Source organism: Mustela putorius, unplaced genomic scaffold, assembly GCF_011764305.1.
Source record: "Mustela putorius furo isolate JIRA1106 unplaced genomic scaffold, ASM1176430v1.1 tig00000430_pilon_pilon_pilon, whole genome shotgun sequence".
Classification (NCBI taxonomy): domain Eukaryota; kingdom Metazoa; phylum Chordata; class Mammalia; order Carnivora; family Mustelidae; genus Mustela; species Mustela putorius.
In genome coordinates, this window is record NW_025421377.1 from 18798672 (window position 1) to 18867644 (window position 68973).

At 37.1% G+C, this 68973-nt stretch overlaps 1 protein-coding gene across 1 annotated transcript; it reads right to left on the minus strand.

Moving 5' to 3' along the window:
• Nucleotides 1–3295: 3295 nt before the first annotated feature.
• TMPRSS11D (transmembrane serine protease 11D) lies at nucleotides 3296–56211 on the minus strand. The gene is made up of 10 exons (XM_004764317.3): nucleotides 56081–56211; nucleotides 36369–36490; nucleotides 34312–34430; nucleotides 28116–28183; nucleotides 22544–22701; nucleotides 20538–20576; nucleotides 14966–15143; nucleotides 9111–9370; nucleotides 7862–8004; nucleotides 3296–4832 (listed from the first exon to the last, which is right to left on the minus strand). Exons 1-10 carry the CDS (start codon nucleotides 56086–56088, stop codon nucleotides 4671–4673), a joined length of 1257 nt encoding a protein of 418 aa, XP_004764374.1. The 5' UTR covers nucleotides 56089–56211; the 3' UTR covers nucleotides 3296–4670.
• Between the last annotated feature and the right edge of the window lie 12762 nt (nucleotides 56212–68973).

Sequence of the window (68973 nt, forward strand, 5' to 3'; positions counted from 1 at the left end):
TCTGAATGACCTGAGAATTATTGATTGCTTTCCTTCGCCATGCCTGAGGATACTGACAATTGTTCTGATCAGAGATGTGAAAAATACTACACATAAAGGAAAGTACATAAAACATAAATGTACAACTTAATGACTTACTATAAAGCAAATATCCATAGAAGTTTGTTAATAAGCCAGTAGCTCTCTGCTTTTCCCTTCTTAGGGATAGTTCTACCCTGCTCCCCTCAAAGTGAACATTGCTTTATATCTTTTGGCAATAGATTCCTTGCTTTTTTTTTTGAAAATAGTTTTTCATGAGTAAAAATAAATTTTTAAACAATACAGTTGAAAACAGAATAGGATGCATTTTTTTTAATGACTGTCTTCTTTAACTTTGTGTTTTTAAGGCTTATCCTTTTTTTTTAAAGATTTTATTTATTTTATTTGACAGACAGAGATCACAAGTAGGCAGAGAGGCAGGCAGAGAGAGAGGGAGGAGGAAGCAGGCTCCCTGCTGAGCAGAGAGCCCGATGTGGGGCTCCATCCCAGGACCCTGAGATCATGACCTGAGCTGAAGGCAGAGGCTTTAACCCACTGAGCCACCCAGGTGCCCCAAGGTTCATCCTTGTTAAGTGTGGCTCTAGTTTATTCATCTTTATGGCTGTAGGATAGTCCATTGTATGACTATACCAATTTATGTATTCATTCTACTGCTGATGGCCATTTGTTTGTTGCCACTATTTTGGCTATTATGAATAGTCCTACTTATGTGCACCCATTTCTAACATACTCACTTTGGAGTAGAATTGCTAGATCATAAGATATGCATGTGAGATACTTTGTTGGATAATGCCAATTTCCACTTGTTGTTTAAAGCAGTTTATATTCTGCCATCCTTGTCAGTTTTTGAATTCGTTAGACTTTCAATTTTTATCCATTGGTGTGGTGTTATTGTTTATTATAATGGCTGTATTTTTTATTTTTCTTATTTCTAATAAGATGGAACCCCTCTAGACAAACCATAAGTGGCTCTTAATCTCACAAAACAAACTGAGGGTTGCTGCGGGGAGGGGGGTTGGTTATGGACATTGGGGAGGGTATGTGCTATGGTGAGTGCTGTGAAGTGTGTAAACCTGGCGATTTGCAGACCTGTACCCCTGGGGATAAAAATACATTATATGTTTATAAAAAAATAAATAATAAAAAAATAAAGATGAAGGAAAAAAAAAGAATAAAAAAGCTGGAACCCCTCTTATTGCATTTATTGGCCAGCACTGTCCCAGTGTTCTGCAATTCCTCTTTCTCTCAAAGATTTTCTGCTCCCTCAGAACTATTTCCATAATTGTGGGTAGAATCTTAGCCTGGAGTGGACAATGGAAATGGTGTGTTTAAACCTGACTCATGGCAGAAATCCTCCAAAGCATTTCTGGAGGTGATTATCCAGCTTCTGCTTAAGTATTTCTCTTGATAAGGGAACCTCTTCCTTCAAAAGAAAACTCATTCTTTCAGCATATTTCACTAGAAATATGCTGGGAAATGACCCATTTCCCCCATAGGAAATTAATCAAACTGATTGATTAGAAATGAGAAGGACAGTGTTTTGGGATTTGGATTATATAGACATATGAAAAAAATAAAGAAAAAAACCCATTTGGATCTGTTTGAACTGTTGAATGTCTACCAAACTGGAAAATAGCAACTGAATCCTGTAAATTAGAGCCTGTGTCAGGTTTAGGGAAACACTCCGAGACGTTCCTTGCTCCATTCCCATATAAACTATAGAGTAACTATTATCATGGCAAGTCAGTGCTCTGGAAGAGTCACTTTTGATATCAAAAAATATTTCTCCTGAATCTTCTAGGACCTCCACCCTTCTTTTGTTATCCTGTAATAAATATCCTACCCTTTATCAATGCATCCATCAAGTTATATTGTATGTTTATCGATACCTCCATTCTCTGGGTGTCCTACAGGTAGGTACTATGTCTTATTTATCTTAATGTTATCTAGTAGAGAGCCTAGAACATAGCAGGGCTCAGTAAAGTTGCTAAATGAATGATTTATCTCTGAAATTAAGACCTCCAAACAGTGCAATAAACAACCAATTGTTTGTTCTAAACTTCCTTGGATAATTGTCTTTTCATTAGCTCTGCTTACTATTTTAAACCCAAGAGGATTCAGTTTAAACATCAAATATTCACTTTGTTTGCTTTTTTTTAAAATTTTTTTTTTTTTTTTTTTTTTTTTTTTACTGGTTAGTCTGTGTTTTCTATATTCTGAACAGGGTTTTCCGTGGTATTAATAATTTTTTCTGGCACTGAATTAGGGTGCTAGAAAATTTTTGCCAGAGCTTTCAGAATAATTTTTTTTAATTTTTAAAAGATTTTATTTATTTATTTGACAGAGAGAGAGAGAGATCACAAGGAGGCAGAGAGGCAGGCAGAGAGAGAGGGGGAAGCAGGCTCCCAGCTAAGCAGAGAGCCTTATGTGGGGCTCAATCCCAGGACCCTGAGATCATGACCTGAGCCGAAGGCAGAGGCTTTAACCCACTGAGCCTCCCAGGCACCCCGATATTTTTTTTTTTAAGAACTGAAAGGATTTATGAATTACCACTCTTCCCAATAATACACAAAATTGCTTTATTTACTTAGCTTTCAGGAAATGGAACCCATCAGTACATTAAAAATAAAGAAAAAAAAAAGAAGCTCTTAAATAGGTGTTCTGGTATTTAATTATCTCTTCATAAAAATAAACATTGGTTAAATATTTTATTTTCAATAAATTGAATTAGTTCTATTTTTTGCTAAATAAGTACTCTATGTAGCTTTCAACATATAGGAATAAAAAATATGATTATGTGAGGGCACACACACACACACACACACACACACACATCCATACACAAAACACACTCCCCTCGAGGCTTACTCTAAATTACCAGTTTAATGTTGTCACAGTAAAGCCAGGGAGTGTCAGGCTGGATGCTTGCCTCAGTTACAGAGGCAAGCATTATAAGGCAGCAGAAAGTGCCAAGCCTTTAGAGTCTACTTAGCGATTCTCTTGGGAGATCCAATTAAATAAATTGGATCATCCTTCATAATCATAACTTCCCTTAATACTTAGGTAAGGAAATAGTTTTAAAAGAGTTTGACAACACAAAGAAAAAAAAATGAATAGACTAAACATCTAACAATTTGTTAGGTCAAGCCAAATGAAAGAAAAACAATGTAAGTGACATTCATGTGGGAAATTACAGAGACGTTGTCCTGTAAATGCACACTTAGTAGAGATTTTGTAGTAAAATGTCAATGCAAGCAACTGAAAAAAAAAGTTTATTTGAAAGAAGGTATACTAACAATTTGTACATTTCATCAAGTTGGTTAAATTTTCAACTTCTTTTCCTTAAAAGTACATCCCATCACTATAGTTCTGTTCGCAATTTTCATGAGGAAATACAAGAAGTTTGCATCACGCACGTTGAGTTCTGATACCCGGGTGTTTTGTTAGCTTTCAGAAGGGAGTAGCCCTGACACATGCGTAACTCAGCTTTAGTTAATGCGAGGATCCCATAAAAATTCAGTCACATTCATGATTCAGACTACATAAATTGCTCTGCCATTGAATTTTAATGGATTTTATTTACGTTCTTTGGTGATGTGTGTGTAGGGGAGAGAAAAGGAGAAATAGGAAGAAAGGGAAAAGTTCCTTTTCTAAGATAATTCTATTAAAATTATACCATTTAACCTTTCTCTTTGCAAAACAACTCTTCACATATGACAAAATTCATTATTTGTATTTAGCTATTAAGGATCCTTAAATTCTCAAAAATGACTGCCCCTGGGTGATCTTTAGTTCTTACGATTACTCCTTTTTAGTTGATATTTAGTTGTTCAATAGGAGTATTTATTACTTCTACTTAGTTGTTCAAATGCACTGTGTTGTTGTAAGTTATCTGAGAAGGTTGTGTAAGTGTATTTCATCAGTTTATGGAGGAAATACATTCTCTCATATAGATGAAGGATATTTTTAATACAAGCCATCATAAAGTTATAATTCATTGGGTCTCAGTTGAGGAGTGACAGTTTTACATTTGATCTTAAATGTCTGATATTCATCAGTTCTATGGGAGTGTGTTTTTATAGGATAATTAAGATTGCTGCAGGATTGTACAGTGACTTCACATATTTAATTCTCAGACTAATACCACCTATAAAGTATTGCATAACCAGAAATTTCAAATAAATACTATTTTTCTTGCCTTGTGCTATTCTTTCTGTCTTGAATGTTACTCTGCCACTTCTTCCTTTGCGAATTTCTATACTTTGCCCGGTTTCAGTGAGGCTTTTTAGAGAAGACTCCTCTGACCCTGCAGATTTATCCAGATTCCTCTGAAGCCTACTCTCAGGGTACCTGTTTTTCTCATTACTGTCTCTTATCACAACTGGAGTAAAACTGTTACCTCTGTAACTAGCTTACGTGTTTCCCCTGCCCCATGGCCACAATACAAGGCAATATTCATACAGCTTTCTTGAGAAAACATAGGATCCGTGTAATAAAGAAGAGATAGTGTTTGTGAAACCATATTATGGAACAGGATATTAAAACAGGGCACTTTTAGTCTCTTTTCCTCCTGAAAAGGAAAGTTTTGGAATTTTAGATATACACCGGCACACAGACCTTGCCACATGGCGCTAGACCCCAGTTTTTTCAGTTATCCAGTCACGATAGGCTGTCACTCGGGTATAGACTCCCGGCTTATCTGGCAGACCGCACCGATCTCCCCAGCTTACTATCCCCACGAGGAACCAATGCCGCCGTGAGTCCTCTTGAACGAGTGGGCCACCAGAGTCCCCCTGAAGGAAACACAATGAGGAAGGGTTAGGCAACCCTAAAGTATTAAGGAGTTTATTTCTATGCCATAGAAGTCACACCCATTACCACAGTAAATTTAGTCTGCCTTTTTCTGTTGAAATACTATACCATGTTGAAATACTATACTACTTTTCAAGTGAAAATTACTGAGACCCTTCAAGAACACTCGTTCCTTCAGCATGCATGAAAAGATGAGAAACGTGTTTCCCAGACTGTCCTCAGTTACCTGGCTGAGGGCTACCCATCCCCGACTTTGCCTCCTCCAGGAAGCCTTCCATGGCCTGTGTCTTCCCCCTCCCACTGCCACCCCTTCTGGCTTTGGGCTGGGTTAGTTTTTCACTGCCTATGTTCCCACATCCTGTGTGTATCTCCTTCACCGCTTCTGTATTATGTTATACAAGGACATTTGGGGTCTGTTTGGACTTGCTCCCTTGTAGCAGTTCCCCTTGTGGCAGTCACACATTACTACAAACTCATGGCACAGAGGATACTTAGTGTCTGTTTTTCAGGCTATTCTATAAGGTCTGCCATGGAAGGCATACCTATTCTGGACGCTGCTGTATCCTAAGCTTCTAGCTTGCAGGAGATGCTAAGGAAATATTGGTTGGGTGATGAGTCTTCATAAATCTCTTTTGTTTTCCTATTCATAGTACCGCATGGTGTCTGGTGTATAATGTATCATCAAGAAGGATTCTTTGGTGAATTATCAAAAAAATTATATGGCAATGAGTAAAACACTCCTTATGAAACACTGACTAATCAATTATAACCAACCAATCAACATATATTTGTACATACAGTAATCTAGGTGGGGAGACAACTTTAGTCCGTTTTACATGCTGCTTGGTTGGTTAAGTGTGTGGGTTCTGGAGTGAAGACAGCCCGAGTTGGAATCCACCACTTGTCAGCCATATGACATTCAGTAAGCTGTTTAATGCTCGCTCCCTCTGCCTAAGTTTCCTCACCTGTGAATGATGTTTCTGTATGTTTAAATGAGTTTTACATATACGACACTTTCTGTACAGCCGGCATATAGTCTGTACTAAGAAAAGTCAGCCATTACCAAAGGTGCTTTTAGAGGAGTTTGCTGTTCATTTGATGGCTCTTAGTAGCTAGCTCTTCGTACCTACTTAGTTACTGGTCTAGATGGGGAGAAGGTCAGGGGGTGAATCACCAGCTTGCATGTCAGCAACTGCATCGAGCTGATTGGCACCTGCCTCCTCTGGGTTATGTGTTTGTGCTCCATTTAACCAGTTCCCCACGCTTTCTCATCATTGGGTTTTTGTTGCAATTTTTTCTTTCTAGTCAGTATCTGCATAATGTCTTACCAAGAGTGTGCAAACAGGTGTTAAACTAAAAGGTGTAACTTTCCCTGTATCTGGGCAGCTTCACTGCCTTACTGTGCAGACATCGAAGCTTGTGTTCTCTCTTCTAGACTATAACTTTGATGAGTGCAAGGAACACCTTGCTGTGCCTGCACAATATCTGGTGGACAGAAAGTAATTCATAACTTTTCTCTGAAGGCAGGCAGGAAGGAAGGAAACAAGTAACTGATCTCATAAGCTCTTTTGTAAAGTGCCATTTCTTTTTGAAGCAAAACCTTTATGTATTGTTGTATTTCAGTTGAAAATTACTGGGTCCAGAGTGGAACACACCAGGAAAATTTCATGATGAGCTAAGGCTTGGTCTGGGCGTGAGGGGAAGAGCAGAATTTGGGCATGCAGAAGGTCAGGGGGATCTTGAGGAAAGCATGAGTAAGTGTTCTCTACCACAAAGACATCTCCACTTAAAGGAAAAAAGCCCATGGGTAGTTAATGGTATTTTGAAAATTGATAAGCAGTTCCTCTCAATTTACACATATCTTGCAGTTATTAAAAAAATGTTTAGTTTTGGGAAAGAGCCCACAGATTGGGATCTTTGAAAAACTGTGGAAGAGCTACTTATCTACTTTTTCAAGAATGTGAGCACTAAATATAAAAGCCAGTAATATTTGAGGAAAGAATAAACCTGATTTTTCTGCATACAATTTGCTCCAGAAAACAGCAGCAGTTTCCTCAAGAAAGATTAATTTTTCTTAAATTTCCAGAAATGTAATTCCTGATAAGTAAGTAGTTACTGCTTTTACTAAATGGGGTTTCAGACATTAGATTAAAATCTACTGAAGGACATAACCACACTAATTTTTAAAATAGTTTAATTAAAACTCTTAGTATTAAAACTGTGTTCTAATTACTTAAAGATTTCATAATTATTTGCATTCTTATGTTTGGTTGAAAATGATAGGCAGATCTAAATAGTTTTCCCCCCTCATTTGTGCTGTTTTACAGTTATGGACACTGTTGTGACTCAAATAACTAAGCTTTTTGTTTACGTTTTCTATCTTTAAGGTGCTGATATTCAGGTGTTTTTTATATTTTAAAATCAATTATTGTCTAGGACTCTTAGATGAGTGATTAATTTATTTAAACCTTTAGAGTGACTGAGAGTATGAGATTGAAATGATATATTTTTCAGAGACTGACGTTATTAACATCAGTGGTCATGGTCTAGGTTAACAACAGTTTTAAAAATAGCTGAGATGGCTGAGATTTCTTTGTTGTTTGGCACATGCGACGTAAGTCAATCTTCATCTACTCTTTAATGTTACCTAAAAAAATTCTGTACTACTCTTATCCCCAATTTATGGATAAAAGATTAGTTATAAAGGTTAAGGACATTATGTTAGTAAAAAAATAAAAAAATAAAATTAAAAAAAAGGTTAAGGAGTTCAAATGCAGTTCTGTCTTGTTCTTGAGCTTTGCTGGTTAAACGGTCTGGAATTTGGTTTCTCAAAATTAGTGTTGGATCACCTTCATAAGGGAGTTTCAATTAGAAAATCTAGATAACAAATTTTTAGAGGACCAGGGCTGTGTATTGTAATTATGTTACCTCTATGCCTAGCGCAGTGTCACAGGCTAGTTAAGTACTTATAAACTTAGATAACGATGTGATAACATTGTCATGAACTTACCCGGCATGCATCCACTCCGCCTTGAGGTAGACCCGCACATAGCATTCCAGGCGAGACGGCTCCATTATAACTAACAGGTGCATTACATACATCATTACTTATTATTCTGACCCGTGCTTGCCGTAGATCTGAAACCGTGTTACCTGTGAAGTATAAAAGCAAACAAAAAACAAAATTGATAAATTAATAACTCTACGGAAATAGGGGAAGGAATAAGTGTATCCCAAACACTATTTCTTATTCAGCGAAGGAGTCTATTGAAGATGTAAGTAGATTCCTGCAGTAGAGTAGAATAACCCCTATACACAGATGAATTTTATTTTCTTGCTTTATTTTTGTGATGCAGTGCCCTTTAGACTTTGAAAGCAAAACAAATCTGCTATTGACTAGTAGTATTCAAGTTATTCACTGATTGACTTTGAATTGAAAAAAATAACATATTGAAGAACCTTTAATCTAGCAATTGAAAGAGAAACCAGGTCTGGTTTCAAGGCTAAAGCACTAATTTATTGTATGTTTATGTTCCTTCAAAGTGGCACTGCCATTTTTGTGATTGGTACACATTTTATCTATTTTACCACATTACTTTGGGTCATAAAAACACAATGAGATATTTTCTAGGACAATGAAGCCTTCATATTATTCCTTGGAGATACAATCTACAACATGAGCTGAAGCATGTGGAAATTGTTAATGCTATCCTTCCACACCCTGGCTGATACTCTCATTTTCACCATGGCCCTATTTGTTCCTTCTTGTTGCCCTCATTTTTATGCCTATTTTATTTATTCAATAAACAAGAGTGAGTAATGCTTATGTATATATGGAGTTTCTTGCTCTAGAGGCAAGATTCATTTCATCTCAGAATACCTTAATGGTTGTTAATAACCGTAGAGAATACTTATCCAAAGCTTCTTTTCAATTTTTTAAAAAAATTTCCTTATGGGGGAGACATTTGAGATCTACAGAGTCTCTGGATCATTGAAGAACTCATGTTTCCTCATCCCTTTGGTTTACATATCCTTATTACTATGTTTGAGAATTCCCCATAGTTTGTAGGGACATTGCTTTGCTTTCCTGAGGAAACCCAGTAATAACTAGAGCTTGGACTCTTTGAATATAAGGTTGTTCCTTCCATAGAACATGTCCTTCAGGTGTTCCCTAATCTAAAAAAATAATTACATAACAGAAAGTGCCAGGGGATTTTGTTATTGTTGTTGTTGTTGTTTAATTTTCCTGAGACACTTACCACCAAATTCTGAAGATCCCCATCCTGTCACATAAGCAGAAGAACCAGGTGGAATATTCTGGGTAGCCTCTGGGAGACACACTCTATGGATATCTTTGGTAAAATTGATGCCTCTATCAAGTTGGATAGCTGCAATATCATTTTCATGAGTTGCAGGGTTATAATTGTTATGGATTAAAATAGTCCTTACTCCTCTTCTCTGTTTAGGAAATGTTATCGAAACACCAAAAATGGCAGTCCATACACGAGGATTAGATTGGCTAAAAAAAAAAAAAATAAAAAAATAAAAAAAAAGAAAATATACTTTGAAAGGGAATCTGTGAGAGTTTTTAATATTTGAATTTTGTGTTTGTCCTTCTTGTTACCAGCTAGCAACTGTTTGATCAGTATCTCTTTGGTGTATATGTCTGGAGTACATAGCTAGTAATGAATGATCATTTATCTAAAGGATCTGTAAATTGGGGGTTGAATAACTCGGTGTTGCTCCTAAGGTTGAATAAAAATAAAATGTAACCACATAACAATGCAAGAGTTTTGTGGAATTTAGATAGAGATGTTACGGAAATAAAAATATATATGTCCAGGAAATAATTTTATAAGGTACAGTAACTTATGTAAGAAGAATGCTAGTTAAAAATCCTAATGAGAAAAGTAGTATACAGTAAGCAAATTACACACTTTTTTCATATTGAACTTCTTTTGCTCAGGTTTTTTTTTTTTTTTTAAGATTTTATTTGTTTATTTGACAGAGAGAGATCACAAGCAGACCGAGAGGCAGGCAGAGAAGGAGATAGAGGGAAGCAGGTTCCCCGCTGAGCAGAGAGCCCGATGTGGGACTCGATCCCAGGACCCCGAGATCATGACCTGAGCCGAAGGCAGCGGCTTAATCCACTGAGCCACCCAGGCGCCCCTTGCTCAGGTTCTTCACAGAGAAGATTCTTTTTAAAAAAATTTTTATTTATTATTTATTTATTTATTTTAAAAATTAACATATAATGTATTATTTACCCCTGGGATGTAGGTCTGTGAATCATCAGGCTTACACATTTCACAGCATTCACCATAACACAGAGCCTCCCCAATGTCCATAACCCAACCATCCTCTCCCTTCCCCCCAGAAACCCTCAGTTTGTTTTGTGAGATTAAGAGTGTCTTATGGTTTGTCTCCCTCCTGATCCCATCTTGTTTCATTTTTTCCCTCCCTATCCCCCACAACCCTCCATTCTGCCTCTCAAATTCCTCATATCAGAGAGATCATATGATAATTGTTTTTCTACAGAGAAGATTCTAAAGATATTCTTCATCTCTTTTTTCCCTCCCCTTTTTTTTCATCCAGCATGTGAATAAGAGCATGATTTTGGAAAAAGTTACATTTAGATTTAAATCTTGGCCATGCCATATATTAACAGTGTTATTTAGGGCAATTTATTTCATATCTCTAATTCTTAGTTTATTTTTGCATAAAATGTGATTGTTGATATGCTCTTGCTCAGTTTGTAAGTATTGAGACAAGAGTGTCAAGCACAGTGGTGCACAAAGTAAACATTCAATGAAGCTAACTATTATTTTCATTAGTTAGAGTCATTATTAAGTGTCTACTTTGTATAAGAAACAGTATGAGTGTCTGGGATTAAAAATATAAATAACTATGCTATAGCAATCAGACAAAAAAAGACAAAAGGCATCTGAATCAGGAAGAAGCAGAACTTTCATTATTTGCAGATGACATTATACCATATCTAGAAAAGCTCAAAGACTCCACCAAAAAAACTGCTAGAACTGATAGATGAATTCAGTAAAATTGCAGGCTACAAAATTAACATACAGAAATCTGTTGTATTTCTATACAGCAGTAATGAATCAGCAGAAAGAGAAATTAGGGAATCAATCCCATTTATAATTGCACCAAAAACAGGAAGAAACCTAGGAATAAACCTAACCAAAGAGGTGAAAGACCTATACTCTGAATACTATAAAACACTAATGAAAGAAATTGGAGATGACACAAAGAAATGCAGACATTCCATGCTCATGGACTGGAAGAGCAAATATTGTTAAAATGTCTATATACCTGCCTCACATTGAGGTCTTTTATCCATTTCGAGTTTATCTTTGTCTATGATGTAATACAATGGTCAAGTTTCATTCTTCTATATATAATTGTCCAATTTCCCCAGCACCATTTATTGAAGAGACTGCCTTTTTTCCAATGTATATCTTTTCCTACTTTGTCAAAGATTAGTTGACCATAGGGTTGTGGGTCCATATCTGGGCTCTCTACTCTGTTCCACTGGTCTATGTGCCTGTTTTTGTACCAGTACCATGCTATGATGTCTTGGTGATCACAGCTTTGTAGTAAAGCTCGAAATAAGGTAACATGATGCTTCCAGTTTTGTTTTCCATTTTCAACATTTCCTTAGCAATTCGGGGTCTCTTCTGGTTCCACACAAATTTTAGGATTGTTTGTTTCAGCACCTTGAAAAATGCTGGTGGAATTTTGATCAAGATGGCATTGAAGTATAGATTGCTCTAGGTAGTATAGAAATTTTAACAATGTTTATTCTTCTGATCCAGGAGCATGGAATGCTTTTCCATCTTTTTGTGTCTTCAATTTCTCCCATGAGTACAGATCCTTTACCTCTTTGGTTAGGTTTATTCCTAAGTATTTTATGGTTCTTGGTGCTATAGTAAATGGAATCAATTCTTGAATTTCCTTTTCCATATTTTCATGTTTTAGTGTATAAGAAAGCAACTGATTTCCGTCTCCAAAAGCAAAGGAAACAAAAGTGAAAATAATCTTTTGGGACTTCATCAAGATCAAAAGCTTCTGCACAGCAAAGGAAACAGTCAGCAAAACAAAGAGGCAACCCATAGAGTGGGAGAAGATATTTGCAAATGGCACTACAGACAAAGGGCTGATATCCAGGATCTATAAAGAACTGCTCAAACTCATCACCTAAAAAACAGATAATCATGTCAAAAAATGGGCAGAAGACATGAAAAGACACTTCTCCAAAGAAGGCATACAAATGACCAACAGACACATGAAAAAATGTTCATCTCCATTAGCCATCAGGGAGATTCAAATAGAAAACACATTGAGAAACCATGTTACACCAGTTACAATGACCAAAATTAATAAGACAGTAAACAACAAGTATTGGAGAGGATGTGGAGAAAGGGAAACCCTCTTACACTGTTGATGGGAATGCAAGTTGGTGCAGCCACTTTGGGAAACAGTGTGGAGATTCCTTAAGAAATTAAAAATAGAGCTTCCCTATGACCCTGCAATTGCACTACTGGATATTTACCCCAAAGATACTGATGTAGTGAACAGAAGGGACATTTGTACCCCAGTGTTCATAGCAACAATGGCCATAGTCGCCAAGCTGTGGAAAGAGCCAAGATGCTCTTCAGCAGACGAATGGATAAGGAAGATATGGTCCATATATACAATGGAGTATTATGCCTCCATCATAAAGGATGACTACCCAAATTTTGTATCAACATGGATGGGACTGGAGGAGATTATGCTGAGTGAAATATGTCAAGCAAAGAAAGTCAATTATCATACGGATTCACTTACTTGTGGAACATAAGAAATAGCATGGAGGACATTAGGAGAAGGAAGGGAAAACTGAAGAGGGAGAAATCAGAGGGGGAGATGAATCATGAGAGACTGTGGACTCTGAGAAACAAACTGAAGGTTTTAGAGGGGAAGAGGGTGGAGGGATGAGTGAGCCAGGTGGTGGGTATTTAGGAGGGCACATATTGCATGGAGCCCTGGGTGTGGTACATAAACAATGAATCTTGGAACACTGAAAAAATAAAATTAAATTAAAAAATAAAAATGAAAATCTGGAGTAATCACATTTCTGGACTTCAAGTTATATTACAAAGCTATAGTAATTGAAACAGTATAGTACTGGCACAAAAATAGACAAAGAGATCAATAAAACGGAAGAGAAAACCCAGAAATGAGCCCAGAACTAGGTGGTCAATTAAACTTTGACAAAGCAGGAAAGAAGATGTTCCAAGCATTTAAAATCATGAATTCCTTTGGTAATCATTGACAATATTTATAACAATGGCTTTCATTATAGTGATACCCTTTACTTAGCTTTGGTGTTTGTGTCTGTCTAGGGCTTTGAATCCAGTACATCCTTAATTAATGCAAGTATTTGCATTCCTGATTCCCATACTCAAAGGTGATTAAAATCAATTAGTGCCATTTTTCTTTGGCCTTTTAGGTGGGACTAAACATTGAACCTTGAGCTCCAGCCAGAATGTATTATTCTCTATCCCTAGATTCTGCCTACTTTTTCAGGTTAAAGAGCATTTGCTCAATTTGCTTCTTCTCTGTTAAATGTTACTATCCCTTCCTCCATTTTTTCCCATTGGAATTTTGAAAAATCTTCAGTATTTGTAAGAAGTTCTTTGCAGATTTGAGGGTACTGCTGGATAATATAGTGCCTGTTACAAAACTGTTAAGAGAGAGTAAATTTTATCATGATTAGTGCACAATGTTCCTAAACCTGAAAAAGTAGGTAGATTTCGGGGGTAGAGAATAACTTAACCTGGCAGGAGCTCAAGGTTCATGCCTTGAGAAATAAGTCTGGGTTGATTGGAGAGGAGGGCTTTAGGTATGTGGTAAATTGGATTTTAGACTGTGCATATTCAGTGAGTCTGAGAGGAAAATAGATATGGTCAGAGGCACATTTGATTTAGATTGTCTTCACTTTTCTGAGTGAATGTTTAGAGTTTAGTTCCCAGCAACTGTAGGGGTCTAGGATGCTCCTATAATAAGGCGTGTCAGGGGGCGCCTGGGTGGCTCAGTGGGTTAAGCCTCTGCCTTCGGCTTAGGTCATGTTTCCAGGTCCTGGGATCGAGCCCCGCATTGGGCTCTCTGCTCAGCAGGGAGCCTGCTTCACACCCCCACTCCCCGCCCCGCTCTCTCTGCCTGCCTCTCTGCCTACTTGTGATCTCTCTGTCTGTCAAATAAATGAATAAAATCTTAAAAAAAAAAATAAGGCGTGTCTGTACTTAACAGATTTTAGTCATCTGAGTCTAAAGTCCTTCTATTCTGAGTAAGTTTATGCATCCTACTCTCCACTGGCAGATTATTACCCTCATGTTAGCAATAGCCTTCAGTTACATCAATGAAAAATTCTTTGTAGGTTGTTTAAATTCATTTTGTTTATGCTGCTCACTATTCCTGATCATTATTTTTGTGCATGTTTATCTCTAACATTAGAATGTAGGCTCCTTTACAGTACAGGCAATGGTTAACTAGCTGCTATGATAACACTGTGCTCATAGTAGATATTCAATAATTGTTTTGAAAGAATTAGTTAATAACATAGGACAGTCTTGGATCAGCCATCAGTCTGTTGATCAGCTTACATGATATAATGTGAAAATTTCCTATAGCAATTCATTTTGCTAACATTTAACATATGTTTAGATTAATGTATTTGACCCTATCAAAAACACTAAAACATAGATAATAGTAGGCTCCTAATTTGGGGGGAAAAAAGAGGCTTATAAAGGTTGAATAATTTTCTCAAGCTTACATAGCTAGGATTTAAATTAAACATTCTGACATATAAATCATTGTTCTTTACCATGACAGCATACTATTATCTGAAACAGAAAAATAGGATTAAATTAGCAAGGTGAAGGAGAAAAAAAATATTTTTGCTATGATGGATAGGAAGAAAAGACTCATAATATTTTTTGTATCCAATTATTTTTAGCACAATCCAAATATGTTCCATCCTTGGGGTTTGGGTGGCGTTCTTCTGTATATGTCTCTCCTAGTTGTTCCCAGATGGGTAGGTAAGCTGCGGCCTCACCTTCTGAAGCAGTGAGCTGCCGTCAGGACCCACATGCTGCTGATCAGGATGCCGCCACAGTGGTGAACCTTATTCACCTGTAGACTCACTTGCCACGGCCAGTCTCCTTCCTCAGCCAGAGTGCCTCCTGTGATCCTCTCCTCAGACAAAGTTATTAGGTCTGGACGGGCCCCACAGCCTAATGGGAAAAGAACAAGAATGGGCTGGGAAGGTCTTGATTCATTTACATTTGGGAGGTGCTGCTAGAATCTCTCCATCTTTTACAACTTTTCTGTTTCATGGGTTCTTCTCCAGAACATGCTAACCTTTCCAAAAGCATGATCAGTATGTTATTTTTTAGAGTACTTATGTGACTCCTATTGACTATAGACCACATTTTAGAGAATATTTCTGAACTTGAGAGCCTTCAGAGTTTTCTGGAGTTTCTCATGAATGGAAGTTAAGATGGGTTAGTGCTGGGTGTAAGACCTTGGGCCAAAAGTTCACTAGAAAATTTTCATCTTCTCTTTAGCTTTGCTATTCAAAAGTGTGGTCTGTGGACCTGCAATATGGGCATACCCTGGAAGTTTATAAGTTTATTAGAAATGTTGAGACTGTATGAAAATAACCCAGGGTCTATCAGTGGGTGAGTGGGTCAAAGGAATGTCTCTCTCTCTATATATAGATATTTACACACACACACACACACACACACACACACACACACGGGTATTATTCATCCTTAAAAAAGAAGGAAACCTTGTTGTTTGCAACAACATGGATGAACTGGAATGTATCTGGTAAGTAAAATAAGCCAGATAAATTCTGCATGGTACCACTTATATGCTGTAGAATCTTAAAAAAAATAGTCAAATTCCTAGAAAGAAAGAGTAGAAAGTAGTTACTAGGAGACGGAGGGTGGAGGAAATGGGGAGAATTTGGTAAAAGTGTAAAAAATTCAGCTATAAGGTCAATAAGGTTTGAGGATCTACTGTGTAACAGGGTGACTACAGTGGATAACACTATTGTATAATTGAAATTTGCAAGAGTATAGAATTTAAAAGTTCTTCTAAAAAAGGGGGCGGCTAAATATGTGAGGTGATGAATATATTACCTAGATGGAATCTTTTTGTAATATATCTATATATATAACAAATCATAATTTGTGTACTTTAAATATCTTACAATTTTATCAATTTTCCCTCAAGGCTGAAAAAAATTGACTCTAAGGCACACGCCAGGGAACAAATGAGAAGCTGTATTGCCCCCCCTTCCCAACGTTATTGTGGAATAATTAACAAATACAGTTCTGTATTTTGAAAATGTATAGTGTGTGAGTTGATATACATATACATTGTTGATTACCAAGGTCAAGACAACCAACAATTCCATCACTCACATAGTTAACTCTTGTGTGCATGTGGTGAGAATGCTTAAGATATACTGTCAGCAACTTTCAAGCATACAGTACTATCTTATTAATCATAGTCACCATGCTGTGTGTCAGAGCCTCAGAACTTACTAGAAGCTACATTCTAATGAGTGATTCCTGTGTACACTGAAGTTGGGGGAAAACTGTTCTCATCAAGAAATCTCCATAGTGGTGATCCAGCTCATCATGAAAGTTCCAGTCCACCTCCGTAACTCACTCTATATTTCCAAATACACCCTCAAAAAAGAGTTACTGCAGGTCCACAGAGTATACTTGAGGGTAACTGAGGGTTTTTAAGTATCTAAGTGAGATTTAAACATCTTAAGAGAGAAAGCCTATGAACACTCCAATGGCTGAAACTGAAGTGATCATTCAAGTCCTCTCAATTCCCCTTCCCATGATTTACTTCCTTTTTTTTTAGTCTATTATTAAGAAATTAGAAGTAAACCACCACCAACAATTTCTATTGCTCTAAAGTAGTGACACTGTTTAATAGAACATCCATCCAAAGGCATTTTTTCCTAACAGACTTTCCAGATAGAGGAGGTCCAGACTTTCATTTAGAATATGCACAGAAGTTCCTCTGTTGCATCCTTCAACCAAATTTCTTAGTAAATTACTTAAGCATATTTTCATTAAAAAAAGTATGAATTAAATATATAATGAAGTTGAGAAATACCCATAAAGGTAGCATTACCTTGTAACATCACTTAAGGATTTGAGATAAACCAGCTATAGAGGTGCACTGAACTAATTTCTAACTACATTTCATCACCAGAGAAGGAAACAGCTGTTTTCTAGGGCTTATATTTCTGCTGTCCTAGCCTGCAAGTGTACAGAATGACATAGGAAAGTCATGACTCTTCCTTTATGAGAGACATAAAACTGACAACACTTTTATAATTTTTTAATTCTACTTTTTGATTAACTTAAATCAATAACAAAGCAGGCTATTCTGGTGGTCAGGAGGAGCCATCTTAATGGTGTCCCCAAACAGAATTTCTAAGTCTGCAGAGGTGCTACCATAGACCGGGGGTAGGAAAAGCTTCCCAAAGCTGTCAAGAACATTTTCCTGAGGTCAGACTTGACACAGAATGTCACTGCTGCCACCTTCTTCTAAAAGGAGGGGAAAAAACCTAAACATCGCTCCATGGGCCAGTGGAACCAGGAGTCTCTTCTCAACAGTGCCCCACATGAGTGAATTAATAAGAATAAAGATAACACCTTAGAAGCTACCTTGGCACACAGAGTGCAAATACTTGACCATTTGCTATTTGTATTTTGATAATTTTTTTTTATAAGATAATTTTGAAACTTACCTTCAGTGAAAATATGTACTGTATCCTGGTCAGTAAGTGCTGGTATTAAAAAAAAAATAGAGAGTAAGATCAATAAGGGTGTTTATTATTTCATCTTAATTTCTTAAATGTAGTCCTCAGACAATCATCATCAGAATCAGTCAGGGGTCTGATAAGATACAGATTTCTAGACTTCATCTTAGACCTGCTGAAAGTCTCTGAGTCTTAAGTCCCAGAAATCTCTGTGTTTATAGCCTTCCCCTAATTTATTGTTATTTATATAAAAGTTTGTGTTTAATTTCTCATCAAACACTAAAAGATACTTAAAAGCTATTTAAAAGTTATTCCTACTCTCAAGTCAGTCAGTTTAGTTGGGAAAATAGAAACATAAGTAAGTTGTTGCTTAAAATAGGATGTGATAAATAGCACAAGAGAAAGTTAGATTTTCATTTACTTGAATATATATGTAGGTATATATAGATATATCTGTATTATACTACTGATTCTATTCTTAGTATAGCAGATATAACACCGAGCAAAACACAGGAGGTCTGCCCTGACATAATTTACAGCTAGAAATTAATCAAGGAGCCATTCAAATCAACTCAAGTGGAATTGGAGAGGAGAATGGTGAGGGTGATCATACCACCTGAGAGAGTCACTGAGTTCTCATGGTGAGAAAAAATATTTGGGCTGTATTTTGAAGACCTAAAAGGAACTTTCTGGGCATACAAGCATTAAAAAGGTATTCCAGGTGAAAGTGTAATGGGTTCAAGTGCACGGAGATGGATGATGTTTGTGGAGTAATCGCATCAGTAGGGCTGGTAGTGCAAGTGGGTCACGAAGGGAGATGCTGTGAGTGCCCGGACAGCAAATATGGTGATAGCAGAGAGTGAAGGTCTGTCTGTTGTAATTTCAGGTCTGCTTCAGATAAATTCTGCATGGTACCACTTATATGCTGTAGAATCTTAAAAAAAATAGTCAAATTCCTAGAAAGAAAAGAAAGAGTAGAAAGTAGTTACTAGGAGACGGAGGGTGGAGGAAATGGGGAGAATTTGGTAAAAGTGTAAAAAATTCAGCTATAAGGTCAATAAGGTTTGAGGATCTACTGTGTAACAGGGTGACTACAGTGGATAACACTATTGTATAATTGAAATTTGCAAGAGTATAGAATTTAAAAGTTCTTCTAAAAAAGGGGGCGGCTAAATATGTGAGGTGATGAATATATTACCTAGATGGAATCTTTTTGTAATATATCTATATATATAACAAATCATAATTTGTGTACTTTAAATATCTTACAATTTTATCAATTTTCCCTCAAGGCTGAAAAAAATTGACTCTAAGGCACACGCCAGGGAACAAATGAGAAGCTGTATTGCCCCCCCTTCCCAACGTTATTGTGGAATAATTAACAAATACAGTTCTGTATTTTGAAAATGTATAGTGTGTGAGTTGATATACATATACATTGTTGATTACCAAGGTCAAGACAACCAACAATTCCATCACTCACATAGTTAACTCTTGTGTGCATGTGGTGAGAATGCTTAAGATATACTGTCAGCAACTTTCAAGCATACAGTACTATCTTATTAATCATAGTCACCATGCTGTGTGTCAGAGCCTCAGAACTTACTAGAAGCTACATTCTAATGAGTGATTCCTGTGTACACTGAAGTTGGGGGAAAACTGTTCTCATCAAGAAATCTCCATAGTGGTGATCCAGCTCATCATGAAAGTTCCAGTCCACCTCCGTAACTCACTCTATATTTCCAAATACACCCTCAAAAAAGAGTTACTGCAGGTCCACAGAGTATACTTGAGGGTAACTGAGGGTTTTTAAGTATCTAAGTGAGATTTAAACATCTTAAGAGAGAAAGCCTATGAACACTCCAATGGCTGAAACTGAAGTGATCATTCAAGTCCTCTCAATTCCCCTTCCCATGATTTACTTCCTTTTTTTTTAGTCTATTATTAAGAAATTAGAAGTAAACCACCACCAACAATTTCTATTGCTCTAAAGTAGTGACACTGTTTAATAGAACATCCATCCAAAGGCATTTTTTCCTAACAGACTTTCCAGATAGAGGAGGTCCAGACTTTCATTTAGAATATGCACAGAAGTTCCTCTGTTGCATCCTTCAACCAAATTTCTTAGTAAATTACTTAAGCATATTTTCATTAAAAAAAGTATGAATTAAATATATAATGAAGTTGAGAAATACCCATAAAGGTAGCATTACCTTGTAACATCACTTAAGGATTTGAGATAAACCAGCTATAGAGGTGCACTGAACTAATTTCTAACTACATTTCATCACCAGAGAAGGAAACAGCTGTTTTCTAGGGCTTATATTTCTGCTGTCCTAGCCTGCAAGTGTACAGAATGACATAGGAAAGTCATGACTCTTCCTTTATGAGAGACATAAAACTGACAACACTTTTATAATTTTTTAATTCTACTTTTTGATTAACTTAAATCAATAACAAAGCAGGCTATTCTGGTGGTCAGGAGGAGCCATCTTAATGGTGTCCCCAAACAGAATTTCTAAGTCTGCAGAGGTGCTACCATAGACCGGGGGTAGGAAAAGCTTCCCAAAGCTGTCAAGAACATTTTCCTGAGGTCAGACTTGACACAGAATGTCACTGCTGCCACCTTCTTCTAAAAGGAGGGGAAAACCTAAACATCGCTCCATGGGCCAGTGGAACCAGGAGTCTCTTCTCAACAGTGCCCCACATGAGTGAATTAATAAGAATAAAGATAACACCTTAGAAGCTACCTTGGCACAGAGTGCAAATACTTGACCATTTGCTATTTGTATTTTGATAAATTTTTTTATAAGATAATTTTGAAACTTACCTTCAGTGAAAATATGTACTGTATCCTGGTCAGTAAGTGCTGGTATTAAAAAAAAAATAGAGAGTAAGATCAATAAGGGTGTTTATTATTTCATCTTAATTTCTTAAATGTAGTCCTCAGACAATCATCATCAGAATCAGTCAGGGGTCTGATAAGATACAGATTTCTAGACTTCATCTTAGACCTGCTGAAAGTCTCTGAGTCTTAAGTCCCAGAAATCTCTGTGTTTATAGCCTTCCCCTAATTTATTGTTATTTATATAAAAGTTTGTGTTTAATTTCTCATCAAACACTAAAAGATACTTAAAAGCTATTTAAAAGTTATTCCTACTCTCAAGTCAGTCAGTTTAGTTGGGAAAATAGAAACATAAGTAAGTTGTTGCTTAAAATAGGATGTGATAAATAGCACAAGAGAAGTTAGATTTTCATTTACTTGAATATATATGTAGGTATATATAGATATATCTGTATTATACTACTGATTCTATTCTTAGTATAGCAGATATAACACCGAGCAAAACACAGGAGGTCTGCCCTGACATAATTTACAGCTAGAAATTAATCAAGGAGCCATTCAAATCAACTCAAGTGGAATTGGAGAGGAGAATGGTGAGGGTGATCATACCACCTGAGAGAGTCACTGAGTTCTCATGGTGAGAAAAATATTTGGGCTGTATTTTGAAGACCTAAAAGGAACTTTCTGGGCATACAAGCATTAAAAAGGTATTCCAGGTGAAAGTGTAATGGGTTCAAGTGCACGGAGATGGATGATGTTTGTGGAGTAATCGCATCAGTAGGGCTGGTAGTGCAAGTGGGTCACGAAGGGAGATGCTGTGAGTGCCCGGACAGCAAATATGGTGATAGCAGAGAGTGAAGGTCTGTCTGTTGTAATTTCAGGTCTGCTTACAGAACCATCTTCTCTGCCCATCCTATAGCCATCTCAAACTCAGTGTGACCAAATTTACTCCAGATTTGCTACTTACATTATGTTTCCTCCTTTAGGAAATGGTCTCACTTCTATCAATAGCTCAGAAAACTGAGTGTCTCTATCTAATTCCTCCCTTCCCATCATTTTCACATCTTATTGGTTTTTAGATTTTGTACCCTTTATCCTCTAACAATCTTTTGCATTAGGCCCATCCTCCTGATCCCTTTGGATATCCCTTTTGTTGGTGCTTTCATCATTTGACATCTATACTATTATAATAACCTTCAATCTGGATTCCCTGCCTCCACCTTTGTGCTTTTCAAGATGTCTATCTCCACTTTACCAGGCTGTTTTTTTTTTTTTTCCTACAAAGATATGTCAGATCATATCTGTTTTTTTGTTTCATTTGTGGGAAGTCATGGGAAGCTTTTAAGTAATATTGAAATTATGTTTTAAAATATTTCCTTGATCTATGTAGACAGTAGTTTGGAAGGGGCCAAGAAAATATTACAAAGAATAATGTGGAGGCTAGTGCAGTAGTTCAAGTCAGTAATGATGTTGGCTTGGACCAGAGCGGTAGCAATGGAAGAAATGGAAATAGATTCAAGACAGGCAGAGGTACAGATATTTTCAGAGAGGAGTTAGGAATGTTGCTAAACCTTCTAATTTCCTCCTTCATTCTACAAGTATTAGATATCTTCCAATTGCACCCTATGTTCTGGGTGAGGTGGAGTGTTAATTCAATGGTTCTCTGACCTTGAGCAGCTATTTGCCACTTCTATAACATACCTACAGGTTGAACATATGACAACAACATCTCTCATAAGGAGTGTTGAGAGGAAAAATTAATAAAAGAATTTTAGCTAGTGAAATTTACTATATGAGTGCTGAATGGTTCTTTAAACATCAGAATGTTTTATATTAGAGAACTATGCATTATGTCTACCTTTGCAGTATATTGTTTTCGTAAAGTTTAATTCCAAGGAAAGAAAATCAATCTCATTAAATTAAAATATGAATTATAACGGGTTAAGTTGACATATTGGGATAAAATGGTAAAAAAAATTAATGGTACTTGCATGTTATCTCAGTCGAAGGGTTTATTTCCAAGTTTCCAGAGTTATTCAGAATTTGGTGTAAAACAGACTCAATTCTGCTTTTCATTGATGCTCCATTGTTATTTCTAGTGAATTTAAATTTCATGACAACATCTGCTATCACACCATTACCCTCCTGCCTGAAAGCCATAAATATATTAAAAATAAATATAATTTTATGCTATTCTGTTTATATACTCTTATTGATTAAACATTAAAAAACTCACTTGGAGAATTTAGCTTTAGAGCAGATTCATATAACAGTGTTTTCATACTTAATGATATATAACAATGTTATTCCACAAATATTTGATTTCAAAGCATGGTACACTATATCCACCATTCAGTATAGCTGGCTTTAAAGTCAGAACTCCAAAGTTCTGCCATTTACTGTTCAACTTTAGTAAGTTATTTGTTTCTTAATCTTTCTCTAAGTCTCCTCACATTAAAGTGATTGTTACGAAGTTTATGTGAATTAACACATGCAAAAGTTTTGGGAAGAGTACATAGCATACAGTATTAACTGTTAATATAATATAATATAATTATAATACTTGACTTTACAAAAGTCTTCAAAAAAGAAACCCCCTCATCTCATTAAACAAATCTATAAAGAGAAAAGTGACTTAAAGACTTGGGTTAATTTTCTAGTACCCAAATGCATTAATGTGGCTACAAAGTCAAATGTTAAAATTTTATCTCTATATCAGTTAGCTACACATATTCTCCACAATGAAGCTTAATAATTTGACTAAATGCTACAATGATCAAAAATCAGTGTAATGTCTACTTCCTTATGTGTGAATTACCATGTTAATCATTGCCCGACCTAACGTTGGCCATATTCTTTTCTGAAATGTGCAATAGATAAATTTGTCTTTCATATTCATTCTAGGCCTCTTCCTCTCCTCTCAATGATCAGTTCTGCTGTAATATTCATTCCAGATATTAATTTAATATTTACTTAGCAAATGTTAAATAACCACCTTTTTGTGCTAGGCACTGTTCTGTTTCAGAAATTAACAGTGATCAAGATTCACACTTGCCATTCTCGTGAATTTTGCAGTTTAGATAGAGGAGCAGGCACTGAAGAAATAATTATTGCTTTCATTTCTAGCAACATGAAAGTCTAAATAATTAAAAAATTCTCCATATAAAATAACCAGAAATACTTGATAAAATAGAATAAATTTCACTTGAAATGCAAAACTAAGCTAACATTAAAGTAAAGGAAATGTATGGACTCTGAAAAACAATCTGAGGGGTTTGAAGGGGTGGGGGGTGGGAGGTTGGGGTACCAGGTGGTGGGTATTATAGAGGGCACGGATTGCATGGAGCACTGGGTGTGGTGAAAAAAATAATGAATACTGTTATGCTGAAAATAAATAAAAAATTAATAAAAAAATAAAGTAAGGGAAATCTTGGAAGAACAAAAATAAATAACATGAATATTATGTAGGAAGTACTAGAATATCCAACAGGCTTGAGTTGTAGCATTCACATGGATACGGGAGAGGAGGCTTTGGTCTAGTGCTAATTAGGGAAATAAACATGAGGTTTCTAAATAAGGCCAGGATTCTCAAAGAACTAAACCCTCAGTGAAAGCATGGATTAGAAAGAAAAAAAAAATGTGCTCATCATGTCATTAAAAATAAAAAAAGATAAGGAAGTTTATGTGTCTCAGGGTTCCAGGTCTAGACAGAAAAAAGATTGTCCTGACAATTCATGATCATGAGCCTAGCTGCATGAAAGTTTTAGATCTGCATTACCACCATCTGCATGATTCCAGAAACTTTAAGAAATTAACAACAACAAAAAATGGCTCATGTGCTGCTGATCCTCCAAGAGTATCTGATAGAAGCAAATGCTCTGTAAATTGAATGTTAAATCCAGGCTGCATAGTATCCCACTTATGAAGTGGGATTAAAGTAATCCTACAGTCCCAATGGCAAAGAATTTATCATAAGCTGGAATCAGCAGAATGAGGACAGCAGCTTCAAAAATTCATATAATAAAATTAACAGATGGGTAACTGTATTTGAAATGACTAATGACATAAAAGGGGGAATCATAAATGTGAGAAAAGTATAGGACATTATAAAAACAGACCAGACAAGCTTACAAAAGAAACAAATAGAGCTTGCAGACAGGACAACATAGTCATAATTTTTAATCAAAATTAAAAACTCAGTGGATGGGTTACACAAAATATCAGACAAAGCTAAAGAGAAATTAATTAACTGAAAGATAAAAATAAAGAAATCACACAAAATGTAGCACAGATAAAGAGATGAAACAGAGGCTAAGAGACTAGAGAAGTTTCAGTGTTTACCTAATGCAAAACTGAAGAAGATCACCAAAAAATAAAGGGGCAGCAATATTGTAAGAGATCATGAAAATTATCCAGAACGGATGAAGATATGAAGCCTTGGATCACAAGAGTCTGAGGCGTACTAAATAAAAGAAACACCTCTCCCCCACAAACAAAAATGCATCATTAAAAAACCTCTGAACTCCAAAAACAAATGGAAGACTTTCAAACAATAGAGATTTTCTACCAAAGAACATTTGACTGAAATACTATTTCTTCATAGCAACAAAAAAGGCAGTATATAATTGTACTTTCAAAATTGCTGAGAGGCTATAGCTACTGATTTAGAATTTCATATCCACATTAAAGTATTTTTCAGGAATAAACATAAATAGGACTTTTTTAGATCAAAGCAAAACAAAAAGGATACTTGATGGCTCATGGACTCTTGTGAAAATTTATAAAGAAAGTACTTCAATAAGAAGGAGATTGAACCCAGGAGGATTAAGGTATGGTAAGCAATAAAGAAAAAAAAATGGCAAACTGGTAATCTATCATTACAGTGACTAATTTGGAGTCATTACAAATAGAGTGGAGCTAAAACATCATTCATAATAACATGAACAAGAGTTTCAAGTTCCCTATATTATTTGGGAAAAGGGTAGAGAATTAAGCCAACTCTCCTTATTTAAATTTTAAGGATAATCACTAAAAGCAAAGATGATCAAAATGCATTAGAAAATGTAGCTGTCTTTCTGTTTTAAGTGAAATGTTTGACCTATAAGGATATGTAAATGTTGAAAATAAAATATTGAAAACCCCTCTTGGGGTTAGGGATAGTGAAGAACTAACAGAAATCTAGTGGGACTGAGACTAATCTAGGTGGAGGGTAGTGAAAGATAAGCCCAGAGATGGAGATGTTAAGAAGAAATTAGAAAAAGGAAGGTTGAGTAAACTTTGTTACATATATGTGTATAAAAATGTCTCTCTCTCTCTCTCTATACATATTTATGTATATGTATATGCACACATGTACACACATTATATAAAAAGTACATGTACTTTTGATATGCATCTATTATATTCCTATATAATACTTGGCATGTTGCAAAGGCAATGGGTGGCCCATAGGAGGATTTTAACTGGGGGAATAATATGTTTAGAATTTTGTTTCAAAAATTCTTTCTGGCTGCTGTATAAATGAGTGGAGCAAGAATGAAGGAAAGGAGGCTCATTCAGGAGACTGTTCATAGTCCAGGAGAGAAACGGTTGAGGGAACTATTTGAAGAAAAGTTATGGATCTTAGAAATATTTAGGAAATAGAATAGAAAGATTAGATAGTTGGATGTGTGGGTTGAGGGAGAGGAGAAATTACAGATGACTTGTATATTTCTTGAGCAACTAGGTTGAAAGTGATGCCATTGTTAGAAGTAACAACAGTAAAAGAGTAATATTTGGTGAGGGAGAGACATTAGGTTCAGGTCTGGACACAGTGAAGTTGAGTTGTCTGTGAGATAACTGTATGATGACATCAAGTTGATGGCTGTGTACGTTCATGTCTAGAAATGAGAAGAGAGGACTTCCCAGAGATACAACTTTGAGAATAGCGAGCATATCGGGGACAATGAAGCCACTGAGAAGAACTGAGAAGATGAGACACTTATAGCACAGGCTGACATCCAACAACATTTGAAGGATGTGCAGAGAAGGCTGTGCTAGCGAAGAAAATTGAGGAGTGAATGGAGAGGTAAGAGGAAAATAAGGGCATGTAGGGTCATAGAAACGACAGGAAGGCACTACTTCAAGAAGGACTGAAAATACAACATCACCAAATACTATTGAGAGGTCCAAACAGAAGACTGATAGAGTTTATTCAGAGCTTGTGACTTGGATGTCATTGTTGAACTTGGCAAGGGTAAGTAGCATTTTGTGGTGGCATCAGGGGTGAGATTGTGGGGAACTGAGCAGTAGGTGGGAAGTGAGCAAAAGGGGAGGAAATGCAGATGGTTCATGCAGTCCTACGGATTTTGAGAGCTAGTGGCCAGTACAGAGATTTTCACAGGAAAACGTTAAGGGGAATGTGCAGTGAACTGACTGAAATTCATGTTGGTAAATACTCTTCCCATGGATTCTTCCTACTCTTCTCAATTCTTAACAAGACTTATCTGATCAGATGTTCATGCTCCTGGGACTTATTCTGCAGAAAAGAAGAAATATGAATTTTCTTGTGGTGGTGGTATTTGAGAAATACCTCCCTTTCAAAGGACTTTTGCGTATTATTTGAAGGATCGGTTGATGTACCCATTTGAGGCATTTGTGATAGGGTTAGTATTCTAGTTGGGAGGGCCTGTCTCATCACATCACACAGACAGGTACATATTCAACTAAGGCAGGAATGTCGAATAACTAGAATGCATACTGCTACTCCCCTTATTATTATTAATTCCTGCCAGACATGCTTGGATTTGGCCACAGCATCTTTTACACTACAGCGTTCTAGGCAGACACAAACCAAAAAGCTTGATGTTGGTCATAGTGTCTGATCTTGGATGAATATACCCAGGACCTCAGCATTGTGCAACTCCAGGGACACTGTTTACATGTGCTAGATTGTGAATGAGATCCACCGGATTTATACAGTAGGATGTATATATACCTTCACCTGACTCTCTTTAATCTTTCTTCCTTTCCTATCAAGAATTGAAGCAAGAGATTATGCTGAGTGAAATAAGTCAAGCAGAGAGAGTCAATTATCATCTGGTTTCACTTATTTGTGGAGCATAACAAACAGCATGGAGGACATGGGGAGATGGAGAGGAGAAGGGAGTTGAGGGAAATTGGAAGGGGAGATGAACCATGAGAGACTATGGATGCTGAAAAACAATCTGAGGGTTTTGAAGGGGCAGGGGGTGGGAGGTTGGGGGAGCCAGGTGGTGGGTATTACAGAGGGCACGAATTGCATGGAGCACTGGTGTGGTGCATAAACAACGAATTCTGTTACGCTGAAAAGAAATAAATAATTAAAAAAAATTGAAGCGATATGTTTATTTACATTAGTAAATGGATCATATGTGGCATGTTTTGTTATTGTTTTGGCATTGTTTTTTAAGCTGCCCATGATACTTCTTTCATAATATTGCAACAAATTGTGTGAATGCTTCATTCATTATCCATGCTGTGAACAAGAGTCAAATGGGCCAAGCTGCATCTAAGCATATATGTTTTTTATAGAGTTCCACTTACCTCAGTTTGACAACATGGGCTCTGATGAACTGACTTCTTAAATTTGATTCTTTGAACGTTTTAGTAATCTGTAGAAAGAAAAGAAAAAAAAAACCTCTTTGTAGTTACAGTTGTTCTTCCCTTCCTTCTTTCTAACGTAGCAACGTAGGACTTAAGTTAATGAGGAACAGGGACTGGAGTTTTCAGTTCAGTTCAGATTAGTTCAGTTCCGTCTCAGAACAGATGAGGTTGATTTAGACGAGTGATACAGCTTTCGGATGCAGTGCCTCTTTACTCATCTATGATACAAAGATGATAATGGACAGGATGCATCTTCACTAGAAGTCATCTCAACATTAGATGTTTTACTCAGGGTGATTTGGTGGCTCTTCCTAGGAGGGGTCGGGGCCAGTGCCAAGCCAACACTAGGGGAGTCCATGATACAACTTACATTTGTGTGATTCCCCAACAACTGTTTTTAAATGGGTAAAACCAGGTTAAAATGAGTGATGAAAAGGAGAAAACATGTAAAGGGCAGTTTTTTCCTTGTTAATTCTGACTAATACCTAAGCATCCAAGGTTATTTGTGACACCAATCAGTAATTTCCTGACCTAACCTTAACTATTTCCCTGCATCATTTTTCTTTTTTTTTTATAATGTTTAATAATTTTTCTTTTTTATTATTTTTAAAATTTTATTTTTTCAGTGTTCCAAGATTCATTGTTTATGCACCACACCCAGTGCTCCATGCAATACGTGCCCTCCTTAATACCCACCACCAGGATCACCCATCCCCTTCCCCCCGCCCCTCCAAAACCCTGTTTGTTTCTCAGAGTCCACAGTCTCTGATGATTCATCTCCCCCTCTGATTTCCCCGAATTCACTTTTCCTTTCCTTCTCCTAATGTCCTCTGTTATTCCTTATGCCTCACAAGTAAGTGAAACCATATGATAATTGATTTTCTCTGCTTGACTTATTTCACTCAGCATAATCTCCTCCAGTCCAAGCCATGTTGATGCAAAAGTTGGATATTCATCCTTTCTGATGGAGGCATAATACTCCATTGTATATATGGACCATATCTTCTTTATCTATTTGTCTGTTAAAGGTAAGAAATTAAAAATAGAGCTACCCTATGACCCTGCAATTGCACTATTGGGTATTTAGCCCCAAAATACAGATGTAGTGAAAAGAAGGGCCATCTGTACCCCAGTGATCATAGCAGCACTGGCCACAGTCACCAGATTGTGGAAAGAACCAAGATTCCCTATATCATTTTTCATTCCCACCAAGGATGGTGCTCTTGAGTTATAAAGCTCAGCTTTACAGTGAACTATGGGTGGTTCTGTGACTGGAATGGTTCTCCCATGACGCAGGATTAGTCAGAAGTACTGAGGTTTCCTAATGTGGGAGGGAATTCCATTGACTTGTACTGTGAGGCAGCAAAAAGGGAGATGTGGACATGGAGACTAAGTAGTGTGCTGAATATTAGAGTAAGCCAGGATTTGAAACCAATCCTTCTTGAGACTGTAAAGTTAATGCAATCTTTATTACACCACTTTGTATCTTTTAAAATATCCATTCCTATAGGCTGGTATCAGACTGCCAGTAATTCGACAAAACGATGATTTTCTTTCTTTTCAGACAACTTTGGACACTTCAAAGAATAATGAGACTATGAGTTTTATGGAAATAGCTCATGTTCCTTTTTTTAAAAATTTAGGAAATATTAGTAATGTTGAGAAAGAAAAAAAAAAAATCTCTCCAAATTCTATGAACTAGAATTAACAGTTCCTGTTATTTGGTGAACTATATTCCAGTTAACTACAAAGAAAGATGAATTTTAATATGCTTGTTAATATACTATTATAGGAGGTATTTTAATAAACGGTTTAACTTTAGTTTTACTTGATTTTTTAATTAATTAATTAATTAATTAATTAATTTTTTAGATTTTTTATTTTTTATAAACATATATTTTTATCCCCAGGGATACAGGTCTGCGAATCACCAGGTTTATACACTTCATAGCACTCACCAAAGCACAGTAAAAGGAATTGACCTAAAGCTGAAGGAATTGGTAAAATCTGGATTAACGTTTCCTGTGATTATATTTTAATTTGTGGTTTGGCACTACACCTGCACAGGCTAGACTGGACCAAAGTTAAAAAATCCACCTTAATTATGACATTTTTGTTATGTGGAAAACTTTGGTGATGACTAAGATAATAAGCAACGTAAAGAAAACAAATTGATTAATTGGTTGATATCAAAATACAGGGATAAAAGAAGACGACTATGGATAAGATTTTGGATTTTCCAGAATGCAATATAATTGGCTCTTTCATTAAAACTTATCAGTTCTGATATCAGTTCTAATATCAGTTCTAACTTATCAGTTTCACTAGAACTTATCAGTTCACAGAAAATCAGTGAGCAGATAACTGTAGAGAATTCCAATAGCATAGTGGAAAGGGAAGCTGATGGAGAACACAGATAAGTTGGCTGGCTATAAGAACTTGAATGAGCCTTGTAACCTTTTTCTTCTCCAGTTTTTCCATCCGTAAAATTACATCATGATGGTTTTGGAAGGGCATGGTGTTAGGTATGAAGAGAATTGAATGGAAATGAAGGAAATAGAGGGGAATAAAACCTACAGGGATTGGTGATGGATTGGATATTTGGAATGATAGAGGGCAGTAGGTCAAAGATGAATTCTAGGTTTTTGCTTTGGAAAACTTAATGAGTGACATTGGGACAGGATTGTTGGAAGAAGGCTGGTATGGTATGGGGAAATCATGAATTTGATTTTAAGACATAATACATTTGAGTAAAAAAAAAAAAGCCAAGTAGAGATATTAACCAGGTAGTTGGATGAAACAGTCTGAAATACAGAAGAAATGTCTGGGCTTGAGATCAAGTGAGTCATTAGATAAGTATTAGCTGAAGTAGTGCACATGGATGAGATCATCTATAAATACACAACAGTGTGACTGGAGAGGAGAGCGAAGTCAAAGCCTTGGGGAATTTCAGCTTTGAATGTCAGCATAGAAGAGGGTGATCCTGTAAGGACACAGAGAAGTGGCCAGAAAAGCAGGATAGGAAAAGCAAATGAGTGAATATTTTGCTTGAAAATCAGAAAATGATGGACTTTTTGAGTTAGAATATACCATAAAAATCATCTGGTCCAATGATTTTATTTCACTGATGAGTAAATTGAGAGCCGGAAAAGAGACATGAATTGCCTAATATAACAGAAGATTCTGGGACTATTCTATTGCTCATTAAGTATAATGGGTTGTTTGTGGGACAAGGATGATGATGGGACTCAGGTTACCATTGGGAAATGGTATGATCCTTGGATCTGGAGTCAGAAGCCCTTGGTTTGAATGCTGGTTCTACCGCTCTACAGGTGATTGACATTTTAACATGTTTCCTAATCTCACAACCTTTACTTTATCCATCTATAAAAATGATTTGTTAATTTATTTGGCCGTCGTGAACTGAAGGTTAGAGAGTGCTTTGTAAACCATAAATTTGCACTGCAGTAGAGTATTATTCATAAGGTGTTTTAAATGTTTAAAGTGTTTTTACTGAAAGATAAATCAGAGTGTGGAAATCATACATCTGAAGAATTTCAAGGGAAAACTTTCTCTGCTAGTTGTTTAAGTATATTGTAAAACCACAGTACTCCAAATAGTTTGGTACTGGTATGGGTAAAGATTAGTCAGTGAAGACAAGGAGGTACAGAAAAAAGAAAAGGAGGAATTTGTGTATAATAAAAGTGGCATGGCAAATATACCCATTGCACTATTAAACACACGCTTTTGGTACCACCACCTAGCTATTTTGGGGGATAAAGTTGGATCTCTACCTTATTGCAAAGTAAATTACAGATGAATAAAAGATAAAATTATAAAAACTGAAATAATAAAATTATAAAAAGGAAATGAAGGGGCGCCTGGGTGGCTCAGTGGGTTAAAGCCTCTGCCTTCCGCACAGGTCATGATCCCAGGGTCCTGGGATCGAGCCCCGCATCGGGCTCTCTGCTCAACGAGGAGCCTGCTTCCTCCTCTATCTCTGCCTGCCTCTCTGCCTACTTGTGATCTCTGTCTGTCAAATAAATAAATAAAAATCATAAGAAAAAGAAAATGAAAATGAATATTTTAAAGAGTATTTAGAGTGGAGAAAGCATTTTTAACCTAACACAAAAGGGAGAACTCATACAAAGGATTGATAATTTGGCTATATGAAAAATTAAATGTTTAACATTAAAACCCCCCTGTATTATAAACAAGATTGAGAGTTAAGTCATATTGTTAGAGAAATATATGCAATGTGAATGACTGGCAACTTTAATATTCTAATAAGTACAAGTTACAAGTCTTTTTTTTTCCCCCCAAATCCATATAAAATAGACAAGTGCTCCAGTAAGAAAATGGGCAAGGTCGTGATCAGGCAATTCACAAACGAGGTTGTAAACATGACCTATTCATATAGGAAGACAGATTAAATCTTAGTAATTAAGGAAATGCAAACCAAAACAATTAGTGCTAGTGAGCTATCACTTCTCACCTTCTGAATTAGCAACAATTAAAATGATTTACAACGCCGCGTGTTAATGCCATGGGGAAAGAAGCCTACCCGTGTGCACTTGCGTAATGCGGGTGAGAATGTAAACTGGAGCATTTCTGGAGTGCAGCCTAAGAATTAATCTTAAAAATGCAGGGAACACTATATTGATGTAAGCAAGTGGTTGAATAAATACATGGGGAGAATAGAAAAACAGAAGAATTTAAAATATCCTTCAAATATTCAAAGCATTACTCCCCGCTCCTCTACTTCTTATGCGTGGCTTAGACACGGTGTCTTTCTTTCAAAGAGTGCAGTGTGGTTAAGGGAGGGAATGACTGTACGAGGTAGAAAGCTCACAAACACTTCAGCTGGGTGATCAAGTTGACGGTGACTGACAGTGTAATGAACCCCCTTCGTGTGATGGAATGCAAATGATACTTTTCCTCTTTGGTCTTCCTCCCTCCCCAAACTCCACTCTAAGCAAAAGAAAACAAACAAACAAAAAAGGCCCAGTTGTGGGATTTTACAAGATGACTGGCCAGTACTCTGCAAAACTGTCAAGATTCTCAAAAACAAGGAAAATCGTAGGGACTCTCATAGATTCTCTTCCCTAATCAACTGATTCAGCCGTTTCTTCTGATCTCATTAAACATTTAAATGATATACCTAACTTCCCCTGCTCTAATCCCATTAAACTAAGCAGTTGTTCCATAACTTGGCTTCTAGCGAAGTTTGCCTCTGGGGAAAAATGTGTTAGATGAGCCAATATTTAGTTTCCCAGTCACAAGATTTCTCATTACAGATCAACTTAATGGTTCCCAAAGTGTGGTCCTTGGACCATAAGCCTCATCGTCACCTGGGAACTTAGAAATGCAAATTCTTGAGTTCACCCCAAGCCTATTGAATCAGAGACTCTGACATCAGAGCCTAGAAATATGTGATTTGACAAGCCTGCCTGGTGATTCTGTTACTTGCTAAAGTTTTAGAGACATTGGATTAATTTATATTCTTAAGACTCTTTAAAAGCTAAGTAAGACCTCAAGACTGGTCAACTCTGACTGTGTGAACTAAAGGCCAGATTCTGGTCCATGCTCATAAATGAATGCAAGGGTCCACTTGTGAGATTTCCTGGTGGGCCTCTTCAAGTGAAAGCCTGACCTTGCTTTGCATATTTCCTATGTCTATCACTGAGCCAGAGTAGGATGTTGTCTAAACTATGTTATTATTGAGGTGCAAACATGTCATTTAGCACCTGCTCCCTGTGTATTTAGTTGGGTAAGAAGAAAGGAAAGAAAGCCAAATGGAAAGGATTTAAAAAGGCAATCTCAAGAGGAGCAGTAGTAAATGCTCAACTTGCATGAACTGCAGACTTCCAGCCCTTGAAGTCATAATCATATAAAAGATGAATTTACTCAAGAGCCTTCTAGCACTTTTCACTCATGACTTAAAAAAAAAAAAGTAAAGAAGAATCAGTATACTAGCAAATTAACTTGGAAAAAGCACAAAGAAACATATCCTTCAGTATTCAGGGATGAAAAATATGCAGAGCATTTAGCAGTTACAAATAGATCACAACATGTTAGATTTATTACCAAATTTGTTTTATGACAGAATAAAGAGCAAAGACAAACATTAACTTACCATAGATTCAATTCTTCCACTCAAAGCCCTATATTCCTGTGTACCTGGTGAATTTAACTGATTACTATATTTGACATTTAGGATTTTAAAGCTGCTATGGTAAAAGTAAGACTTTTGATCTGTAAAGCAAAGAAAAGGCAGAATTAGTCTCACTACTAAGTACTTTAAACTTTAATTTATCCAGGATTATAGGATGCTCTATTATACAATTAAAAAAATTGCTTCTCTTAAATGAATAGTTGTTTTCATGATTCTCTTTCTCCTAGAAGAGTTGAATAGTATCTCATCCAAAAAAAATTTTTTTGCTTCTCTTAAAGAAAACCCCAAACTTACTATAAATGAAACTATAATAAAATTATTTTTCTTTCAGTTTTTAAAAAACTGACAGATCTGAAACTGTTAAGGATGTAGGAAAATCAGAGCAGCATTATTTGTGAAATTAAAGTGATCAGAAGTATCATAATTTTCATTTTAACTATATTTTAGGGAGATTTGTGATTGCAGATTTATTCATCAAGAAGTATTAATGAATGTCTATAATATGCTATTATTAATTTATCACTAAAGAAGAACCCAAAGTAATTCTGAATATTTTAAGAATTGTTTAAAAAAATAATCATTTTAGAGGAATTAGTGACTTGTTAGTTTTTTAGAGTAAGCTAGAAAATAAACGTTTGAATAAAATAACTAATAGGTTGTCCAGTGTGAATTATTTCCACCAAAAAATGTCTGCCAGAGGACATATTCAGTTGGGTGAAGAAAGTAAATATTTCTAAAACATACTGTATACATCTTAGAAACATTATGAACATGGATATAATAACCTAACCTGTCTCAGGAAAAATCTTTTGATCATTCATAAGCATAATTCATGCAGAAAAGTATGTATATCGGGGAAAGAGTTAGAGATCCTGGTGGAAGGGTAGTATAGTCCTTTGTGGTGGAGGGGCAAGTCTTTTAAGGGCCATAAATGGTTACTGGGACACATTCTGCAGAGGATGAACCTAGACTCTTCTACTTGTGTGACAATATGGTACAACTAAAAGTGAAAATTGATTAATTTAATTGGGAGCTTGAGGTGTCTTACCTCTGTAATTCACCTTAGATGTAACTGCCCCCAGGTGATTTGACAGAAAAATGTAGCCACAATTTTATAATTAGCTTGACTGAAAAGATTATTTATTATTACTGGTTTTCCTAATGCTGGTAATTTTATTGTGCCATTGAGAACTTTTCAGCTTTCACATAAATATGCATTTTTGCCTATTTACTATAGAATATATAATAAATTATATTCTCTCTGTCTCTCTACATTCATTCATACTCACACATATGATTTAAATGATTTAACAGAATTATAGTTGAAATAAAATAATCCCAAAATGCATTTTTAGATGAAAAAAGCACATTATAGCATATATTATATAGGGAATTAGACACAATTTTCTTTATCTACATTAAAACATCTGAAAGAATGTTCACTGAGATATTAAAGAACATTGTTTGTGAGTAAGCAGGGTATCCTGTATTCTTTATATTGTTTCTTGTCCATGTGTCCTTTATTTTTGTGATATAATAATACTAAGAGAAATAATAAAAGAACAGGTCCTTTTTAAAATTTGTTTTTCTCCTGTTTTATGAGGAGAAAGATCATGATTAACATATACTTCCAAATTTTTAAGGTTGAAACTTAAAATTCTTTGCAATATTTTACTTTTACAGTTTTTCAGTGGAAATCATGATATTAAATGAGAAAACAAAATCGGCAAATTCTAGTACCAGAAAAGAATCAAGAGATTTTTTTTTCCTTTGGCTAGAATAATTCTTGTCTGGGTAATACTGTTTATTCTAAAAAAAAAAAAAAAAAAAGAAGAGAAAAAAGTACTAGTTGAGGGAAATATAGACACAAACATGTATTTAGGGATATATAAGACATACAATTACATTATATTAAAAAATAATAGTGGCTATAAAAGGAAGAATGCCAAACGTTTCATCTGAAGGTATATTTAGTTATTTGGTTTGGAAAGTGGTCCTTTTAGTGTTCTAGTACTTACCAAAAGCTAAAAAGTAGATGAGTAGAGCTACGGTTACCGCCAAGATTACCACCCCTGCCACAACAACAAAACACACTACATACGGATTCAGGAATCTTGAGGTTGAGGGCACCCGTGCTGGCCTTAAAAAAAAGAGAAAATGATCAAAAACTAACCTTTGATTCAGGGAAGCCATTACTGTAGGGTTTAAGAACATTTTCTATCTTCCTTTGTCTTTTAGTATGGACATAGCTCTCCATATAGGAAACCATGTGATTCTTGACCAGAACCTTTTTTTTTTTTTTTTTTAAAGATTTTATTTATTTATTTGACAGACAGAGATCACAAGTAGGCAGAGAAGCAGGCAGAGAGAGAGAGGAGGAAGCAGGCTCCACGCTAAGCAGAGAGTCCAATGCGGGGCTTGATCCCAGGACCCTGGAATCATGACCTGAGCCAAAGGCAGAGGCTTTAACCCACTGAGCCACTCAGGCACCCCACTTGACGAGAACCTTAGTGACTTTTCTTTCAAATTTTTTTTCAGCACGAAAATGCTGACATTTTGGTAGTTTGATAGAAGCATAAGTAAATCGGACTTATGCTTTGCAATGATTTCTCTTCCTCTGTCATTTGATGAGGTTCTCAAGAGTAACAATTAATTGTACTGTTTTTTTGTCTTCCCAAGACCTTATGCTGGACACTTACTACGTATGGTAGAGCTCTCTTAGCTGAGTACCATCCCTAGTGGTATACAGAAGAGGAGTCCTTCTGGGTGGAGAGAGGGGTGGAGGGAGTCAGAACAGCAGCATTCCTCCCTGCATATTCTCTGTATTATTAAAAATGGGGGTGTGACCAGAGGTTGAGTGCTCAGGTCCTGGAGAATAACAAGCCTGAACTCTGAAATTCACCTCTGAAATGAATTACAACTGTCCCAACAGCAGAAGATTTGTGTGATTTATTATTTTTTTCCCCAATGAATTTATAAACTACAGTGCAAGCCAGTAGATTTGTACTAATATGGGATCTGGTGATTATTATTAAGCACATGATCCAGGTACTATCTTCTTCCCTGCCTCTCTCCCCACAGCCACGTACACTTGCGCTAGGGAGGTAACCAGAAGAACTAAGTGTGAATTTCTCTTTTCTCCCTTGTTTGCTTGGAGGTCATATTGTCATTCATCTAAGACTTTCCTAGCCTGACAAGTGGGATTAATAATATCTGTCTCGGGGCACCTGGGTGGCTCAGTGGGTTAAAGCCTCTACCTTTGGCTCAGGTCATGATCCCAGGGTCCTGGGATCGAGCCCCTTATCGGGCTCTCTGCTCGGTGGAGAGCCTGCCTCCCCCTCTCTCTTTGCCTGCCTCTCTGCCTACTTGTGATTTCTGTCTGTCAAATAAATAAACAAAATCTTAAAAAAAAAAAAAAGAAAAAATCTGTCTCACATGCTGTCTTGAATATCAAGGAGGTTATGTTAGGAAATATATTTCTAGTTAAATAGATTGTCTACTAGGCGGTGTGCCACTGGAGGGGAAAGATAGTATGCATGCTTCTGTTTCGGACACTTTGCAGAGTAACAGCTGTAAATAGGTGATTCATAAATATTTATGTTATTCATAAGTTTGTTGCAGTGTTAACTTTGAGCACGTTTCAGATTTAAAGCCTTAACATAGGGCACCTGGGTGGCTCAGTGGGTTGGGCCTCTGCCTTTGGCTCTGGTCATGCTCTCAGTGTTTTGGGATCAAGCCCTGCATCGGGCTCTCTGCTCAGCCAGGAGCCTGCTTCCCCCATCTCTCTCTGCCTGCCTTTCTGCCTACTTGTGATCTCTGTCTGTCAAATAAATAAATAAAAAAATCTTAAAAAAAATAAAGCCTTAACATAGCTGAAAAATAGTTACACTTAACAAGATTATAGTTTCTCATTTTTCCTATTTGTTTTGCCAATCTTCCGGTGTAAGTGTGAATAGAGTGATTTGCAGACATTTAGTTTTCATAGTAGGGCTGCCTGTTGTTGTTTGGGCTCTCCATGACTCAGAAACACTTCCTGGTATTTTATAGTATATCACCGGCACATCGTATTCTGTGGTTCTGAGACCAGTAACATATCAAGAGATTGTTGGAGGCAGACTGGGACTTGCCAACTTTCAATTTTGTTGAACAAACACATTAATCATACAAAAATTGACCATGCTCAAACATCATCTAACGAAGAGGCATTTACGTGCCTAAAAGTAGGAAGGACATAGTCTCAGGCTAGCAAAATATGAATAATGTAGCTTTAGTTTTATGATATCTTTTTTACTGCATTGCTCTTTGTTCATTTTGCTATACGTGAACACTGACTTCCACTGACGCTGGTCCAGAGTCCAGCACTAGGAAACCACCACTGCGTTAAACTTCAGATTGGAGGAAATTGGCACTTTGACATTTGTTGATTTTTGAGACTCAGTTTACTCACCTGTTACCATATGTGGTCACTGTGCAAATCACACACAATCACAGATGCACGGTGTTTGGCATTTGTGATTTCAGTAAATGGTAGTGGCTGTTGAGTAGTGGCAGAGTCAAAAGGAGACAGAGTTGGAGTCTGGGGTAAACCCAAAAGTCTGAATAATTTCCAAACTGGTAGATCATTCTCCTCAACCAGAGATGAACTAATGTGTCAAGACTTATGAGTGTGGAGAGAGAAGTGGTGAGAAACAAGAAGTTGAAGGTTGAAAAAACACAAGGGCTGGAGTCAGCATGTGCTGGTTTAGCTTGGATAAGGCCATGGGAATGACTTTATCGCCAACTTTGCTTCAGTTCATGGAAAACACCTTAAACTCAATGACTAAAAAGCACCAGGAGACATATGACTCAATAAACAAAGGGCGTGGAGCTCAAATCACCTTAATCCCACAAGCCATAATTAATTGCATAAGAATGGGTTGTTGCACCGTGTAGAAACCGCTGAAGAAATATCTACTCTTCTGCTGGTAGTGCCACTTGTCATTGAACCTCTGTATATGGTTGATTACAGAGCTTATGCCAACACAAACTAAATTGTGCACAGTATTTACTTTGAAACTATTGGAGATAACATATTTTCAAACTCTGAATTTTGAAGCAGTGTAATGGAAATCTGTGCAAGAAAATAACTGCTTTTAAAACCTGTTCCTGATCAGTGAGATTGCCTTTGAACAAAGCAAAACAAATAATTCAGTTCTAACATGTTTAACCAGCTTCCCCCTCTTGTTTGCTCTCTTTTATTAACTTGGAAGAGTTACATTGATGCTGCAGAACTTATTCTATAGTTTTGAGAGTCTAAGTGTCAGGCACTGCACATGCGTATTGCCGGTCTTCACAGCTGTAACACAGGTATTATGATCCTGTTTTGAAGATAGGGAAAGTGAGGCTTAGAGAGTAAATAACTCAAAATTACTCAGGAGGGACAGCTGAAAATTGAAACGAGGTTGGTTTGAATCAAAGCACACGCACTTCCTTTCACGTGCGCTTCCTCACACTATGGGAGACAGGAAAGCTGCGGGACTCCTAGCTCTTCTGACTTCATTTGGGGTAAGGATCAACATCCATGGAGTGCGAGGACTTTGTCTTACACATAGTAAGTGTGCGATAAAACAATTGTTGACTTAATTTTTATTTGAAGGTAAATCTTACGTTAATATAGCAACGTTATTTAGAAATATTAATTAATCTTTGCCATTGACCCATAGTTACAGCCAATATAGGGCTGTGGATTAATAGAGCCATTGGCAATAATTTCCATTATCTGCAAGAATGGAGGAAAACAGTGACAGGGTAATCGTAAACTCAGATGCATGTGCATGTAAAGGACTTTTAGACAATTTTGTGTGCTTCAAATTACATTTCAGGTGTCACCATAACAAAGATTTGGACCACAGTTGTCTTCTCCTGAGAAGCATTCTTCCTCGATAATCCCACTTCATGCCATAGTTTCAGCAAGCACTCTATAGGATAACATTTTCTTTTTTTTTTTTTTTAAGATTATTATTTATTTATTTATTTGACAGACAGAGATCACAAGTAGGCAGAGAGGTGGGCAGAGAGAGAGGAAGGGAAGCAGGCTCCCTGCTGAGCAGAGAGCCCTATGCGGGGCTCGATCCCAGGATCTCAGGATCATGACCTGAGTCGAAGGTAGAGGCTTTAACCCACTGAGCCACCCAGGCACCCCTAGGATAACATTTTCTAGGACAGATCTTCAGCCCAGATCTCTGTATTTGAGCTTGATGCCATCAGTGCTAGTTATCACCAGATATCTTCTGGATGCTTTACAACCTCCTTAAATATGAGAGGTCTGGGAATGGGGTGAAGGTGAAATATTTTCTCTCTGGATTTTTACCAGTCTCAGAGAATTCCAACCAGCACTTTGCATCACTAAGCCTTGACTGGTGTTGCTGGTTGTCCTCCCAGGGAGGGATTCTGCAGCTCTTGGGCAGAAAGGAAGCTCTGTGTGTGTGCGCGTGTGTGTGAGATACTCATGCATTGTCCTCTGCTTAAGCTGGGGTCCAGGGAGGCTGTGAGTAAGCGGAGGAGACGAGTGGGATAGGTTCATTGTCTCTGAAGGGAGAGATTCCTTTTGATTTCTCTGTTGCCTGAGAGCTTCGGGTCTGGAAGCCTGACTATCAGGTCCTGAGTTGCCCAAGTATAAAACCTGGGGATGGTGGGTGATACCCAAGCCATAGGTTTTGTGTCTCTGGGGAATTGCTTTCTTCAGAGGGAAGGAGGTGGGATGCTGTGAATTGGCTGTGAGTTTCTGAGTTTTACCAAATAAAGTGGAATCTAAGAAGAAAAAAAAGGAACCCTCCTTGAAACTGAACTTTTCCCTCAGTACTACACTCCGCACTATTTCTAAAATTGGTGAATTTCGCTGCTATCTACCTGGTACCCTAAGTTGGAGACCTAGGAATTAGCTGCATCTGCGCTCTGGGTCTCTCTCGCATTCAAGAGTCACCACAAAATCCTTATCTTATCCTTATCTTTGTTTTTCTATACCCTCTGTTTTGTTCTTTATTTTGGCTGTTACCGCCTGAATTGTATGACTTGCAATGCCTCCTAACGGATCTCCCTGCTTCCATCAACTACAGTCATTAATTAGTTAATGCAAGACGCATTTGGTGAGTGACGTCGATGTACTGGGGGCTGGAATACAGTGAAAGAAACAGACAAACAACCGTTCTAATGGTGAAGGGAGACAGAAATGAAGAAGTAAAATAAGGGAAAAAGCAGAGAGGTGGGGAAAGAAGTGTGTATGTGGCACTGAAAGTTAAGGTAGCAAGAAAGGCCATGCTAGAAGGTGATACTTGAATAAAGGCCTAAAGCTGGTGAGAGAGCAAGCTATGAAGGTACCTGGAGAAGAATGGTTTCAGCAGCGGTAAGAGCAGGCTCTGAGCCAGGAGCTCCGCTTGTAAATGTGAGAAACAGCAAGGGCAGCTAGATGGGGTGGAAGGAGCAAGGTAGAGGTGTGGGCGTGAGAGGGAGCCTAGGTCCCGGAAAGGTGGGCCGAGAGTCAGCAGGTGCGCGGATCGGTTAGGGCTTTGCATATCAGGGCTTTGGTCTGCCCTCTGGGTGAAATCAAAAGTCTTTGAGGGTTTTGAGCAAAGGAGTGACATCACATCTGTTTTTCTGATAGGATCACTCCGGGTGGTGGGATGGAGCAGGGGCATGATTTCGGTCAAGTCAGTAGTTGAGGTGAGGAGGGATGGTAGTTTAGGGAGCAGGTGGGAGTGGAGGTGGTGAGGAGTGTCTAGTTTAGACCCACTTTTAATTTGGACCCTAGAGGATTTGCTGAAGATTCACCTAGGAGATATGGGAACAAGAGGAATCTAGATTGAAATCAAGATTTTTGCTTCCTTCTAATCAACCCTTTCAAATCCTTCCAGGGAGTTTTTTGAATTTAAATCTTCGGTTCTGACACTCTCCCCTTCCCCTGCCTCATTTGAAATTTATCTATAGCTTGTCAAGATACTCAGGATGGGTGCACCTGGGTGTCTCGGTGGGTTAAGCCTCTGCCTTCGGCTCAGGTCATGGTCTCAGGTTCCTGCGATCCAGTCCCGCATCAGGCTCTCTGCTCAGCTGGGAGCCTGCTATGTTTCCACTGTCCCCGCCACCCCCAGCCTGTCTCTCTGCCCATTTGTGATCTCTCTCTGTCAAATAAATAAAATCTTAAAAAAAAAAAAAAGATCCTCAGGATGGCATCCAAACCTTCCAAATGGCACTGAAAGCCCTTCACAGTCATTTCTGCTTCTTTAGCTCCTGCCATACCCTCATGTACTTACTTAACCCGGCCAGGCCAAATGGGGCAGCCAGTGCTGTGTGTGACGACCCTTTGCCTAGAAAAGCTCATACCTCAACTGCCCAGCAGATTCCCATTTTGTTCTTAAGGTAATTCAACCGTATTTCTTTTCCCTCCAAGTAGATACCTTCTTCTCTCCTAGCTTCCCCTCATCTGATCTCGTAATTCCCAGTGAATTTCTCTATCCTAGTCCTTTTCCTACTTCATGTGGGAAACAATGGTTTTCTTGCCTGCACCCACCTCTAGGCTGTAACTTCTGAGAAGTAGACATGTATCGTGTCTGTCAGGACATGTCCCCTCCTTAGCACAACACCCATTACGGAGTCCACATCGGGTTTTATTTATGAAAAAATTGAGGAATGACACTGCAAAGAAGAGTTTAAAAATAATTTAACTCGAGTTTGGAAGGACTTGATGTAGGATTATATGATGTGCCTTTTTGCTTTAAATATTGACAAATAAAATACAGACTGGAGAATAATGTCTGCTAGCTCATGAGTGCTTGCTGTGCACCTGGCACTGTGTTGAATTTTTCTACGTCACTTAATTTAATCCTTGTAAATAAGCCTAGGTTACAGATGATGAAAGAGAAGCTTACTTACTCAGCTAGTATGCGATGGAGCTGGAATGGGAAGCCAGGTCTGTCAAGCTCAAACTGCAATGGCCACATCAGATGGGAGGGGGATTTTTCTGTTAATTATCATGTTGTTATTCATTTCTATCATTCTGCCTTACGGTTGATGCTAAGAAATGGAAAGTTAAGAACATTGCTATAGACCTGTGTCTATAGCAGGATATACAAACACATATATTTGAATATGTGTATGTGTTTACATTATACTTTGGAGTTATAAAGACTATGAGCGATGGTTCCAACGTAAAGGGACTTACTTTACTTTAGTCCGTTTCATTAACTCATGTTTACCACTGGACAGGCAGTAGGGACTACCTAATTCAATGTTTTATTTTTTATTTTTAATTTTTTTTTAAAGATTTTTATTTATTTATTTGACAGACAGAGATCACAAGTAGGCAAAGAGGCAGGTAGAGAGAGAGGGGGGGGGGAAGCAGGCTTCCTGCTGAGCAGAGAGCCCGATGCGGGGCTCGATCCCAGGACCCTGAGACCATGACCTGAGCTGAAGGCAGAGGCTTTAACCCACTGAGCCACCCAGGTGCCCTATTTATTTTTATTTATTTATTATTATTTTTGCTGAGAAACACTGTATTCAAAGTTGGAAGCTCAGAGATGGAAAACAGATGAAATGGAATAGCTTTTCTGTTTGAATTTGGGATGGGAGAAAAGGATCCCCTTTCTCCTATTTCTAGCAAATTTTCACTGATCTAGTCTAATACTTTTCTTTCTTTCTTAAGTTTTTATTTATTTATTTATTTATTTATTTATTGTTCTTGATAAACTCGAGTGCAATGTAAAAGAGAAACACAAGAGGATTATTCTGATTGTATAACTGGATGGTGGCAGGGTTGGTGCCACAGTTAAGACTTCGTGAATATATTTATTTTATTAAGCTATTGTGCCTTCTAAAAACTCTAGGTTCATGTGGAAGTTGAGAATCTTATCCTTGAATCACAAATCTATACGGCTTTATGTGCATGTACCTTTGAAATGCACTATTGGATTTTCTTTTAATTCAGTGATTTACTTGTTAATTTATTTTTATCTTGGGTCTCATTTAAAGAAGTTTACATTCCTTGAGGATATAAATCACTTTATATTTCCTGAGGATACAGAGGCTGGGTAAATTGTGAGGGACCTGAGCTAATTTATGTAATACTGTGAGAATTATGAAAAGTCAGCTTTTCTGGAGACAGAGGCAATTAGGAAAGGGTGCTCATTGGGCTGTATGCAGCTATACTCTGGGACGCACAGCTTGGCAGGGAGCATAGTCTCCACCTCAGCTTTCAATCTTCCCCTGAGCCATGCAATTTTGTGCATTGCAACAACTTCACAACTGTATATAGCAGATCTGAAATGATGTGCCGAAGTTCTGGAATCTGCTACTTATAGGGAAAGCCCATCCAGGATTCAAAGTCTTCTCACAAAATTTGCAAGTTGATATGATTAATAGGTGAGTGAGGGTGCGTGCGTGTGTCTGTGTGCGCACGTAAGCATGTAGTAGTGGAGTTGAGAGTTGTTAATGTTTTATGAGATCCTGCTGCCAATGAAGTTAAGAATATAGGCTCAATTGCTTCACAGGCTAGTTAAGTTTTTTTCTTTCCTAGGACTCAGGATATACTCTAGATCTCAGACTCTTTTCAATAATTCACAGAATAGAATGAAGCCCATGAAAGAATGTGTCCACAATAGGGCAAAGCTACCTTTACTGCTGGAGGAAATGCCTTCCCTGATGATGCTCTATTCATATTTGTCTAATTGGTCCTAAACTTGAAGGAATCATTTTTATACACTGGAAGTCCGTGGGCATTCTTTCTCCATTTTATTTTATTATAGTATTGAAATGTATTTCAAGATACCTTACCACAATTATTACCTAATTTAGAAAAATTTCACTGGGTCCTAGTGCTTGAGACTGAATTAAACAACTACTGGAGAAAGAATGTCTTATAGGTCATGTTCCATCATAGTGTATCAAATCTTAATTTATTTGGACCCTGATAAGTCAAAAAATAGTTTTAGTTTTGTAATATTTTCCATGTTAATATGTTCACCTTATGTTTCTGCAATAAACAAAGCAGATGTTGAAATTTTTGCTATTAAAAATGATTTCTTCTTTTATGAGATTTTTTTTGTTCTAATACCAGTCATGTTTTTGAAATAAAAGATTTAAGATATAAAAGATTCTTTTAATTGACTTTTGAGCATTGTGTTTAATTTTTACATTATAAAAATATTTCTAAGGGGATGTTTCTAAGGGGATAAAGACCTGGTGTTAGGAGATTTACATTATAGAGTTAGTCTTGTGTAATTATTAATAGAAGATGTCTGAAGACTACTGACTAATAGAGCCAGTTAAGGGCTTAGAGACATGTTCTGATTACTGCTCTGCTACGCTTAATATACACTTGCTTTTATAAGAAAGGCCATCTTTGCTGGAATCTACAGTTGCCCAGAGGGTGGGTTCTTGCTTCCGTGGTTGAGATTATGGAGTCTTCTCAGTGTGCAAATGAAAACACTGACATTATGGTAGACTGTGGCATGGTCTACAAAGGTAGACCCTACATAGGCGATTTGAAAACAACGGAATAGATGGAAGTATTTCTTCTCAGACTTCATGATGCGGATACTTTAAGTGTATTTCTCTAGAAGTCATCTACCTACAAAGTTATAGGAACAATATTTTGTTTATTTTACCATTATTGAAGAATGTATGCCTAGTGTTTCAACAGCAACTGTCATGACAGAAATTCCTGAGACAGGTTACCTATCACCTTGCTAATTACTGTTAGGTAGAGCCTAGCATGTACTCCAGAGGGCACCATGTCAGTATTTCTTCTGAGCTCTAGAGAGTGTAGCTGTGGACAAAGCCATTGAACCTAGCAGGTTCTAAGCAATAAACAATTATTTAGTTGAAGTTTTGCATCTGTGTCTATTTTCCTCCAAACAACATTTTTGTCCTACCTGGATTTAGTTTTCAAGAAACTAGGTGTTTTTCTCCCATCTTTCTTTATTATTTCCCTTCCCTTCCTTTCCTTTTTTTATTTTTGACTGAAGATGAACTATAACATTTATTAGCAACCAACATGATTTTGCCAACTTTCTCAAATTATAAGGAAATATTCATTACAGTCTAAATATGTTGTATTTTCTTGTCTACATGCTCTTTGGGAAATGAGTACTTGAAAATTTTAAACTTCAATATATCTATCGGGATGATTCGGTGATTGTACAACTACCATTACTATGCTAGTAACAACTGAATTGGACCCTTAAACAGGTGAACTTGATGGTATGGGATTACATCTCAAAAGCCATTAAAAATTGAATTCATTTTTAAATAATTGTTAACTTACTACAATAACAAAATTGTTAAGCTGTCAGAGAATCTCTGATGATGAGGGTGGGTTTGAACTCACAGAAGCAGACAAGGACTCGACAGAATGGGTATTCAGTTCAAGTTTCAGCAACTATCAGTGAGGTACTGGGATACAGTGGTGTATTATTGTTGACAGCAAGCAATTTATTACAAATAATAGTTAAAGCATCAAGGTTTTGGAATGATTTATTTACACAATTTAGAGCAGATAATTCTAGCATAACATCGCTCTTCCTGGCTGCATTTTCCTATATTTTGGGGTGGAGTTATAAGTACTATACGGGGAATTGTATATAAGCCTGGTTAGATCCATGGGGGTGTGTCACACATATTACTGTCATATGTCAGGGTGGGGAAGAAAACCCCAGAGAAAACTTATATTTAAATTCAGTCTCTGAAATGACAAAACCCATTTGTTCTTTGCACATTCTCCTATTCTCCTGTTTCTTCCTTCCCATATGTGTCCTGATCTGACTAGACAGCAATGTTTCCCAAGATTGTTTGAGCACAGAAGTATTTATTCCTGAAATACTAACATTTTGAGGAACACCGTGTTCCCAGAACTCTGTTACGAAAATGCTGCTCTCTGAGTTCTAACTTGCCTAAAGCATTGTTTCTGCAGGAGAGACAAGGGAACTCTTGGACACCCAGCTTACAGGGCATGCTTATTCATATTTAAATATGCAAGGATGCTTCTTGCATACCTCTCTCTCCATTCTGGATACTTAGAAGACTACCCTGTAGCTGTTAACTTTAATTGTAATTGTTTAGTGCCTCTTACATTTTAATGTATATGTGAGTTGCTTATTAAAATGCACACTTTAATTTAGTAAATCTGGGGTTGGGCCCAATATTCTGCATTTCCAACAAGCTCCCAGGTGAGGTTGATGTTATTGATCCAAGGACTATATTTTATGTAACAAAGACCTTGAATATAATTAGATGAGAGTAGATTCAGAATCGAAGTGTGACTTTATTGAAGGCATACTAGTTTCTTCTTTGTTTCCTAAAGTTCAAGGACATAAACAGGTCTCTTCTGTCATAAGGTTATTATGAAATGTTCAAAATCTTAACTTACCACTTTGTCAAAAGATACTGATCCTAACAGTGAACTAGACACATATTTCTTTTTACAGAAAATAAGTGAGTAAAGGGTTTGGGGCCCTTACTTCCAGTTCAATGTGCCTTGATTTTTATTATTAAATTGAAAGTGTCTAGATATTTCATTGTTTCTACAAAGGGAGTTCCACTGACATGGGGAATTTGGTATGTCACAGTCCAAAGAAGCACATGGCAGCATTTTTGGCCCTCGATGTCTTTATCCCCCAATGTTTGATCTGATTATTACATATAGACCCAAATAAAAAAAATAATTAAAAAAATAAAATTAACAATTGCCAGGAAACAAATCCTGCTTAGTTTGTTTGGAAGGATATATGGCGTGGCATGTTTTTCATGTTATTTGCTTGGGGAGGGGAGCAGGGAGGCAGGGAAGGGGTGCTATGAATGATGGGGGAGAAGAAAGAAAAAACAACTTTAAATGCATAAGTTAAAGGAGTAAAAATCTACTAGTGACGGGTCAAAAGCAAGAACACAATCTGGGTGGCATAGGTTATTGGGCATGATAGATTCTAGAAATTTCCTGGAATAGTTCTCTCAGTTGAGAGTTATTACCAGTAACTTGGAGGGGATGAGTGGAGAATGAACTCAGAACCCCACAGGTGTTCATCATAGTTCGTGCTATTTAATTATCTCTGTACATGATATTGTTCTCATAGAAAAAAAGATGGCTTCTAATGAATCATGGGTAAAAGCCAAGATTAGCTGTTTCAAGTGCTCTTGAGTAGTATTTAGTTACATCAATATATTTTAAAAAAAAACATCTAGTACTAAATCCCTTCTGAATTTAATTCTAGGGGCTGAATTTAACTCAGAACCCCACATGTGTTCATCAGAGTTCATGCTATTTAATTATCTCTGTACATGATATTGTTCTCATAGAAAAAAAAGATGGCTTCTAATGAATCATGGGTAAAAGCCAAGATTAGCTGTTTCAAGTGCTCTTGAGTAGTATTTAGTTACATCAATATATTTTAAAAAACATCTAGTACTAAATCCCTTCTGAATTTAATTCTTGCCCAGATTGTCTATAGAAAAGGAGGAAAGAATTGAGATTCTCAGTATTATTTTCCCAGGATATTTTTGTGTCATTATGAAATGAACAGCGATACTAATATTTTGGAGGTCTTCACAACAAAATATGTCCCTCAGAGCTTGGGAAAAATGCAGACATAGCATTTATCTTGGGAAGTAGTGTGTCTAGTGGGGATAAAACACTCTTGAGGTGTTAGAGAAACTGCTTGACATGAGGCACATCACTTCTCTGGACTCCAGTTTTCTCCTTTGTCATTAAACAAAGAATCAGTGAGTTTAGTTGTCACCTTCACACTGTTCTTTCCTCCTTTGAAAGGAAGGCTCCTTCTCATTTCCATGATCACTCCTGTTGGTAGGTGTTCTCACTCTTATTGCCCACTCTGTTTTTGCGAACACTGTGTTTCTTAAGCAAGCCTGTCTGCTTACAAGGTCTATCCTGTCTGCCATCCCCATACCTCTTCTCCCTAGTAGACTGGAACCTCCATGAGCAGGAGCATTTGAGAGCTGAGACTTGGAGGCTCTGTTGACTGGTTTCAAATTCCATGTCTGCCATTTATTTACTGTGTGAACTTGGGAAGTTACCTAATTCCTCCTTGATTTCCTTACCTGCAAAATGAAGGTACCGATAGTACCTACTTCCAGATTTTTGTGAGGACAAACGAGTTAAGCATTCATTAACAGAACTAGAATTATGTCTGGCACTGGGCGCTGTGTTGGCATGTGGTTGATCAAATAAATGAGGGCAAGCGCTGCTGGTGATTAGTTCTCCACTCTACCTCCCCAAGTTCTTAATGGTCTGTTCTTTGAGTGGAGCTGTACACGGCGAGGCTGGATTTGATGATGGGGGAGAGGCCCTGTCTATACTGTAAACATGGCTCCTATCATGGGCATGAAGATGGCATACATAGGGATTCTTTTCTGACTCCTGAACCAGTGCCTCCATTTACTGGGTTTCTTCTATTTTTATATAAATATTCTATGAAACACCAGCCCTGTCCAGAAGCCTGTATTTTTAATTATTATACAAGTAATATAGAAAGATAATATAGCACAATGGTGATAATCAGGACTTTTGTAATTAGACAGACCTAACTGACTGTTGGCAAGTGGTAAAACCCCTCTGAGCCTTAGTTTCCTACTTTATAAAAGGAGGATAATTACCTGCCTCAGAGGGTTGTGAGATTAAGTGGGATGCTCTTTGTAAAGTGCTTAGAACTCTGGCCCGTGTTCAATAAATGGTAAATTCTACATTCTTCTTTCAGGTAGAACTCAGCTTTAGCTGAAAATAATATAATTTTTTTTTTTTTTTTTTTTACAAATGGCATTTCTCAAGAGTGATAACATTCTATAGAATCACAGAATGATAGCAATGGAAGAGAGTTTCAGCAATAACCACTCTGACTTCCTGTGACGCACAATGAGATGATTGTGCAGAGAGATTAAGTGGTGCTATGTAGAGGCTTCTTGGTTTTTTTTGTCTGTGCTCATTTTCTGATATTTTATTTTATTTTTTATTTTTTGCAGACCGGGACATGGTGGGCACTCCATTAACAGTGTTTATTAAGTAAATGTTAGAAAAATCAATACCAATTGAGTACTTAGAAAGTCATTCTGCTAAACACTGGGGACATCTTGAAAGTAGTAAAAAACTTGTCCTTGCCTTAAGGCACTTCTCTCTCTCTTTTTCTTTCTTTCTTTCTTTCTTTTTTTTTTTTTTTTTAAGATTTTATTTATTTATTTGACAGAGATCACAAGTAGGCAGAGAGTGGGCAGAGAGAGGAGGAAGCAGGCTCCCTGCTGAGCAGAGAGCCCGATGTGGGGCTCGATCCCATGACCCTGAGATCATGACCTGAGCCAAAGGCAGAGGCTTAACTCACTGAGTCACCCAGGCGCCCCCACTTCCCTCTTTTTGAGGGAGTATAAGACACCTGTCTGTTAGCAACCTTTCCGACCGTTGAGCCATTCTTTTTTAACTGAAATACTGTTTTTTTTAAATTTTTAAATTTCCATGGTTCCATACTCTTTCTATCCTTCTGGTTCCCCCTTTTAAATGTCTTTTGCTGGTTGCTTCTCCTCTATTTAACCTTTAATGTCTGATGTTGCTTCCTACTCTGCCTGGGTGTTCTCTTTTCTCTCTAGCTGAGCTCATTCAATCAGCTTCAATTACCATCTAAGCCAACTGCTCTCAAGTTTTTGTGTGCATAGGAATCAATTGAGAAGCTTGGAAAAAAACAACAACAACAACAAAGATTCCTGCATCCACTATCCCAATAGACTGTTTTAGTAGGTCCGGTCTTGCTACTCGGAAACCTTGATTTTAAAAAAAAGATTTATTTATGAGCTATTTCACAGCTATAGGGCTGAGAATCTTTTTGTAGTGGGATAAGAGGGAATAGGTTCAAGATAAACATGCACACACTCTATGACCCAGAAAATTCATTTTTCAGGAGAAACTCTGGCATTTTTGTGCCACGAGGTCCATTTGAGAATGTTCAGAGCTACAATATTTGTAATGGCAAAATAGCAGAAGTGCGGATATGTAAGTTGGAGTATATTCTGACAGTGGAACATCATATAGCTGTGTGAATAAATATATCATTACTACATACTTTATAAACATAATTTTGATTCCATCTATATTAATTTCAGATGTAGGTAGAACTGAATGTTATTTGGGGATCTGTCTATGAATGATAAAACAGTAAAGAAAATTGGGGACATTTATCTAGATACGTGTTATCTAGATAACATGCTAGATAACAGTCAGATTGGGCAGGGTTGGGAGAGGGCAGTTAATGGACAGGGTGTTACCTGGAAACGTTCTTTTTCTTTTTTCTTTTTTTTTTTAAAGATTTTATTTATTTATCAGAGAGAGAGAGGGGGGAGAGAGCGAGCACAGGCAGACAGAATGGCAGGCAGAGGCAGAGGGAGAAGCAGGCTCCCTGCCGAGCAAGGAGCCCGATGTGGGACTCGATCCCGGGACGCTGGGACCATGACCTGAGCCGAAGGCAGCTGCTTAACCAACTGAGCCACCCAGGCGTCCCTGGAAATGTTATTTTTCTTAATAAATAATGACTACTTTGGGGTTCATTTTAAAAATTCGTCTTTGAATGGTAGATTTCCCAATAAAATACTTAAAAAGTAAAGAGGATGAATAAGAGAAGAAAATTGAAACGAAGGCAATGGGTCTAGACAAACCTTTGGAGGAATTTTGCGGTGGAGGGCAGGAAATGAGAAATAAGGCAATAGCTGGAGAGGGGATGTAGGTCAAGGAAGGAGGTTTTTGCTTCGTGTTATTGTTTAACTGGAGATAGTATGGTACGTCTTTATGCTGATGGGAATATTCCAGCAGAGAAGCAAATTGCATGTTTTAATCCATTCTTTGCAGTGTTAAACTCCGGCAGATATCCTGGCTAAGAAGTATGATTGTTGGAATAAAATTTTGTCTAAGATAGAAAAAATACATTCACTGGCCCTTTTTAATATACTTCCTTGAAACTCGAGCTCACATATCCGTTTATTAATCACTAAGGCACTTGTCCATATCTCTGATAAATGGGTACTGTAAATATTCAACAACATCTGTCATTTTCTTTCTTTCTGCTGAGTTAGTCCTTAGTGGGTAAACTTTTCCAAAGTCAATTTTATATTTGATCACTTTAGATAGTTACCAGTGAATGGTTTTATTAGGACGGTGCTTCTATCTTACATATCATAAGCATGTGCTATCTTTAGACTTAAAGCATACTCTGGAATGTAAAGTTATGACCGGTTTTCTTTGCTCAAGAGAATGGGATCCTTTAAGTTGGAGCAATACCTTTTTTGGAATTGGACTGAATATCTTTAAGTTCCCTTACAATAGTTGATGTTGATTTTTTGTCCTCTTGACTTACTTTAGGGGTATCAACTGTAGACATGATGGGGGCTGAAGCAGCCTAAAAATCAGGTATATAACAAAGTTCTGAGGAAATAACTTGGGAATGCCTTCCAGAGGACAACCCTCCCAGTCTGCGCCACCTCCTCTCCCAGCCTGTACCACCATTAGAAAAACATTCTGGCTAAATGTGGCAACTGTTTCAGCACGCAACCTGAGGTTTTTGTGAGCAAAACCTGAACTTTAAATTCAAAATTTTGGGACTCTATGACTGTAAAGATAAGTTGATACTCAGGTGTCTAATTTCTATTAAGAGATATACCGTCTTTGCCAAAGGACTTACAGTTTTGAGCATGGTTTTTGAAAGTTAACATAGCGATTCATAAAGCAGGACTGAAGTAACAGGCAGAGTTTGAAACATATTTTTGACAATTTTTGGCTTTCTTTTCTGCTTTTGTCTCATGTTGTTTTGGGCTGGAAGAAGGCAGGTCATCTGATGGGCTTTGACATGTCTGTTTAGTCAGTTAATCATATCACGAGCACAGACAAAAGGGAAGAAAATGGAAGTATGATTTGTTGTGGTCTGAGGCATTCTGCTGAGACTTGTCTCTTCCTGAGCTGAGATATGCTCCCTTACTTTAAGTCTTTCCTTAAACTGCATTCTGTATTCCAGCTTATAAATCTTTAGCCTATTTTTCCAAATCCCAGTTTATACTTTTTATATAATGCACAGGTCGTAGACACTCCCTATGTAGACTTGACAAAATCTGGAATAGCCAGGGATTTGCAAGGAATAATGATTATATCATGATAATGGAGCTGTTCAGGTTCCTGGGCTCTGTGGTAGGAATTCCTTCTTTTGTAACCTTTAGGAAAGGACAGCCCTGAGGGATCTGTGGGTTTAACTTATAAATTAAAGTAAACAAACTGTCCAAGAGAGCCCATTCTCAACCAAAAGTATCACAGAGTTTACCTGGAGATCTACAAAAAAACTACCTAAAAATTACCTAGAATTACCTGAAAAAATATATTACGCACTTTTATTTCCTTTCTCTTATCCAATGTGGATACCCTGATTTCTCAGATCATATGGAGGAGTTAGAAAATCATGGAGTTGGAGATTTAAATTGGAGATAGCATGGCATGCTTTTATGCTGATAAGAACATTCCAGCAGAGAAGGAAACTGGATGTTTTCATTCATTCCTTGTAGAATTCCTTGTAGACTCAGGCAGATGTGCTGGCTTTAAAGTAAAACTGTCAGAATGAAAAATTGTCTAATTTTAACTCCCTAGTTAGAGAGGAATATGCCTTCCTCTTTCCACTGAAAAGTCTCTTTATTCAGGTTGATGGAAGCATAGTTTTCTAGTCATGGATCCTCAGATTGGTGGTTGCGGATCCACGTTATTTTCAAAATTTCATCTATTTGGCGTGGTAACCCTCATGATCTTGTTCTGATAAAAACCAACCAACCCATGAACAAAATTAATCGGTAATTATATAAATTTTAGGTTAAAAAAAGAACAACAAATTGATTTTTAATAGATGCAGACTATTTAAGAGAGAAAATATTTCTGACTGTGATGTGTAGAAATCAAGGTTTCAAAGAAGAGTCTTTTTGTACTTGGAAAATTTGGTTCTGGTTGAGTGTCATATTTTACGTAGATTGCTTCAAGACATTCTAAAATTGTACATCTCTTTCACTATTTGCATTGTTTGTCTTTATTTTCCTTTGAATGATATTTTGATGTACATTTAGCTGTTTATAAGCGTTAATTTTTGAAAAATAGAGAAATTTCTTTCCAAAATTAAAATAAAATGTTTCAGCAAAATGCATTTCAAACTGTATTATGATTACCAAAATAATATTACATTGTTATAGAAATTTAGAAAATAATGGAAAAAATGTAATTCATAAGCGGACTACTTAATTTTTAAAGATTTATTTATCTATTTTAGAGAGAGATAGAGAGCAGGGGAAGGGACAGAGGGAGAGCGAGAATCCTGAAGCAGACTCCCTGCTGAGCATGGAACCCGACATAGGGGCTCCTCATGGGGCTTGATGCAGGGCTTGATGCAGGTCTTGATGCGGGGCTTGTCACCGGGGCTGGATCCCAGGACCCTGAGATCATGACCTGAGCTGAAATCAAGAGCTAGCCCCTCAACTGACTGTCCCAAGCTTACCACTTTAATACTAGTGTTTAGTACGATGATTAGTGTTTTATGTACCTCATTAGACATTCTCACACGTGTACTTTGTAAAGTAATAGTTTACGAGTAAATACAATTCTGTGATTTTTTGCATAAAGTGAGGACACAGTATATAAATTCATAGATTTTTTTTTTACCTCTTTTAATGAATTCATCATATCCATTGTGGAATGTGAAATTATTTTATTCATATTATTGTTAATTCTTAATTATTTCTTGTTAGAAACTTAGCTACCCATTTTTCACTTGTGTGTTTATATATTCAAATGCATATAATTGTACATATATTTTACTAAACTAAGTTTTGATTGAGTTTTCTAAAGTTTGGTAGATTTAAAGTAAACTCAACTACACTTAACATAGCTAACACATTACTTATGCTTTTACCATCTTTTTAAAATGACTTAGTATCACATTTTTCTGTGTTCATGGAAAAACAAAATGAGCAATACTCATAGATGCACATACAAACACATCACATTATATAGTAATTTTGAGATTGTATCATCTGACTGTAGATGATACCACAATTTGTTGCTTTTTTTGTATGAATGTGTGTGAACATCAGTATTCGTTAGCTAAAAAGAAAACTAAACAATACTTGTTTTTTCCCCCTGAAGTATCAATAAGAATTTACTTGAAAAATACTGATGCAGTGAGTATATGAAAAGTAGACAATACTATCTTATTTTCTTAAAAAGGACTTTAGGTTTCATTGTGTATTTCATAGCTAGTGATGAGAGAGAAGTTAAAATATAGAATCCTGGAAAAATTCTAAAACAACAGATGAATTTTTTACCGATATGTTTTTAAAATCCAAACATCACTCTTTGAAGGGTAAAACGTGAGAAAACAAAACCACTTCCTTCTTTAAAGATATGTTTTCATAACCCTAAGCCGTCTCTTTATGTTTACTCATTTTGTAAAAAAGAAAAAAAAATCAGCCATGCTGTAAGCAACTTATTTAAATAATATCGAACATATTCTCTAAACAATCATATTCTCTAAACAATCAAACATATTCTCTAAACAATACCTATATGTTTCAGTGAAGTTTCTGGAAAAGTAACTAGAAGATTGCTAGACAGAGCCAAAAGTTCTTCAGCCTCTGTATATTTCTCACATGCTCTGAGATATAATAAAATTTCTAAAACTGCAGAGACAAAAACAGGACTTACCTATACATTTTGATCCTGGACAATGAAGAGATCCTCTCTTTTGCCTATCCAACTTCCCTGAGATTTCTACACAAAGGAATGGCTCTCATGCATCATGTGTGATCTATGAAGAAGCTGAAGACAAAGGAGGAAATCCCACATAATTAAACTCTAACTTGCTAAACGAGTCTGAGGGAATCAACTTGAACCAATAGCATGACTCGTGGAATGAAATCAGAAACAGGGAATTTCACAAATCAGTAAGAGTTTAATTTATTTTGGTAAATTGTGACTAAACATGATAGCAGGGGATGGCTATTTCATGAAAGCTTGCAACGATGCCACATGGCCTAGAGTCATTATATTTAATTCAATGGTATGTGATACTCTTGCCTGTGTTATATTGTCATACACCTCCTTCTTTGCCACAGCAAGCTGAAGATGATCAGAAAATACTTTCCAAGCCCTCATGAGTTCTACTACCTCTAAATTTACTCTTCTCTATGATGAAATACTGCTTTTCTTTGTAGAATAGGAAACAGAGATTCAGAGAAACAATTGAATATGTGTACGAGTTGTGGGATAAGCAAGCAGAATGGTTGGAACTAAAATTGACTTTGTCTTTTTCCAAATATGTGTTTTGAAAAAAGGATTCTAACTTGCTGCTGTTAGCACATGAGTGTACAGTACAGTGTAGTGAGAGCATGTATGGGGGTGAGCCTAAGGAGGGGAATGTCAGCAGTGTTTGGGGCCAGGACAGAGGCCCATGAAAACACAGAGGCAAGACCAGTGTGGAAGTGAGAAAGAACGTCTCGGTGTCCTGTGCTGGGAGGGAGCAGGAAATAGATCTGGAAGGTTGTGCTGAGGTACTTTGTGAGAAATACTGCATACTGAAGAATTAGAATGTGTAATTGAATTAGATTGGGTACTGAAACTTAAATTTTAGTTTTAGTTTATTTACCAACTAATTGTGTAGCCTAAGGGGGGGGAAGCACTATTCCTTTATGAATCTGATTGACCTACTGAATGAGGTGGTTCTAGGGGACCCTTTTCAACTCAAATTCTATGACTTTATCTTGTAACTCACTGAGAGCTATTGGTTAATGAATTCACTCAAGGACTGCAATTAGACAAGTGTTCAATTTCTTATACATTTTTTATATAATGTGCATATCCGACAAGTAGAACTGGAAGGAGTGGGTTCCTCCCTACCCTTCCCTTATGTATTTTCATTGATCCTGTATCTCATGCCTGATATTCTGATTTTTTAAAATTTTTTTTAGTGGAGAAAAAAAAAAACCTTGTACAAAGCTACCTAAACAAACCATTTTCATTTTACATGTTAACCTTTAAGGACTTTTAATACGTACGAGTTTTTTTCATACAGTTATATCATAATGTATAACTTTGTATTGTGCTTTTTATTCTTCATATAATTTTTATGAGTGCCCTGTGCTATCAAATTTTTATTTCTAGTAGCTGTATATATTATTTTAGTAGCTGTATATGTACCTAATAGTTGCATAAAATGTGCATTAAAACTTTTTATTTTAATGTAATTTCAAACTTAATACATGCAGATATAGTACATAGATTCATCAAAACAAAGGAAAGGAAAACAATTTTAATGGACACATTTTAAAGGGTGAATCATCTTGTACTGAATAGTTTTATCATAAAATACTGGAAGCATCTCCTAGTGTATTTAGATATTTTCTTTTTTCTTTTAACTGTAGTCACCTTTTTTTCTCTTTTTTTAGCAGATATTATTTATTTATTTGAGAGAGAGAGTGAGAGAGAGAGAAAGCATGAACAAGGGGATAAGCAGGGGGAGAGGTGAGGGGAGATGCAGGAAGAGAGGCAGAAGCAGACTCCCCACTGGGCAGGGAGCCCAGTGCAGGGCTGGATCCCAGGACCCTGATATCATGACCTAGCAGAAGGCAGATACTTAACCAACAGAGACACCCAGGCACCCTAAGTAGGTGATTCTTTCAATGACCATCTTCACCAATATACTTTTTTTCATTCTATTGCTAAATTTTCCCTTGAAATAAATGGAAAGGAAAAATAATTTATTGGGCCAAATTATATAAATATTATAATGGCTTTAAAAAATATTTTAAAAATAAATTTTCAAGGATATGAGGTATTATCTTCTTCTTTATTTATTTTTTATTTATTTATTTATTATTTATTTATTTTATTTATTTTCAGCATAACAGTATTCATTATTTTTTGCACCACACCCAGTGCTCCATGCAATCTGTGCCCTCTATAATACCCACCACCTGGTTCCCCCAACCTCCCACCCCCTGCCCCTTCAAACCCCTCAGCTTGTTTTTCAGAGTCCACAGTCTCTCATGATTCACCTCCCCTTCCAATTTCCCTCAACTCCCTTCTCCTCTCCATCTCCCTTTGTCCTCCATGCTATTTGTTATGCTCCACAATTAAGTGAAACCATATGATAATTGACTCTCTCTGCTTGACTTATTTCACTCAGCATAATCTCTTCCAGTCCTGTCCATGTTCCTACAAAAGTTGGGTATTCATCCTTTCTGATGGAGGCATAATACTCCACAGTGTATATGGACCACATCTTCCTTATCCATTCATCTGTTGAAGGGCATCTTATCTTCTGGTTTTTGTTGGCAGCTCTTTCTCCCAATGATACATGCTCTTTCTTCTCCAACTTTGTATTTCCTGGAGCACTTAGTGAGGCATTTTTTAGTCAATAGGTGCCTAGTCAACACATATTATTTAAATGTCCAGTAACTGAGTGTATTAATGCTGTTCCCAGTGCCCTATCACTATTCACAACAGAACTTGGGAGTGAGTCAGGGGAGTGGCATGGGGGAAAAACTGCATTCAGTCTGAAAGCGACTTCCTGCTTACCTGTGATGATCTTAACACAGAGAGGTGGGGCATAAAATTATGGTTTGTGAGGCAAAGGGATTGCTCTTACAGAGACTAGTTCAAAAGATGTTGAATCTTAATCTTCAGATCCTCAGGGAGGGGCAGGATAGGTCTTGACTTTTCTATTCTTTAGGGGCAGCCATTGTAAGAATAAGGAATAAAGGATGACATTATACCAAAAACATCAGAATCTTCTTTTTCTTTGTCATATGAGTGATTTTATTCACTAAACAAAGAACAACTCACTAAACAAAGACAACCCAACTCAAGAAGAAAGACATGAACAGGCTTCAGGGAAATAGAAGACATCATTTATTTTAGTGGAGGATAAATCATGCCGTGCATGAGCCATCAAGATTGGTTCTTTTGCCTGCTTAGGCTGAGGGGGAGAGGTTATGGTAAAGAAAATATCTCCAAATATGCAAATGTGTGGTAATAAGCCTTGCTTTGACAGAAGTATGAATCATTCACTGGAGCCCGTCATAACATTATAAGCAGAGAAAATAACCAAAAAGCAGATGATCTAAGAAGGTGTGGGCCAGTGGTGTCTTTTTTGAATTTGGAACTTAAATATTTAGTTACTGGGTTCAGGGTAGCACAGTCATAGATCTATGGTTGGTCATGAATGTGTCATGAGCTCTCTCACATATATAGATAGAAAAAGAAATTATATAGATAGATTATTATATAGCTATTACATAGATATTATATTATATATAACATAGATAGAAAAAAGAAAATTATATAGATATATAGATTATTATATAGATAATATATTATCTAGATATATATTATTATTATATAGATAGAAAAAGAAAGATAATGGATGTGCCCACCACTTGAAAGTTATAAAATGGTCTTTGGCTCAGGTCATGATCTCAGGGTCCTGGGATCAAGCCCTGCATCGGACTCTCTGCTCAGCAGGGAGCGTGCTTTTCTTCCTCTCTCTCTGTCTGTCTTTCTGCCTACTTGTGATCTCTGCCTGTCAAATAAATAAATAATATCTTTAAAAAAAAAAGAAAGTTATAAAATGGTATTTAAATAGACACATTTACTTTATTATAAATGTCAATCTTAAGGTCAAGTAATTGGATTTTGTTTGTGTGGCCGAGTTTAATTTTACATATTCTTACTTGTAGGTGGTTGGAAGTTAGGGAATAACTATGTCCCACTATGTTTCAAAGGCTTTTGTCTATCCAGAAGGCATGTTGTAGTGGAAACAGTATAGTCTTTGGAGTTAAAATACACCGAAAATCAAACTCAGGTTCTTCTGCTTCCTACACAGCAGGGTTCAGAAAAGTTGCTTATGAGCCTCAGTCTTCTTACATGTACAAATTGAGTTAAAGTACCATTCTCATAGAATTGTAAAAATTAAATTCAGTCAAATCAAATCAAAAGAATGAACTAACGTAAAGCACCTGGCATGTTCAACATGTAATGTTGTCATTCCTTTGCCTCCGACGCTCAGGGGAGTATGTGTATGTACTTGTGTAAGGATCACAATTGCCTGAGATGTGGAGGGCATGTAGTTCGAAAATGGCGTCGGGTGTTTCTAAAATGCCCACCCACCTAGATTCACGCCCGTGCTCTTGCTTCTCCAAGCCAATCTTATTCCTAAAGCGTCTGTTCAAACACGGTTTAAGTAACCTAAAACTTACTACAACCTGTGATGGCTTTCATGTTGGCAACCAGTGATTTTTCTTGTACATGCCTCATGTAAATTTTTAAAACCAGTTTCTAATAATAGTAAGAGATCAAAGTGTATCTTGGTCATGGGTACGTTTTCATTTTGTTAAAAGAAGTATGTATCATTTACCTCTCTCGTAAGGTTTCCACATCCGTCTTTCTTGGGCTGCATAGAATCATTTTCTCCTATGGGGGGCAATTTCCTGCACATATGCATGAATTTGATTCTTGAAATTTTTCTCTACGTTCAGAAAAGCAATCAGGGCAAATTAATATAATACATGTTAAGAGACAATGTAAGTGATCTTATAAACTGAACATTCTGGCTGATAAACCCAATTAAAATTATCCAGTATATCCACAAAAGGCTCTTAAGTGATTTTTTATTTGGTTAATAAGAAGGTAGCAATAGGAATACATGCAACTGTTAGAAGTAGTATCTATTTTCAGATTAATCGCATTATCAATTAATGACTATTGGCTTTACCTGTTTCTTTAGTACTGCCCAGCAACATAGCTAGGTTTCTCTGGTTAGTTTCTAGTTTAGTCTTTATAAAAACCACTTCAGATCTTCTCTACTCTTCCTTAAGTGTTTATTTTCTGTTCTTTATTCCCTGCCCTTGCTATTAACTGATGACTTACAGTTTTACTGCTGGAGAAGAATATAGACGCTTTCAGAGGGCCACTCCTTCCACTATTTGTTACCATATCTGTATATCTTACTCATCTGCCTCTATCCCTCTATAGTGGAAGCGATTTTTGTTCTTCTCTGAGAGGCTAATCTTTTCATTTGTATTTGTATTGCTTTGTATTCACATCTTCATCCTTCCTCTTCCTAAACCTGCTTCTCCGGTATTCCCCAGCTCTACAAGCCCTCTGCCATTCACTTGGTTTCTGACACTAGAAATCTGGATATCATTCCTGACTCCCTCTCTTTTCTCAGTGTCTTATGCGCATAAATATGTACTGAACCCTTTCTTTTCTGTCTTCAGCTTCACTGTCCCACATGACTCCAGGGCCTCAGCTGGATTACTGCCACTCTCTGATTAGCTTCCTGCCTCAAGTCTCTTCCCATTCTAGCACATTCTTCATACGTACAAGAATGACCATTTGCAAATTGAGTTATGTTACCATTCTTACAAAAACTCTTCAGTGGCTTTATTGCATTAAGATACAGTTCATTTTCCTTAACATAGGTGGCAAAGCCCCACAACATTTGGACCTTGTCTATTTTTTTTTTTTACCCTTCTCTCCTACCGACCACATTATTCCACAGTAGACCATAGGCTTATGGGGGCGGGGGAACTGCTATGTTTTCTGAGCCTGTCATCCTTGTCTGGTATGTGGTTAAATATTCATTCATGGGGATGGGAGGTACCATAGCTATGTTTGAGCTTTTATTTATTTTTTTAAGATGTTATTTATTTATTTATTTAATTTATTTGACACATAGAGAGGGAGAGAGAACACAAGCAGGGAGAACAGCAGAGGGAAATGGATAAGCAGGCTCTCTGCCAAGCAGGGGGCCTGCTGTGGGACTCGATCTAGGACCCTGAGATCATGACCTGAGCTAAAGGCAGATGCTTACCCACCTGACCCACCCAGGCTCCCATGTTTGAATTTTTAAAAAAATTGTTCTTGTAGGACACATGGCAATATCCTTCAGATCATTTTTCAAGACAGTGCTCAGCTGCCAAGTGTATGAGTACCTGTGTTTTAAAGATTTTATTTATTTACTTGACAGAGAGAGATCACAAGTAGGCAGAGAGGCAGGCAGAGAGAGAGAGAGAGGAAGCAGGACCCCTGCTGAGCAGAGAACCTGATGCGGGACTCGATCCCAGGACCCTGAGATCATGACCCGAGCCGAAGGCAGTGGCTTAACCCACTGAGCCACCCAGGGACCCAGTACCTGTGTTTTAAAATATAGATTTTATGTTGGTTTAGGTATGGTAAGGCCAGCAGATCAGAAGATGATGGCCACTGAAGAGATTTTTATTTACTGTTCCCGAGAGAAAGGAGAATACCATTCCAGGTAGGGCCTCATGGGGAAGCACCAGAGTTAGAGAGGAGGCAGAGAGAAAAAGGAGGAGCTGTGTACAAGAGCTTTTATTGGGTTTCTGTAGGAAGAAGCAAGTGAGGCAGGGCAGGCATGAGTAGTTTGAATAATTTCAGTGGGTTCTGTGGTATAGGAGCTGTCCCTGAGTTGTCTGTTGTATAGCCCGGGATACATGAACTGTAACTCTGGGCATATTCTTCTATGGCATGGGAGTAATGGCTCAGAGTGCAAGAGCTCAAAAAAGGAGGTTTTGGGATATGAGCTCTGGCTTGGCTGGTTGGCTTATGGAGGATTCACTTATGGGTGTAGTTATTTGCTGTTTCTGGGTAGTAGCCAGCCCTGGGAGCAGCAGTCCCTCTGGGGTTAGCAAAGTCCCAGATATTAAAACATCACAATAAGAAGATATACTTAATACAATGTGACAGTGTCTAGCTGCTACTTTTGTCAAGAAGCAGTCTTAAAGCCTCAGTTTTAAAGCCAAGGGCATTTTCTTCTCTTAGAAGCCAATAAACTGAGTGAAGTGATAATATAAGAATATAGCTATTGTCACATAATATGGATTTCTCTAACGGTAATGGTTACTCCAGAGTTCCCAGTTGATAGGTGGAGATTTTGTCAGACAGGCATTGCTGTCTGATAACTCCTCTGCCCAACCCCACTTCCTCTCTTTTCCTTTAACAGGTGTTATTTCTCAATAAACCTTTGTACTTTTATTTGTCTCATTGTTTATTATCCAGAAAATCAAACTTGTAATAAGCAGTACTGAGAGAGTTCCAAAGAAAAGACATCAAGATGGAAGTTGGGGACTGGATCACTCACCTCCCAGCTGGTAATGAGGATTTAGCATTAGGTGGCTTGTCAACAGCTTCTGGTACAGGTGGTGGTGTGATACTAAAACTCTGACCACTAGTGAGCTAGGCCAGCATGATAGTCAAGTGAATTTACAGGACAGTGTGCTGATTCGTGTATTTGAAAGATATGGAGGAGGGGGTGGTAGACCTAAGAAGAGTAGAACTGCATGGTTCCTGTGAGGTTGGATGTATGCCCCATAATGCAGTAGAAATGATAATGAAAAGTTGAGGGAAATGAACATAATTGAAAACCTAGTATGAGATCCAGAGGTTCTCTTTGGTCAATTATTAAGAAGCCCTCATCTCATGTAGTAGGTGAGCGGGAAACCTGAATACCAAGTACAAGATTGGATAGAGTGGCTCAACTCCCATGATTGTCGAACCCTCAACAGAGACAAGTCTGTTATTCCAAAGTCAGAGCCCTACTTGGGAAGGCCTGGGACCTGATCTGTGGAATGCAGATAGCTGACTAGATATCCCTGAAGATTTTGACTCTCCAGACTTCTTTTGAGCCTTCTGAATCTGCAGAAGTAGGTCTTCTGTGTTCTTTGAGAGTTAGTATTCTGCAGAGAGCCTCTTCCCTGAAAGGTGATAGCTGTCCTCTTCAGGAGCTGTGTGCATTTCACCTCCTGGCTGCCAGTCACGGTAAGTCACAACATAACCATCTGGGAATGTGTCAGGCCTGAAGAGAGAAGAAAAAAAAAATCTATGTTACAAAGGAGCTGCAAAAATTAGCAGCAGATGTCAAGGGCTGTGGGAGCACTTTCTGTTTTACTGGATTTGTAGGGTGCTTGATCAAGAGATCTGGAACATAAGGCTGGGTAAGGACAGGTTGATTGACATGGGCAGACTTTCAATATATAGGATATAACATCTGCCGAGGTACTTAGGGAATGGTGTCAGTTTGCTGCTGGAGTGGCTCCTAGAAGTCTGGAAAAAACAATGGCCCATGTTAAACAAGGTTGAAATTCCAGAATTTTGGTGAGAGACAGTAGAAGCCAAATGATCAGAAGGCTCAGAGAAGTAGGCCTGGTGGAATGGATATATTATGGAAAGCCTCCTCAGAAAGTTAGGTTTCATGGGAGAACCCAGATAATACAACATACACCACAATCATCAGGAACATGCTGGTGTACCAGTAGGGGATAAACTTGTTCCATTTTGCCTGGAACTGTCCAGACTCTAAAACTCAAAAACTAACATTCTGGAAACTCAATCTTAGGTAAACTGGCACGGTTGGTCACCCCAGCACAGTATCATGAAATGTTGGCATGATGGGTACATAAATGAGATGGCCACAGTGGGAGAGATGGAGGTTCCATATGGGTCCAAAAGCTTGTGTTCCCACTTACCAGCACTACTCTAACTAATGCCTCCTTAGAATGTCCAACCTATCATTGACAAAGTCACACTGAATCCACAGAATGGCACTGTTCCTTAAGGAGACCAACTGGCTACCTGATAGCATATCTACTGCACTGGACCCCTTTCATCCTGAAAGCACCAGACATTTCTTCCTTATAGGACTAGACATCTTTTCTGGATGTCTAGTTTGTCTTGCCTACTCAGAGGGCCTTAGACTATAACACTGGTTGGGCTGTTGTGAACATTCTAACTGGGTAAATTCCTTATAATCCAGAGTACAGTGTTTGTTTTCCCTGGAGATACTTCTTTAATAACTGATTTCATTATGATTGTTCAAGTCACTAAAAGTACTATATTATTGTCCTGTGCATTCAGAAGTGAAGTGAGAATGTCTGAAAGTACCACCTGCTATTTACTCTCACTTTTTTGACATGTAGGGAAAAAAACCCAGAGAAGTTAACGTTTTTTTTTTTTTTTTTTTTTTTTGCTATGAAATATGTTCTCTTCAGGTTATGACTAAGTGTAATTTGAGGTGTGATGTGGGTAGACTTATTTTTCCACTGTCATATCTTTTGTATATATTTTTTCATGTTAGAAGGATTCTTGAGTCTAAGACCATGCATTGGTATGTAAAAATTGACATTAAAATTGTATCAAAGACAGTATAAAAATCCCACAAGTGTTTGGATATAGTTCTTGTTCAATGTTAAGAAAGTACTATTTAGAAGATTTTTTTCTAATATCATTAGTATAAAAGAAAGCAAAGATGATGAAAAATGGAAGGAATTTAATTGTAATCTTAAAGTCAGAGACAATGCCTCATCATATATTGGCGTGGATATATGGTAATATTTTTAAAGTAGTTACTTTAAAAAAATGTAACTATAGCTGTGCAGTGTTGTAATTTAAGGACCTTAGAACATATTAAGTTATGGGTATGGATTCCCATGGTGTGTATGTTTCCGAATCCTGTTGGGAACCACCATGACATCCTGAGAGAGTATAAAGCAGTCCGCTGGCAAAGGGGGAATTTCAGTGCAGAGGAGGGAAGACAGGAAGTGTTATGGAAGATGACATTACATTAAGTATTGGCATAAATGCTTTTCTTTTATTTTTGTTTTTAGATGTGTTAAAGAAAATAATTTATATACGTTTAAAACATTTACTAGACCATTATGAATACAAAAGCTTCCCGCAAGGGAGGGAAGTACGTAGAAATATCGAGTAAGGGTCTTTATTATTCTGGGCATGCTATTTGGGGAATAAAATATAGATAATTAAGACATTAGCCAGACAACATAAGAAAAACATGGCAGAAATAAAGGAGACGGAAGTTGTAACAAATATAAAAATTATGCCAATATAGATGAAAGGTTTCAATAGATATAGTAAAAAGTGCAGTTCTAATGGTTTTAAAAGGCAAATCTAGTGGCTCTGCCTTCAGCTCAGGTCATGATCCGAGTATCCTGGGATCATGTCCCACATCGGTCTCCTTGCTTGGCAAGGAGTCTGCTTCTCCCTCTGCCTGATGCTCCCCCTGTTTGTGCCCTTTCTCTCTCTTTCTCTGAAAAATAAATAAATAAATACAAATTTTTAAAAAGGAAAATCCAGTAGTCAGAAAGAGGGTAATTTGTATTGATAAAAAAGTACACAAACATACAACAATTAGAAAGTTGAGAATAATAATAACAACAGATGTAGAAGATATAAGAAATGATAATTGTGAAACTATAATAAAAATATTTAGTATTCAGAAAATAGATTTCTGAAAAAAATGATTGAAATTTAAAATCAATTATTGAAATTGATTCAAGAACTAGGAGACTTGGACAAGAAACAACTGTGGAAGAAATGAAAAACATATAAACATTTTTTCCCTAAAACCATCTGGATTGCTCAGAAAACATTTCTTTTCTATGCTGTCTTAACTGTTCTCTTGACTGTATAAGACTTGCCGAAGGCTTTTCAGAGAATTTTATAATGCTGATCTTATCTTGGTTAATTGAAATCTTGATAGAACATTAAAAAGTATACCAATCTAGTTCTGAGGAATTAATAATTGTATTCAAATAAATAAACCCCCGGGTCTGTCTTCTAGGAAAATCTGCATAAAGTCGTCTTTATAAATTACAAATCAAACACTTGTAATTTACAGTGTTTGCCCTCATGATCTTCACTCTGGGGTTGGGGTTTGAAAGCTCTGTTTTTTAGTTTTACTTGTAATATACCTAACACGTCCTATAAGGTCTTTAGTCATATAGACTAAATTTGAATTTGGAGTTTTCATTGAACTTGGATTTTTTCTGCCTTTGGCCTGGGGATTGTCAAACAAGTAAATTTCTTGATTTTGTTTGGTTGGATTTGTTCTTGTTATTTTGAATAGGTTAATTTTCCCATTTACTTTTATTGGTATTTAGGGGTAGATTCAAGGTAATCTACTGGTTTTCCTCAAGCTTAATTGAGATATAATTGACACAATATTGTGTAAGTTTAACATGTGTAATGTGATGATGTGTTACACACATATATTGTAAAATGTCCTTCACCTCAATTGCCATTTTATTGTTGTTGCTGTTGTAAGAGAACCTTAAAGCTCTACTCTTAAGGTAATTTTCACGTATGTAGTATAGTATTATTAACTATTGTCCCCTTGCTGTAACTTAGATCCTGGAACCTATTCATCTTATAACTGAAAGTTTGTACCCTTTAATCAACCTCTGCCCATTAAGCCCCTGACGACCTAATGTATGTGGTGGTGACTATAGTTAATAATACTGTACTGAAAAAAAATAAAATAAAATTTTAAAAATACTGTATTGTGTACTTGAAATTTTCTTAAAAAAAAGTCTTAAGTATCCTCACTACAAAAAAAAAAAAATAACTGTGAGGTGATGAATGTATTAATTAACTTAATGTGCTAATCATTTCACAATATATGTGTATTATTGAATTATCATGTTCTATACTTTATATACAATTTTGTCAGTTATATCTTAAACCTGGAAAAAATGTTAACACCATCCAAAACAACCTCATAGAAACATCCAAAATAATTTTCGACTGTATATCTAAACTAAGTACCATGGCCCAATGAAGATGACATAAAAAAGTAATCATCATGAAGTTAAGTAACAGACCCATTATCGCTCAGCTGGTAGGTTGTGGGACTGGGATTCAAATACATTTAATTGAATGTTATATTGTTTACTTCTATGTACACGATCCACCATTCAGCAAATGTGTGATTTCGTAGTGTAATCTTTTACAAATACCTTAAAAGAGTCCTTGAACCCCTATTCAATTGTCCATTGATTCCAATGAGAATCAGTGGCCAGGTTTTGTACTGGTGTCTCACTCTTCCACCGAACTGTGAGATACATGAGTGTAGAGAGGTACTTAACAGGGCTTGAGGCCATCTGGAACCATGAACATGCAACATAACATCCTTCTGATGCTAAGATAACAATTCTCACTTAACTGTTGGAAAAGCACATACTTGAATTCTTTTTTGTTTTTGTTTTTGTTTTCAGTAATACTGGTACATTTCCACTGATTCCACTGCTTCATCCTGGTTTGTTTTCCAAGGTTTTTAAACATTCAATACTATGATTAATATTTATAATTCTCTGATAGCTGTCTGGGATTAGGAATAGTCCATAGTCATGGAACAGGGAGAAGCTATCCAGCTCACCTTGGCATCCAGTCTGTGTGTCTGTGTCCTTGTGTCTGTGTATTTTTTGTTCTGTGCTCCAATTTGTTGGTCTAATCTTTTCAGATATCTAATGAGAAGGAAATAAGGACTTTGGGCCAAATAGGAGACATAGGTGTGGTGTAATCAGAGCATGTTAAGTTTTTAAAAATGGCCCTGTGAAAGGCAATGTGAGGGCAAGGTTGTTTTCAGAGTGGTTTTCTCCTTCTTCTCCTATCCCCCCTCTCCTCCTTCTTCCTTTTCTTCTTCTTTAAAGATTTTATTTTTTTATTTGAGATTGAGAGCAACTGAGGGAGAGAGCACAAGCAGGGGGAAGAGCAGAGGGAGAGGGAGA

Coding starts and splice junctions, on each gene's coding strand:
- TMPRSS11D (XM_004764317.3), bottom strand. Junction 22,702..28,115: donor GCCCATGTTGTCAAACTGAG/GTAAGTGGAACT, acceptor TATGGCTTTCAG/GCAGGAGGGTAATGGTGTGA. Junction 15,144..20,537: donor AGTACATATTTTCACTGAAG/GTAAGTTTCAAA, acceptor TTTTCCCATTAG/GCTGTGGGGCCCGTCCAGAC.